This window comes from Mustela nivalis, assembly GCF_964662115.1.
Source record: "Mustela nivalis genome assembly, chromosome: 19".
Lineage (NCBI taxonomy): Eukaryota > Metazoa > Chordata > Mammalia > Carnivora > Mustelidae > Mustela > Mustela nivalis.
The window spans coordinates 19,977,422-20,049,330 of record NC_139038.1 but is presented as its reverse complement, the minus strand read 5'-3'; the positions used below and the strand labels follow the sequence as shown (position 1 = coordinate 20,049,330).

The window sequence follows — 71,909 nt, the reverse complement described above, 5'->3', positions numbered from 1 at the left end:
GCACTGGGCTTTCCATTATCTGAAAAAAACATTCAGCGAGATTGGGAGAACCCAATAAACTAACGTTTGATGACATTTAGCAGGGCTCTGCCCTTCAGGGTCTGGGATAGCGTGAGCTACATGTTTGGTGTAACGTGTTACACACCCTTAGGTCTTGTCAGAAAGGGATGGATTGGGGCGCCTGGGTGGCTCCGTAGGTTAAAGCCTCTGCCTTCGGCGCACGTCATGATCCCAGGGTCCTGGGATGGAGCCCCGCATCGGGCTCTCGGCTCAGCAGGGAGCCTGCTTCCTCCTCTCTCTGCCTGTCTCTCTGCCTACTTGTGATCTCTCTCTGGGAAAAAGAATATATATATATATATATATATATATATATATATATATATATATATTAAACCTTTAAAAAACAAAATAAATTTAAAAATTTTGAAAACGTTACGGACTGTTTTTTCTTTTGCTTGGTTTTGTACATCAATTTTATGTATTTCACAGAGAACGAGCCAGACAGCATAAGCAGGGGGGGACAGCAGGGGGAGAGGGAGAAGCAGGCTCCCCGCTGAGCAGGGAGCCCAACAAGAGGCTGGATCCCAGGACCCTGAGATCAGGACCAGGACCTGAGCTGATCCCAAGAGTCGGACTCTGAGCCAAACCGAGCCACCCAGGCACCCTTACAGGAAAATAAATGGCCAGGCTAAAGAAAGAGCAGGGACAAAGTGAGGCCTGTCATTAGAAGAGGCGTGTGAGACCTGTTCACCAACGGCAAGGTAACGCGTCGTCTTCTCACTCGGGACTTAACAGATACAGAGAGTCAACATATTTGTGAGATAATCAGATCAATCTGAACTGTGACTTGACATGTCACGCCACTGAGAAATTATGTTGAAATGTTTAAAGAGTGACGATACTTTTGTGGGTCTATCTATGTGTGTGTCGCACAAGGGCAGTTTTGTTCCCTGGGAGATGTTTGGCCACGTCTAGGACACATTCGGTGGTCAGAAGCAGGAGTGAGGAAGACACTCTCTGCCTCTGGTGTGTGGAGACCAGGGGTGCTGCTAAGCATCCTAGTAAGCTCAGGACAGGGCCCTCAGCCAAGAACGATGGGGCCCAAGATGTGGGCAACGCCAAGATTGGGAAACCCTGTTCTGGAGACACATGTTGAAGTAGCTGTGCGTCCAATGACAGGATGAAGATATTTGCTTCAAGGGGCGCCCGGGTGGCTCAGTGGGTTGAGCCGCTGCCTTCGGCTCAGATCATGATTCCAGGGTCCTGGGATTGAGCCCTGCATGGGGCTCTCTGCTCAGCACGGAGCCTGCTTCCCCCCTTCTCTCTCTGCCTGCCTCTCTGCCTACTTGTGATCTGTCAAATAAATAAATAAATAAATAAATAAAATCTTTAATTAAGAAAAATAAAAAAGAAGAGATTTATTCAACATAGGCCTAAATGGGTTAACAACGTAAATGTCCAACAACATGTGAATGAAGAAACAGACTGAGTATATCCATACAAGGCAATGCTATACACCGGTAAAGAAGGAATCAACTACTGATCAATGCAACAAACATGCACGACTTAAACACACTGTCTCCCCAAAAGCAGCTAAAACAGTATACACAATAGGATTCTATGTAAATGAGATTCTATTTAGAAATTCTGTCCTATACAGTGAGAGAAAGCAGCCTGTGGTTGGCAAAGAGAAGGGTAATGGTGGGGTAAAGGAGTGGGAAGGAGCATGAGGAAACTTTCTGGAGTCCTGGAAATGTTTTCATCTGACCATGCTGGTCGTGGTTCTAAAAATGCATACAGTTGTCAAAACGAAAATTAGGCATGTACACCTGAAACTCATGTAACACTGCACATCAAATATACAAAAAATAAAAACAAAAAGCCATACACTTAAAATACACACACTGTACACGATTTCCCTAATCACACTGACTGTAACAAGTATCGAGAGAAGAATCCCACTCATAACTACATTAGAAGGAGTAAAATACCTACGAACAAATTTAACCAAGAAAGTGAAAGACCTGCACGAAACGGAAAAGATGCAATTCATGCAAGGATATCCCGTGTTCATGTATGAATGAGTATTATTAAAATGTCCACACTATCCAAATCAACCTACAGATTCAACGCTATCCCAGCATTTTTCGCAGAAAAAGAACAATCTTAACATTTGTATGAAACCGCAAAACACCCCAAATAGCAAAACAAAAAACAAAAAACAAAAAAACCAGGAGGCACCACCTTTCCCAATTTTAAACTGTTACCACGAAGATACAGAAATCAAACGAAATGGCATTGGCATGAAAACAAATACACAGATCAATGAAAGAGAGGAGAGTTCAGAAATAAACATACATATATGTATAGATATATGGGTTTAATCACATATAATAAGAAAGCCAAGAATATGCAATAAGGAAAAAAAAGAGTAACCTCCATCAATAGTGCTGGGAAAACAGGACAGCCACATGCAAAAGAATGAAACTGGACCACTACCTTACACCACAAACAAAAAGTAAATAAAAATGGATGAAAGACGTGAATGTAAGACCAGAAACCATAAAACTCCTAGAAGAAAACACTGTCAAGTAAGCCACTTGACTGAGGTCTTGCTGACAATTTTTTGATTTGGCAACAAAAGCAAAAGCAAACAAACTCAGACTAAATCAAATTAAACAACTTCTGCACAGCCAAGAAAAAAACAAAATGAAAAGGCAGCCTGGTGAATAGGGGAGAGTATTTATATATCGTATATCTGATGAGAGATGAACATCCAGTATCTATACAACAGATATTGTATAGATGTAAGACATACATCTATATCTTATACAACTCGACAGCAAAATCTAGTTTGATTTAAAAATGCCCAGAGGATCTGAGGAGACATTTTTCCAAAGGAGACATACAGATGGCCAACAGACACAGTAAAAAAAAAAAAAAAAAAATGCTCAACATCACAAGTCATCAGGGAAATGCCAATCAAAACCATCGTGAGTTCTATCACCTCACACCCGTTAGAATGGCTACTATCAAAAAGACTAGAAGACTAGACTAGAAGACGAGAAGTGACCACTGCTGGCAAGGAGGGGAAGAAAAGGGAACCCTTGTGCACTGCTGGTAGAATGGATATGATGTAACCACTACGGAAAACAGTATCCTCACAAAGCTCAAAGTAGAACTACCATAGGATCAAGCAATTCAACTTCTGGTTCTTTATCTAAAGGGAACAAACACTATCTCCCAGAGACAGCGGCATTTCCATGTTCACTGCACCCCTGTTTACGATAACTAAGATATCTCCATCGACAGGTGCAGGGATTTTTACAAACATCAGAGACACATGCACATATGTGTGCATGCACATGCACTCACACACAATTGTTCAGGCATAGAAAGGAACGAAATTTTGCCATCTGTAACAACACAGATGGACCCTGAGGGCATTACACTAAGGGAAGTGAGACAGAAAAAGATACATACTGTATGATCTCACTTAAACATGGAATCTTCAAAACAAAAACAAAAGCAGAAACAAAAACAAACCACCATGAAAAATACTATGAACTCACAAATACAGAGAGTGGATTGGTGGTTGCCAGAGGCAGGGTGTAGGGGTGGGTAAAACAGGTAAGGCAATCAAAAGGAACAAACTTCCCGTTATCAAATAATTAAGGTCTGGGGATGTAATATACAGCTCCATATATGACTCTAGTTAATACTACTATATTGCATACCTGAAAGCTGAGAGTCATTTTTAAAGGTTCTTATTTAAAAAAAAAAAAAAAAAAAAAAAAAAAAAGGATGATGTTAACTAGACTTACTAGGGTGATCATTTCACAATATTGAGAAATATCAAATCATGACATACATGTCTGAAACTAATATTATATGTTAATTATACTTCAATTTCAAAGAGGACACTCATTTTTTAAAAAGTACCTTGATTGGGGTGACTTATGTTTTATATGTCTACACTTATGTCAGAACTTAATAAATTATACACTGTAAATATGTACACTTTATGGGATGTCCATTCTAATCAGTAAAACTTCAAGACAAAAAAAAAAAAAAAAAAAAAAAAAACCTAAATGGTGTCTTGAATAATTAGTCCCCTCTTCCCTTTTCCATAAATAAATTGCTACAGACAAACACTAAAAATGTAGATAACTTGAAAAAAGAAGAAACTTGAGTGAGCTAGGAAAACCACTTAAACTGAGCCTATGAAACCAACAACAAATGTCCTTTTCACGTGTGAAACAATCAATATTCGTCAAAATAAGGATCTAGATGGGAAAGCCCACTGTACCAGGAAGTTTCTGACCTAAATCTCATTCTCCGCCATCTCTTCCCCAACCAACTTCCAGCCACCAGCGATCATTTAAAAAGTCTAGACCTATATAATACTTTTGAAGGATTAAAGAATTTGGCACTCATATACATAAACGATACTTTTTTCCCCAAGGATCTGAGAGAGAGAACGCACGTGTGCGTTAACAGGAGAGGAAGAGAGAATCTCCAACAGACTCTGTGCTGAGTGGGGAGCCTGAGGCGGGGCTGGATCAAAGGACCATGACCCGAGCTGAAGGCAGAGGCTTCAACCCACAATGTTTAACATAAACATTTTTAAGTTGGTTCTAGGCAGACACATGGTAATGATATTACACTATACAGAGCTCTGATCAGTCATGGCTTTCAAACACTCTCTCTCTTTTTTTTTTACTAAGAACATGTTAATGGAGGAAAAACTCTTGGGAGAATTGGTGAGTTTGCAACTTACGTCTCCAGCTGCGGCAGCCTGCGAGTTGGTGTAAATCCCAAAGGGTCCAGAATCTGAGTAACTGGCGTTCAAAGCGGAAACCTGAAATAGAACGAAATTTTACTGGATGTCATTTTACCAGGGAACACAGGGCCCAATTTCCCAAATAGACAAAAGCCTGGGACCTTCCCGGTACAAGCGAAAGAGATGAATTACGATTTCACGTAACCAGTTCTGGCAAGGGCTGCAGTGTTTTGGATGTGGGTTACTTCTTTCAAAACCATAATGGTTTTAACATTTTTCACTTAAATCTTTCTAAACCAGACTGCTCGCTTTACTTTTTTGCTGGTATTTTCTAACGTTCTTTGATGATTAAAGGTTAACGTCCACATTTATTTATTGTGATCACAGTATTATCACAGCGGCAGGATGGCTGAAGGGTACACACACTGTGGGCTTCAGTATCAGACAAGCCCGCTCTGTTCCCTCTGCTAGTGCTGAGGGCCCCCTTTTTTGCCAATTCACTTACACTTCTCCTACAGACGAAAGTCAAAGGGCTGGGGGAAAATGCTCAGCAGACGTTACCAGATATCCAAGGTAGCCGCAAGTTCAGCCTCAGGACTGGGTATTGCTGTCTGCAGTCTGAGCAGAGTGTTCCGCTCCCTGAGGACAACAAGAATGCTCAGTGTCGTGTTTCCCAGTGTTTATGTGGACGCTTTACACAAAGATCACCTAGGCTGTTTTTAAAAGTACAGACTTTCCAGTTCCTCTAACAGATTTACTCAATCAGATCCCCACAGATGCAATCTGGAAAGCCGCATTTCAAAAATAATTCCAGGTGATTCGTAGGCATGTGAAAGTTGGAGAACCACGGGCTTAGCCCATAGAAGGCGTAAGAAGAAATGTTCTTTCAGGATTTGAAGTTTAATGACCATTTTGAGACTATCCTATTCATATCTCAAATTTCCGGCCAAATGCTCAAGTAGGAATTTCCATTAAATGACATCACTGATCAGAACTGAACTGCAGCCACCCAAAAGCATCCTTAACATTCAGAGGTAAAGAGTAGTATGAAGAAAACAGCAGCATGAGCGAGGAAAGAGGAAACATAGAGGGAATTCAAAGAGCAGCAGCTAAATGTGATAAAGGACTAATTTAAGATAACGGTTTTCAAACAATGCTCCAGGGAACGCCAAGGTTCTACGGAGACAATTCCAAGGCATTTGGTGACAAGTAAACATTAAAAAATTTCTTTAAAAGGGAACATTTTTGGTTTAGCATTGCAGCTAGGAAACTGTAGGGGATGAAAAAGGTTCCTCTGCTTTAAAAAAAAAAAAAAAAATTGTTTTTTTTGAGAACCATCATTTATGCGGTACCTGGGTGGCTCAGCGGGTTAAGCCTCTGCCTTCGGCTCAGGTCATGATCCCAGGGTCCTGGGCTCAAGCCCCGTATCAGGGCTCTCTGCTTGCTAGGGAGCCTGCTTCCTCCTCTCTCTCTCTCTGCCTGCCTCTCTGCCTACTTGTGATCTCTGTCAAATAAATAAATAAAATCTTAAAAAAAAGCAAGACCATCGATAATCTCTGTCTGCAAGAGACTCATCTTAGACTCAAAGACACCTCCAGATTCAAAGTGAGGGGGTGGAAAACCATTTGCCATGCTAACGGACCTCCAAAGAAAGCTAGGATAGCAATCCCTGTATCAGACCTATAGAGATGAACCCAAAGACCAATAATGGATGATGAAGGACACTATATCATAAAGGGTCTATCCAACAAGAAGATCTAACCATCGTAAATATTCATGCCCCTCACATGGGATCAGCCAATTATATAAGCCAGTTAATAACAAAATTAAAGAAACACACTGGTGATAATACAATAATCGTCAGGGACCTTAACACGCCCTCACTGCCAAGGACTGACTGTCTAAGCAGAAGATCAACAAGGAAACAAGGGCTCTGGATGACACACTGCACCGGATGGACTTCACAGATACAGTCAGAGCATTCCACCCTAAGGCAACAGAATACACAGTCTTCTCGAGTGCACGTGGAACATTCTCCAGAACAGAACACCTACTGGCACACAGATCAGGTCCCAACTGGTACCAAAAGACTGGGATCATTCCCTGCCTATTTTCAGACCACCATGATTGGAAACTGGAACTCAATCACAAGAGGAAAGTTGGAAAGAACTCAAATACACGGAGGCTAAAGAAGAATTTTAAACTTCAGGGAAACCAACGAAAATGAAAGCATAACTGTGCAAAATTCTGGGGATGCAACAAAGAGAGGGAAGTATCTAGTAATACAAGCCTTTCTCAAGAAACAAGATAGATCTCAGATACACAACCAAACCTGACACCTAAAGAAACTGGAGAAAGAACAGCCAATGAAGCCTACACTCAAGAGTAGAGCAGAAATCAATATAATAAAACCCAAAGGACAGGAGAACAGATCAATGACTAGGAGCTCGCTCCTTGAAAGAATTAGGAAGATCGATAATCCCCTGGACAGATTGATCAAAACAAAAAGGAGCAAGGACCCAAATAAACAAAATCATGAATGAAAGAGGAGACGTCACAACCGCACCAAAGAAATACAAACAACCGTAAGGACGTATTACGAGCATCTATATGCCAACAAATTGGGCAATCCGGAAGAAACAGATGCATCCCTGAGATAGATACACGACCAAAACTGAACCAGGAAGAAATAGAAAACCTCAACAGACCCATAACCAGCCAAGAAACTGAAGCAGTAATCAAAAATCTCCCAACAAACCAAAGTCCAGGGCCAGAAGTCTTCCCAGGGGAAATTCTACCAACGAGCTACACGAGAATTAATACCCAATCTTCCGAAGCTGTTTCAAACACCAGAAATGGAAGGAGCCCTTCCAAACTCTTTCTATGAGGCCAGCATTACCTTGATCCCCAAACCAGACAGAGACCTCACCAAAAAGGAGAATTACAGAGCAATGTCCCTGATGAACGTGGATGCAAAAATTCTCCCGAAAATACTAGCTAATAGGATCCAACGGTACATGAAGACGATTCTTCACCACGACCAGTGGAATTTAATTCCTGGGATGCAAGGGTGGTTCGATGTCTGCAAATCAATCAATAGGGATAGACTACATAGACGAAGGAAAGGACAAGAACCATATGATCCTCTCAACAGAGGCAGAAAAAGCATAGGACAAACTACGGCATCCTTTCTTGATCAAAATTTCACAGTGTAGGGAGAGGTCCATTCCCATATGGGAATGGACCTCAATATCAAAAAAGCCATCTATGAAACGCCCACAGTGAATACCATTCTCAATGGGGAAAAAGAGAGCCTTTCCCTTTTCCCCTAAGGTCAGGAACACATCAGGGATGTTCAGTATCACCACTGCTGTTCAACATAGCACTACAAGTCCTAGCCTCAGCAATCAGACAACAGACAACAGAAAGAATAAAAGGCAGGGGTGCCGGCAAGGCTCAGTTGGCTACGTGTCTGCCTTCAACTCAGGGTCCTGGGATCGAGTCCTGATGATGCTCTCTGCTCAGCAGGGAACCTGCTTCTCCCTCTCCCTCCGTCTGATGCTCTGCCTACTTGTGATTTCTCTATCAAATAAACAAATAAAATCTTTAAAAAAGTAAGAAAGAAAGAAAGAAAGAAAGAAAGAAAGAAAGAAAGGGCAAAGAGGACATGATACTCTATGTGGAAAACCCAAAAAAGACTCCACCCCAGAATTGCTAGAACTCATACAGGAATTCAGCAAAGTAGCAGGATATAAAATCAATGCCCAGAAATCAGTTGCATTTCTATACACTCACAAGGAGACAGAAAAAAGAGAAACTAAGGAGTCGATCCCATTTGCAACTGCACCCAAAACCATAAGATACCTAGGAATAAACCTAACCAAAGAGGTAAAGGATCTGTACTCCAAAAACGGCAGAACACTTATAGGAAAGAAACTGAGGAAGACACGAAGAAATGCAGAAATGTTCCACGCTCATGGACTGAAAGAACACATATTGTTAAAATGTCTATGCTACCTAGAGCAGTCTACATAGTCAACCCAATCCCTATCAAAATACCAGCAACTTTTTTTTTTTTTCACAGAGATAGAACAAATAATCCCCAAACTTGTCTGGAACCAGAAAAGACCCCAGACAGCCAAAGGAGTGTTGAAAAAGAACACCAAAGCTGGTGGCATCCCAATCCCAATCTTAAGCTCTACTGCAAAGCTGTAATCATTCAGAGAGTACTGGCACAAAAACAGACAAATGGATCAATGAAACAGAATAGAGAATCTGGAAATACACCCTCAACTCTATGGTCAACTAACCTTTGACCAAGCAGGAGAGAATATCCAATGGAAAAAAGACAGTCTCTTCAACAAATGGTACTGGGAATATTGGACAGCGGCACGCAGAAGAATGAAACTACACTATTGCCTTACACCATACACAAAAATGGACTCAAAGTGGACGAAAGACCTACACCTGAGACAGGAATCCATCAAAATTGTAGAGAACACAGGCAGCAAGTTCCGTGACCTCAGCTGCAGCAACGTCTTGTCAGACACGTCTCCAAAGCCAAGGGTTAACTAAAGGCAAAAAAATGAACTACCGGGACTTCATCCAGATAGAAAGATTTTTGCACAGCATAGGGAACAGTCGACAAAACCAAGAGACAACTGGCAGGATGGAAGAAGGTACTTGCAAAAGACGCGTCAGATAAAGGGACAGTATCCACAATCTAGAGAGAGCTTCCCAAACTCAACACCCAAAGAATCATCTGATCAAGAAATAGGCAGAAGACATGGACAGACGTTTCTGCAAAGACGACATTCAAATGGCCAACAGACACATGAAAAAATGCTCCGGATCACTGGGCGTCAGGGAAACACAAAGCCAAACCACAAAGAGAGACCATTGCACAATGGTCAGAAAGGCTAATATGTATGCATGCACCAATCTATAGGACACCAGCATAAATATATACAAGATTTCTATTCTATGTTAAGTTCCCTAGATAGGGGAAGGCAGGGGAAGGCTCAGGGGCAGTGCCCCAGGGCGATGAGGGGCGGGGCCAGGGCCCCAAGGGCGGCAAGGACTCGCGCAGGGTGGGGGTGGGGGTCTCCGAGGGCCGACTCACCAAAGGGCTGCTCTGGGACTCCGGCACCGGTCCGGACCCGGGCTCCAGTGTGTGCCGTGGCCCAGTCCCGGGCCAGGACCCCCTGTGCCTGCTGTGTGGTGGCGGCAGGGGACGGGAGCACGCCGCCACCGAGAGAGCCGCCAGCCCAGAACCTCCTGTTGGGAGCCCAGGCCCCAGCCGGCGCAGTCGCAGCGGCGGGAGGGAACGGGCGCGTTCCCCGGCCAGGCTCTGGTTGGCCAGCTGCGGCTTCACCATGGCGACGGCAGGGGGCAGCGGGGCTCCGGCGGGGCAGCTGCAGAAGCGATTCCTAAACCGGTGCACTAGCGCCAGGCCCGGCTGACTCAGGCCTCTGCCGCCCCACACCTGGGCCACTCTGTGCAGAGCGGAGGACCCGCCCACCGGGCACCGGGCACCTCCACCGTCCGGCGCAACCCCACGCCTGGTCTAGGCGCACAGCCTCGGGAGGCCACAGAGGCACGGCGCAGGCGGCGGCCCGGCCCGGGAACCGCCAAACCAAGGTGCGGGCGGAGCTGTTCCTGCAGGGCTGACGGGGCAAGGAGGGGCAGGACCCTCTGGAGTCTCTGGAGGCTGGCAATACCCAAAGGCTCCGTGAGGCCCGTCGTCTGCGCTGGTGTAGACATCCCTGAAATGCACCACGGGTCCCCTCTCCTCGCTGGACGGATGCGTCTGACTGCACTTTCCACCTCAATGAAAGAGATGCTACTGCGTGGAAAGCTCATGCCGCCGCACTTTGTGTACTGCGACCCCACTTAGGGGGACGTCCAGGGCCAGGTGCATTTTCTGGCGGCAGGCACCTGGGTGCAGTCAGGCAGGAGCATGCACGAGGGGCCGCCCCAGGACAGCCAGCCAAGCAGGGGAAGGAGGGCAAGGGCCCAAGCCTGGTGTGGGGAGCTGCCGCGATGAGGGGCCCCAGGGTCTTGGCTGTTCGGAACTACCTGACCGGCCGCGGCTGCGGAGGCGGCTTGCGGGAGCGCGGGAGCGCGGGTGCGCGGGAGCGCGCGCGAGGTGGGGGGGGGGGCGCGGGAGCGCGCGCGAGGTGCTGCTTGGAAACAATGGCGGTTGGCTTTTGATTCTTAGCCTGGCGCACGCAGGGGTTCTGTGACACTTGGCGGGGTAGTCCGGCTGGACTGGACGCTTTCTCACCGCGGACCAGGGCAGTTGTATGACCGCCAGATGTTCTCCTGGGCTGGTGGGCTGGGCTGTGGCCTAGGCCATACCCTAGGGGCCGTGGACAGCAGCCACACCTCTTTGACCAGGGACATCTCTGATATTCACAGACATGTGCTGGGGAAAGGGACCTTCCCTGGGGACGCCATGGATGTGGCTGATGTCATCTCATCCCAGACACAGATCAATAGACGCCTCCCTGAGACAGAAACGCTGGAGGCTGAAGTGACTCACTGGAAGATGTTGTGCCCGTGTTCCACCCAGGGACCAAATACCATCGACCCAGAAACAGTGTGGAAACTGAAGAGCCACATCAGGGACCTACAGCAGAAGCAGATGCGGGAAATGGACAAACATCAGCTGGAAGTGGCCGTGTTGCAAAACACCCACCGGCAGAAGCTGGCCGACCTCACTGACCGGCACCGCAAACAACTGATGGACTACCAGCGACAGGTGCAAGACCTGCAAAACCGAGATGCTGCCGGGAACGTGAACCGTGACCTTCTGGAGGAGAGGGAAATGGATCTCAGAAGGCTGAAGCAGCAGCTTACACAAATGCAGCGGCTCAACGACAGTCTGAACAACCTTGCTTCCGACCTCCGAGCAGAAAAGGAGAAGTTGGTTCGTCAGCTCCAAGACGCAACCCATCAGCTGGAGGAATCCGTTCTGCGCAACAACGAGGATTCCCTAAAGAACAACATCGCCGTGAGGGCTTTAAAGATAGAGAAAGGACGGTTAGTGGCCAAACTGTGTCGGGCCGAAAAGAAGCTTTTCCAACACAAGACGGAACAAAGCCTCAGAGAATGGTCACCCGCAGACAATGGCCATTCCGTTAAACTCGGTCAGGAGAAAGACCTGGAGATACTACACCTCCAAGAGAGGATCGAGCAGATGGACGCCGAGCACCAGGAAACGAAGGAACTGCTGTCCTTTGCTTTGGAGGAGCAGAACCAACTGACAGAATGCCTCAGGGAGCAAGAGGAGTACATCAAGGAACTCCGCGAGAGGCCAGAGCTTCAGGAGGAACTCGGCCAGTCGACCGAAACCTTCAGAAGCCATGACGTCTTACCCGCATCCGTGGAGGACAAAGACGTGCGTCTCCCATCCACGACCGACCAACACCCTCCTGTGGACCAAGACCCGGAGCGCCTCACACAACAGAGTCGCGCTGTCCCTCTGGTTGACCCGAAAGTCCTAGAGGAGATTGAAGAACTCGAGTGTGAGGTCTTTCAGCTCAACAGGTTAAAAGATGATCTCGAGGAGGAGATACAAGAACAACAGAAGATCATTCACAACCAGCAGCAGGGGAAGAGAGCACTGCTTCAGTCCTTACAGGAGCAGAAGGAGAAGGTGGACCGTCTTCAACACCGGCAGGAGGAGATGAACACCGAACGCGCTCAGCTCCTCGCAGCCAAAGACGAGATGATTCGGAATCTGCAAGTCACGCTGGAAGAGCTGAGAGCCCAGGTGCCCGACAAAAGCCCGCACATTCCGAGAGAACCCTGTGAGGACGAGGAGGTGCGAGCAAGCCAGCCTCTCCCCAGAGAGAACGCAAGTGAAGAGCGTGATCCATCTCAAGCTGAAATTCAAAGGTTAGTCCAAGGGATCCAAGAACAGGACCCGGAGACGAAGCTTCTCACTGAAGAGAACGTCCGGCTGACCGCGCAAGTGGATCGGCTCTCCAGAGAGGAGATCGGGAAACTCACTCGGATCATCCAGCAAAAGGATGTGGAGATTCAGGGTCTTTCCAGCAGAATCTCGGAGGCTTCTCACAGCCAGAACAGGCACGTGGAACAGCTTCAGCAGCAGTTGCAAGAGTGTGCTTTGAAAAGCCAACAGATCTTGGCCATCCTGAACGAGAAGATGAGGGAGAAGAGCCATCTGGAAAGGGACTATCACGAAATGACCCATCGACTTGCTGCCAAGGAAGCGGACCTCCAGAGGGCGCAAGAGGAAAACCAAAAACTGTCCACCAGAGTGGAAAGCAGCGGCCAGGAGGTGTGTACAGAAAGGATTCGGGACTTGTCACACGTGATTCGAGAAAAAGACCTGGAGGTGGCTGCGTTGAGTCAGCTATGCCAGACCTTCCTGAGGATCCTGCAAACACCCAGCCCTGGTCATGGGGTTCGAGGAGGTCGAATCCATCAGTTCCAGCAGCTTCTCCAGGAACGGGACACGTTAACACAGCGAGTGAAGATCCTGGAGGAGTGGAAAGAGCAGGTGCTGACCACCGTCCAAAATCTGAAGCGGGAGTCCCCCCAGCTTCAGACACATCTGCGACAACTGCAGGCGTGGGCGTGCCCCAACAGCGAGAACGTTCTGAAACCGCAGGCAGCCTCTCTGGACCAGATCCCAACTTACCAGGGACATGAAATAAACTTCCACGAGCTAGAGAAGGAACTGGCCCAACTGCAGCTCCGCATCGGGGAGCTCTGCAATGCCAAGGACCTCCTTTTAGGGAACCTTGGTGTGATTTTCCTCCAGACCTCCAGCGACTCCCGGAAGGCCGTGAAATCTGACCCCGTGAGTGAGGCCTCTCAGGTGATCGGAGAGGAGGTAGAAGAGCTCCGAAAACCAGGGCGAGGAAAAGAGACAAGGATCCGAACCCTCCGGGAAGATCAGCAGAGATGGATTGCTTCGGGGGCTGCCACGGGGGAAGGAGAAGGCAAAGCACGGGAACACAGCGATGCCGATTCCCACACGGAACGGCCGACGGAGAAACCGGCCCTTCTGCGAAACTGCCTTCGGGCTCAGGAGCTCCGAACCCAAGCGAAAAGTGAGGAGCTGCTTTCCTTACAGGAGAAGCTCTGTGGCCAGCTGAGTGAGAACGAGCTGCTGAGGCAGGCGGTCACCAATCTGAAGGAGAGGGTGGCAGACTTCGAAATGGACGTGTGTCGCCTGAGAGAGGAAAACGCCAAGATCGTGGAACGATCTAGAGAACAGGACATGGAGAATCGGGCGTTGCAAGAGACCAATCGGCTGCTGTCAGTGACGCAGAGAGAGGAGGCATCCCAGCATGCTGCGATGAGAGAGAAGGCCCTGGCCTTGGAGCAACTGCTGCGAGAGAAAGAGGAGGGCGAGACCGGGGAACTGAACCGGCTCGCCGCCGCCGTTCGGTCCACGCAGGAAAAGGCAGCTGCGTGTCAGCGGGAGAGAGATGACGTCGTGTTGGCACTGACACAGAAAGAAACGGAAGCCCGCGCCCTCCAGAAGGAGGTTCACCAGCTACGAGAGAGAGAGCTGCGCCTCACCCAGGAGCTGGAGAGAGGGCGGCAGCTCGCTGCAGAAGCCCAAGATTCTCGTCGCCGGGAAGCTTTGGCCTCGGAGGACCGAGTGGCTCAGCTGAGAGAGGAAGTGACGGTCTTGCAGGGAAAACTCGTTTGGTCTTCCGCTGCCATGCAAAAGGCCAGCCACGGAGCCAGGCTGCAGGTAGCGTCGCTGCGGGAGCAGCTGCACGTGGTCACCCAGCAGAAGGAGGAAGCTGTGCTCCGGCTTGCCGCCTCCCAGGAAGAGGGAAGGCGCTGTGATCAGACCCTAGCGAGCCTGAAGCTGGAACTGGCCGAATGGATGGAAAAGGCAGACGCCCTAGAAGGAAACCTGAAGTCCTTACAGGGACGTTTGCATCAAACCAATGCCGACTTGGAGGAGAAGGAGGACCGACTCCAAGAGTTCAAGAAACAGAACGAGGTCCAGCAGGAAATCCTGGAGGACACACAGAGGAGACTGATGACCTTAGTCAGTCAGTCCGAAGGAATGGCGGACAAAGCCCTCCTAAGGAGACTCTTCGTGGGAGCTTTCCAGGCAGCGGATGCGGAACGGCAGGAAGCGTTGAGCTTGATGGCAAGCACGCTGGGGATCCGAGAAGACCAGCTGCGGCAGCTGCGCAGCCGGGAGCCCGCGGGTGTGCCCAGCGGGGGGACTGGGGGGCCTGGATCCAGAAGCGCCCCCAACACCCCTGCGAAACCAAATCACCAAGCTGTGGCCCAGCGTTCCTTTTCAGACCTTTTTGTCCAGTTTCTAGAAGCGGAATCTCATTCAGCTTTTCCACCGCCAAAACCCTCTGCTCGTGTCGTGAAGCCCCCAGATTCAGGAGGAAGGGGAAAGCCGCCTAAGAAACAAGGCCCATCACGACGGAACGCTACCCTGGCATCCACACCCGGAAAAAAGGACGTCAAGCCCCGCACCACAGCTGTGTCTCTTATTAATCCACCTGGACCGCAAATGGATGGATCGGAGCACCTTCTTCTAAATGCTGTCACTGACGCTTTACCCGTGTACACGCCGCATATACTATCACCTGCCCAGAAGGTTGGAAAGGCGGCCAAAGACCTCTCAAAGAAATAGACGATTGTGAGCCAGAGTGACACCACGCTTTGAACATCCCAAGTCACTCTGCGTGTCTACCTTATCTCCTAATGTTCTTTTTCAAAATGCCAAATGTTTCACGGTTTTGCTTTCAGCTGAAGAAACATCTTTCTTTTATGACTTAACAAAAAAGGGGTCTCTCAATGACTGCAGAAGTATTCGCCAAAGTGAAAACACCGGTGACTTCCTTTTTATGTTTTAAGATCTTATTGATCTTTTCGACAGAAATTGAGGGCACACGTACAGGGGGAGCACCAGAGGGAGAGACAGAAGCAGGCTCTCCCCGGAGCAGGGATCCTGACCTGTGACCTGATCCTAGGACCCCCGGATCATGACATGAGCCAAAGACAGTTAACAGACTGAGCCACCCAGATGCCACAGCAGTGGTGACGTTCGTAGGACAGTCGACACTGATGGCCTTGGAAGCTGTGGTCTGTAATGCTGGAAGGTTTACACAAGGGCCAAGCGTCTACGGATACCTTATGCAGAGAACACATCAACTTGTTTCAGTGTTCCAAATGTATCAGATACACGACCACACAATCCTTGTATGGGAAACCAGGTGACTAGCACAAAAGTACACGATGAAGAGGACGTTTAAAAAAAAAAAAAAAAAAAAAAAGTTTGCTTTTCCCAGGTAAGTCTCATTTCTCTTAATTTTTTATCTTCTAATTTTTAAAAATCATTTCCTTTTCTGTTGTCTGCAAAAGCACGCTATGGCTAACCTGATTTCTCTCGGGCCTTATGTAGGTTGGCCTGCTTAGGAGTATACTACTTATTCTCTGCCTTGCTTCCCACCCCCAACCCCGCCAAATCACTCTGCCTTAGAGACCATTTTTGAAATGGGAATGAATTCCATCTTATTCTTAAATGGAAAACCCAGCGGCTTACGGTTCTGCCCTAAGTTCTAGAAGTAGCTCCTCTTGATCATCCTTTAAGCGGTTTGTAACTGGAAGGTCCATGGTCGACTCCCTTGTTCATTTCTTCAGAAGCCCCTTCAAATCTTCATTTGCTGGATCATGGCGCAGGCTGTCAGGGAACTGGAGCTTACTTGGGAAGAAACTGTGCCTGGTCCCCGTGCTAAGGAGGGCTTGTTGGCCAGGGGATCCGATCTGGGGGAGCAGAGTGGGAAGGGAACTTGGGGTGAGGCCATCCGAGGCCCTCCAAAGTTACCGGATGCCAAGACAACACTTCCTATTGAACCTTCACCTCAGGCTTTCCATCAGAACGGACTCTGATATATGGACATCCATTTCCTGCTGAGACTCTTAAGGCGTAGGACAGGTGCTTCTCTAGGATGTGAAGCTGTCATGTGACCAGGAGGGAGACGTGGTCATCAAATCCAAAATGTAGTAACTTCCATTGATGTTCACGCAGTTGATCCCAAGGGAATCGCTGGGTGGCCAAGGGGTAGAAGGAAGAGCGGACGTCCTCCGGCACCATGGAATCTGGCAATGCACTGTGGACAGAAGCCCCCACCTCCACCTGCAGGTAGGATATGCAGACTTGGGCTTCAGCCTGGAGCGGGAAGGCCTTGGGAACTATATTCAGCTGGTGGTGGTGGTGGGGGGGGGGGGGTCCCATGACCCAGAGAAGAATGGACAGCTGGAGAGGAAGGCTCAGAGTCTGTGAGAGATGCTGTTTCCAGGAGAGCCCAGTGCATGGCCAGCAACTGCTGCTCTCATGGTCTCTCACCAGGGCCGAGGAGGGCCGTTTCTTGCATTGGGAGCCCATGGACGATTGACAGATAGCATGGACAGAGAGTCCAGGGACTCCAGGAAGCAGGAGAGGAGGCTGCTACAGCCTTTTGACCTGGGCACGAACAGCTGGTTTTTTCCTCAAGCTTTTTGTTTTTGTAGTTGAGAGAGCGCCCTGGCTGGAAAAGGGGGTGAAAGGGAGAGGGAGAAGCGGGCTCCCCGCCGAGCAGGGAACCCCCTGCCAGGCTCCATCTCAGGATCCCGAGATCAGGACCTGAGACAAAGGCAGACGCTTCACCAACTGAGCCACCCAGTCACCCCCAACAGGTCAATTTTGCTTGCACAGATCCGAGAGCCTTCTGTTGAGGGGAGACCCTCCCCCCTCTGCGTGGGCTCGTTAACAAGGAACAGCTGAAATGGGTTTCTGTAAAACCGATAAACAAGGAATATGTTGCCTCCAGTACCCAAAAAGTACGGAAAGATGTTGGACTTGTATGTCCTTTTTTCTTTGTAAGGATTTTACTTAGGGACTTGACAGATCACGAGAGAGAGAAAGACACACAGACAGAGAGGACAAAGGGCTGGTAGGGGCAGAGGGAGAGGGAGAAGCAGGCTTCCTGCTGACCAGGGAGCCTGATGCAAGGCTTGTTGCCAGGACCCTGAGATCAGGATCTGGGCCCAAGGCAGACCCTTGACTGACAGACAGAGCCACCCCTGCAGGTCCTTAACAAGTGTGCCCAACAAATATCCTCACAGTAGGATCTCCTGGATGTGATGTCCCATCTGTATTCCCGGAGAAAGACGAATGCGCTAAGATCCTGCCCACAAAGTTTGCCTGTTTTAGAGCAGAGCGGTTTGGGTGCCCCGCGCGTAACAAGGTAAATCCTGTCTCCTTCAAGGTCAAGGCACATGCGACCGAGAGGCACTGAACAGAACATACTGGCCAAATGTATTAGAGCAAAATATTCACCATCGTTAAATCTGTGGGGCTCCCTCATGGCTTTTTCAACGACTTAACCTCAAAGAGAAAGCAAGAGCAAAAGCTAGCAAAGGAGCCGGGGCCCGGGGTGGTGGCAGGGACAGAAAGGCAGAGGCGGAGAAAATCCCAAGCGGACTCCACCCTGAGCACACAGCCCGACATGGGACCCTAGCCCATGACCCTGAGAGCCTGACCTGAGCCAAAAGCTCAACCCACTGAGCCCCCCAGGTGTCTCCGGTGTTTTCAGGGTACAGGGGTTTATTTTATCAGGGACGGTAAGACAAGCAGATACACAAGGAACTCTCCCAACGCAAGAAGCGTTCATCGACTCCCTGATCCCGAGAGAGGAGGTCCTGAGAGCCATGGAGGGCCACCCAGGGAAGCACCAGGGGCGGTCAGGAGAAAGAGGGAGTGAAGGGACAGACGACACGGGCAAGACCCTTTACTGGGGTTTCCATGGCAAGGGGCAGGTGAATCCGGCTAAGCACATTTAAGACTGCCTAGTCGGTGTCATGTCAGTGGGTTCCGGGACACAGTGGTGTCTGTCTGGAGTAGTCTGTCCCTGCCCCTGGGGTGATCAGGGCAGGGGATAGTGGCCCAGAGTGAGAGTTTCTTAAAAGAGGTGGTTGGGGGTAAAGGCTCCAAATTGGTTGCTTTACATGTGAACGCTCTGCCTGTAGGCAAGCTGCGGACCATCTCTAGGAATTAAGTAAGCCTGCCAGGGAAAGTCCCTCCAAAGTCAGCAAGGCCCGAGATGTCAAAGCAGGAAAGACAGAAGGCACAATCTATGGTTCTTATACTCGCTATAAACAGAACGTGCATTAAGTCCGTGAAGGTTAGCCAACCGGTGCATCTTGGCAACAGTACACTTCATTCAGAACCTACGCTGTAGAGGCACAGGAGGCAATCGGCCTCCTTGGAATTTTGCCAATTAAATTATTTTAGTGAATTTATGATTTCCTTTTTACTTTTTATTGGTTAGAGATTTGATGTATTCATTTAAGAGAGCGAGAGAGCGAGAGAGCGAGCAAGCAGGTGGGACAGAGCAGGACCCCGGGGGAGCAGCAGGGAGAGGCAGAGGGAGAAGCAGACTGACTCCTTGCCCAGCAGGGAGCTTGACATGGGGCTCTATTCCAGGATCCCGGGATCAAGACCTGAACTGAGGTCAGGTGATTAACCATGTGAGCCACCCGGGTGCCCTTGTACATGTTGGATCTACAACCGGGTCAAATTCTGAACCTACGATGAATTAGTTCGTGGGGGCCCCGGCAGGGGGGGGGGTCCCCCTACCTCCTGTATTCAGTTTTCTCTCTCCCACTCCTCCTTTGCTCGGGTTTGTGTCTTCCTGGATATACTGGGGGTGGGGTGGGGGGGTGTCTTTTGCCCTGCTCCTCGTTCTCGGTTTTTTCTTCCAGAGAGTCTCAAATCAGCATCATCAGCCTTGGGGCTTCTGTCGCGGCGAGGGTTGTATGGTCGCACGCCTCCGCCTCCTGGCGGAAGTCAAGGTGGGACCGGATCCCCTCAGTGTGCCATTCTTACATTTCCCTGCGTCGGGGCCTCCCTCCTCCGTTGCACCCACAACACAGAGGGTCACCCCCGGGGCTGTGCTTGGGGTGTGCTTTCCCCCATAGGATCCGGACGTCCGCATCCATCACTGGCCCAACACCCAGTCCCTGGAACTGAGGCACACCAGTCAAGCATGTCCTGCGGTTGCCAACCTCAGGGGGGAGCCCTGGAGACCAATACAGGCCACATGCAGGTCACATGGGTGACGCCTCCCCCCAAGATACAGTCCATTCTCCTTCATTCTCACCTTGTTGGCAAGGAGGGGACCTTAGTTTGGAAATGGATGGCGACCTCCGTGTGAGATAACAGAACACGGGCCAACACACAAGCTGGCCGGCGATGGCCAGTTCCCTCCCGGATCGTGACTGTCCCCTCTGAAGCCAGTTAGTTAGCGAAGGAGCAGGTCAAGCTGACCCCCGCGTCCTCAGTTAACATACGGACACCGTGCCTGGGATGCTGCCGCTTGTTTTAATCACCATCTCCTCAGGTCCCCGATGAGAGAGACATTCCTGCTCCAGACTTGTGGGATGCCCTGACACCCGACACGGGTGACTGACCAACGGTTTACTCGTCACATACCCTCACGCTTCAGGGGAGGAGGATACCACACACCGTGCAGGACGACACAGACGTCGCGCTTGAGAACAGAGAGAACCGGCAGCAGGGCCTTCGAAGGCAAGACTCGCTTCTTGAAACAAGAGGGTGTGGCAAGTCCTGGTTCCCATGGGAGGGGGTGAGTGGCTGGCCTGAAGAATTCAGTGGGCTTCTAGGGAACCGAACGCTGCTCCCCCAAAACCAACAGGCACTATGGCTAGTCCCTAGGATGAGAAGGGTGTTTGGGGAAGAGACCTCCCCTGTGAGGGAAGAGGGAGAGGAGAACGTGCAGGATGCCATTCGGGTCCCTCCTTGATCTTCCGCGTGTCAACACAGCCCCTGACACGGAATCTTCATTGCAGGCCTTATGCCCCAAGAGGGTACGACAAATGCTTCTAGAACTAACAACGGAACGTCCCAGAGAAACAGTATACGGGCTAAACACAGAAAGGTAAGCTGTATTCCTCTATGCCGGCAACGAATATGGAGGCTCCACAATCCAACACACCTTCGCAAAGAAACTACTTCGGGATAAATCTAACAGTGCCTGTCCAGGCATCCCATGCTGAAAGCTATTTAGCACTGATACAGGAAGTCCAAGATAGAAATAAATGGAAGAGATACACCACGTTCGTGATCTGGAAGACTAGGCATCGTCACGATGTCAATTCTCCCCAGACTGATAGAGAGACGTAACGCCATGTCTATCAAAATCCTGTCAGCTTCGTGTGTTTTCGTAGAGATAGACAAAAATATTCTAAAATCTATGTGGAAGGACAAAGGAATCAGAGTAGTTTCAAAACCGGTTTTGAAAAGAAGAGTAATTTGGGAACGCAGTCTTTAGAGTTTCAGAGCTTAGTAGTAGTTGTAACAAGGAAGCCCGTGTTGGTATTGGCAGGACGACAGTCCCACAGAACAAAGACTCCAGAAACAGTCCCCACAAGTATGCCCATCTGAGTTTTGAAAAGGGTGCTGAGGCAATTCCATTCCAGACAGCTCGGTTTGGTGCCGACCACAGCCATCTAGAGCTTGTGAGGAGCTCAGAGAGGCCACCCTCAGAACACAGCAGCAGCAGAGGGGGAGGATGGTGGTGTGACCGAGCTCCTGCCAGGTGGGAATGGGAGAGAGACTGTGTGCCCAGGGTTGTGTGGGCGGGGCCCAAAGACCTATCCGGCGGGCGATGCCTTCCGAAGGCCGGGGGAGCAGGGAAACTGTCCATTCAGCGTGGGGGCCCGGCACCCAGGAGCGGGAAGGTGGTTAGGATAGCTGACGGGCGGGGCACTGAGACACTTGAGCGGAGTCTGAGCAAAAGCACCTCCCGTTTTCCAGGCTTCTGTGAGGCTTGCTGCTTGTCTGGCGTCTCAAGACCCCACAACCTTGTCCCGGTGGGCGTAGCACCTCACAACCTCCAGACCCACGGACACTGGTCTGAGGACAGACACCCCTTTCCAGCTCCTGTACTTCGTCCTCAAGGTCGGCGCGGAGGACCAAGAAGTGAGCAGCCCTTGGGAAGATGCTCCTCTGCACGGAGGTACCTGTAGGGCATGATGTCAGGGCCCCGTGTCTCCGGGGGGGCTGGGGCCTCGCTGGGAGGCGGGCCTGTGTCTCAGGAGTACACCGGTTTGCCAAAAGGTAGCCGTCAGCTTGTGTGCCCCTCCTTTCGCAGCTGAGAGGAGCCCAGAACGGGGCCTCGTTGATGGAGCTGCTAACTATGTGGGGGGCCTGGAGACAGAGCGAGCGGAAATGCGGCCGAACCGGGCAGATGAGGTTTCAGCCTTGCTGGGGCTCAAGTCCCGCTAGAAGAGACCGACTTGAAGCCCGTAAGTGGAGTGTTGATGGGAGAGGAGTTCCGTTCTCCTCCTCGAGTAGGTTACGTTCCACGAGGGGTTGTCAGGATCCCCACCGTGCACCTGAGATCAGGCCAGTCAGGGGTCAGTGTGTGTGTGTGTGTGTGTGTGTGTGTGTGTGTGTGTGTGTGTCTGTGTGCGTGTGTGTGTGTCTGTAGGGGGAATGGCCTTCCTTTTGGGTGGGTTGTGGCTATCAGTGATTGGAACCCATGATGAACAGGACTGACAGGATGCGTGAGGGACTCACCCCCTGGCTGGCCAAGACAGGAAGGAAATAACGACCCGTGACATTCGTCATTACTGTTTTGCATTGAGTGCTGGGAAGTACAGGGTGCGTTAGAGTTTGTAATTTGCTGAGTAATGTTCAAGCGGAGACCAGGAGGCTAAGAAATCCAGGCGGATGTGGGAAGGTGTTCCGTTAGGGCCGGGAAGGATGTGTAGTGTTGAAGGAATTGACAGAATGTCCTTGAAGCTGGGGCCACGTGGGGACCGTGGGGTGGGGAAAACCAACGTTTGGGGTGACGACTTGTCGTTTTTGTAGGGTCTTGGAAACGAATCATAGTGATTTAAAACATGGGGTCCAGACCCCAAGCAGATCCTACCTCTGCCTCTTATGAGCCGTGTTGCTAAAGCATTGTACGTCTCCGTTCCCTGACGGGACGAATGGGGATGATGATAATCCCACGTCATAGAGGACTGTAAAGACGAAGTGAAATTTAACATTAACAAAACACTTAGCGCCATGTCTGACACGCAGGAGGTGTCCGTGGTGGCTCGTTCAAGACGTAAAGAAATACACAGATTAGTTTGGAAGACTTGGGGACAGTCTGTGGTGACGTTTGTGAACATACGTGGACTCCATGCCACTTCATTTCTTCTCCAGCTTTCAGATGCTCTTGACCACATGTGTCACACTGTTGAATGAGAAAGAATTTTTCTCAAATGGACAGTTCTTTGTCCAGAGAGTCTGCAGCGCCACTGAAATGACGAGAGGGAAATAAAAGGCTTTGCAGTACCGTGTCCCAATTAGCTGTGCTTAAAATGCCCTGATCAATTGATTTAGTTCGTATGTGTGGGTAACCGTTTGTGCGAACTTGCTTCAAGTCAATTGACTCTAGAGTCACTGAGACACAGAATACGGACAGAGAAGTAGTATGGCTAGAGCTTGGCTTTTCTGGACTCTCTATGGGATAGGTGTTTTGTTCTGTTTTGTTTTTGTTTTCAGGTAGGAAACATCTTTATTATTGGCCTCGACTCATTCATCATACAGTGTCCAACGTGGATTCCGTGTCCTGACAACCTGCCTGGCGCATTACTCCGCTGGCCGCTCTGGTCCAGACGTCAGGCCGTCCCCCGAGGGAAGCCAACCCCACCGGCCCCAAAAGTTCATGCCTGGGGTGCTGAGCGCCAGCCTGTCCCAGGAATGGGCCCCTTGGTTCCTGGCCCTCTACTCCGGCCAGCAGTTCTGGGGAGGCCGAGGCTGGAGCCCGACACTCTCCTTGGTTTCGGGATCGTTTAAGAAAACCGAGGAGACAAACGTTTCACCGTCTTTAAAAACACAGGAGTCTGAGGAGAGAAGCCAAGGTCCGCCGCTTGGCAGCTCCGTGGGAGGACGAAGCATCCGTGTCCCTTGCCGCCGACCCACTCTGCGCCGCCTCCTTATGCCCACGCGGAAGCCCATTTTCAGGCGGCGGTATTGGCACAGGTGGTGCTGGCCGACCTGGCAGCGACGGTCGGAGCCGCGGGTGTAGCCGGGGTAGCTGCGGTTGCTGTGGATGCCTCCGCTGGAAGCAGCTCTCGGGGCCCTCGCAGGGGAAGACGCTGTAGCGCTTGCCGCTCGACATGTGCCCACACCCCATGCAGTCCACCTGCAGCTCCGGCTTCGCCAGGCTCAGAGTCGCTGGCAGCGCCCGGGGCTGAGGCCCAGGAAGCTGCTGGAGGCCTGCAAGGCCCCGTGGCCAGCACTTCGCGAGCTGCCGCCCCCTCTGTGGCCGCACCTTCCCTGCCTGGGCCTCAGGCGGGGCCCCGGACTCGCTCGCCTTTGCCGCCGCCGCCACCCACCCTGGGAGCCGGCCTCGTGCTGCAGCCGCTTTTCTCTGGGATCGTTTTTATCATTTCTCTGCTCTCCTCTGTCTCAGTCTCCCGACGCCTTCCTGCGTCTGCAGCCCACACATTGTCGGGGAAGTTTGGGTTTGGAATGGCAGACTAAATAGTGGTTCCCAACCCAGTGCTAACCAGCAAAGCATGAAGGACTTTGGCGTTTTTTGTCTTTTTTTTAAAGATTTTGTTCATTGGACAGTGAGAGATCACAAGTAGGCAGAGAGGCAGGCAGAGAGAGGGGGAAGCAGGCTCCTTGCTGAGCAGAGAGTCCGATGCAGAGCTGGATCCCAGGACCCTGAGATATTGACCTGAGCCGAAAGCAGAGGCCTTAACCCACTGAGCCACCCAGGCGCCCCCTGTGGCCATTTTTTTTTAAAGAAAAGACAGATGCTTATGTCCAACTCTAGACTCAGGGAGTCAGAGCCCTCTGGGATAGGCCCCAGGGTACAAGGACCAAGCATGTTTACCATCTAGATGCATTTCACGGCAGCTTTTTTGGCACTGGGCTTTCCATTATCTGAAAAAAACATTCAGCGAGATTGGGAGAACCCAATAAACTAACGTTTGATGACATTTAGCAGGGCTCTGCCCTTCAGGGTCTGGGATAGCGTGAGCTACATGTTTGGTGTAACGTGTTACACACCCTTAGGTCTTGTCAGAAAGGGATGGATTGGGGCGCCTGGGTGGCTCCGTAGGTTAAAGCCTCTGCCTTCGGCGCACGTCATGATCCCAGGGTCCTGGGATGGAGCCCCGCATCGGGCTCTCGGCTCAGCAGGGAGCCTGCTTCCTCCTCTCTCTGCCTGTCTCTCTGCCTACTTGTGATCTCTCTCTGGGAAAAAGAAATATATATATATATATATATATATATATATTAAACCTTTAAAAAACAAAATAAATTTAAAAATTTTGAAAACGTTACGGACTGTTTTTTCTTTTGCTTGGTTTTGTACATCAATTTTATGTATTTCACAGAGAACGAGCCAGACAGCATAAGCAGGGGGGGACAGCAGGGGGAGAGGGAGAAGCAGGCTCCCCGCTGAGCAGGGAGCCCAACAAGAGGCTGGATCCCAGGACCCTGAGATCAGGACCAGGACCTGAGCTGATCCCAAGAGTCGGACTCTGAGCCAAACCGAGCCACCCAGGCACCCTTACAGGAAAATAAATGGCCAGGCTAAAGAAAGAGCAGGGACAAAGTGAGGCCTGTCATTAGAAGAGGCGTGTGAGACCTGTTCACCAACGGCAAGGTAACGCGTCGTCTTCTCACTCGGGACTTAACAGATACAGAGAGTCAACATATTTGTGAGATAATCAGATCAATCTGAACTGTGACTTGACATGTCACGCCACTGAGAAATTATGTTGAAATGTTTAAAGAGTGACGATACTTTTGTGGGTCTATCTATGTGTGTGTCGCACAAGGGCAGTTTTGTTCCCTGGGAGATGTTTGGCCACGTCTAGGACACATTCGGTGGTCAGAAGCAGGAGTGAGGAAGACACTCTCTGCCTCTGGTGTGTGGAGACCAGGGGTGCTGCTAAGCATCCTAGTAAGCTCAGGACAGGGCCCTCAGCCAAGAACGATGGGGCCCAAGATGTGGGCAACGCCAAGATTGGGAAACCCTGTTCTGGAGACACATGTTGAAGTAGCTGTGCGTCCAATGACAGGATGAAGATATTTGCTTCAAGGGGCGCCCGGGTGGCTCAGTGGGTTGAGCCGCTGCCTTCGGCTCAGATCATGATTCCAGGGTCCTGGGATTGAGCCCTGCATGGGGCTCTCTGCTCAGCACGGAGCCTGCTTCCCCCCTTCTCTCTCTGCCTGCCTCTCTGCCTACTTGTGATCTGTCAAATAAATAAATAAATAAATAAATAAAATCTTTAATTAAGAAAAATAAAAAAGAAGAGATTTATTCAACGTAGGCCTAAATGGGTTGACAACGTAAATGTCCAACAACATGTGAATGAAGAAACAGACTGAGTATATCCATACAAGGCAATGCTATACACCGGTAAAGAAGGAATCAACTACTGATCAATGCAACAAACATGCACGACTTAAACACACTGTCTCCCCAAAAGCAGCTAAAACAGTATACACAATAGGATTCTATGTAAATGAGATTCTATTTAGAAATTCTGTCCTATACAGTGAGAGAAAGCAGCCTGTGGTTGGCAAAGAGAAGGGTAATGGTGGGGTAAAGGAGTGGGAAGGAGCATGAGGAAACTTTCTGGAGTCCTGGAAATGTTTTCATCTGACCATGCTGGTCGTGGTTCTAAAAATGCATACAGTTGTCAAAACGAAAATTAGGCATGTACACCTGAAACTCATGTAACACTGCACATCAAATATACAAAAAATAAAAACAAAAAGCCATACACTTAAAATACACACACTGTACACGATTTCCCTAATCACACTGACTGTAACAAGTATCGAGAGAAGAATCCCACTCATAACTACATTAGAAGGAGTAAAATACCTACGAACAAATTTAACCAAGAAAGTGAAAGACCTGCACGAAACGGAAAAGATGCAATTCATGCAAGGATATCCCGTGTTCATGTATGAATGAGTATTATTAAAATGTCCACACTATCCAAATCAACCTACAGATTCAACGCTATCCCAGCATTTTTCGCAGAAAAAGAACAATCTTAACATTTGTATGAAACCGCAAAACACCCCAAATAGCAAAACAAAAAACAAAAAACAAAAAAACCAGGAGGCACCACCTTTCCCAATTTTAAACTGTTACCACGAAGATACAGAAATCAAACGAAATGGCATTGGCATGAAAACAAATACACAGATCAATGAAAGAGAGGAGAGTTCAGAAATAAACATACATATATGTATAGATATATGGGTTTAATCACATATAATAAGAAAGCCAAGAATATGCAATAAGGAAAAAAAAAGAGTAACCTCCATCAATAGTGCTGGGAAAACAGGACAGCCACATGCAAAAGAATGAAACTGGACCACTACCTTACACCACAAACAAAAAGTAAATAAAAATGGATTAAAGACGTGAATGTAAGACCAGAAATCATAAAACTCCTAGAAGAAAACACTGTCAAGTAAGCCACTTGACTGAGGTCTTGCTGACAATTTTTTGATTTGGCAACAAAAGCAAAAGCAAACAAACTCAGACTAAATCAAATTAAACAACTTCTGCACAGCCAAGAAAAAAACAAAATGAAAAGGCAGCCTGGTGAATAGGGGAGAGTATTTATATATCGTATATCTGATGAGAGATGAACATCCAGTATCTATACAACAGATATTGTATAGATGTAAGACATACATCTATATCTTATACAACTCGACAGCAAAATCTAGTTTGATTTAAAAATGCCCAGAGGATCTGAGGAGACATTTTTCCAAAGGAGACATACAGATGGCCAACAGACACAGTAAAAAAAAAAAAAAAAAATGCTCAACATCACAAGTCATCAGGGAAATGCCAATCAAAACCATCGTGAGTTCTATCACCTCACACCCGTTAGAATGGCTACTATCAAAAAGACTAGAAGACTAGACTAGAAGACGAGAAGTGACCACTGCTGGCAAGGAGGGGAAGAAAAGGGAACCCTTGTGCACTGCTGGTAGAATGGATATGATGTAACCACTACGGAAAACAGTATCCTCACAAAGCTCAAAGTAGAACTACCATAGGATCAAGCAATTCAACTTCTGGTTCTTTATCTAAAGGGAACAAACACTATCTCCCAGAGACAGCGGCATTTCCATGTTCACTGCACCCCTGTTTACGATAACTAAGGTATCTCCATCGACAGGTGCAGGGATTTTTACAAACATCAGAGACACATGCACATATGTGTGCATGCACATGCACTCACACACAATTGTTCAGGCATAGAAAGGAACGAAATTTTGCCATCTGTAACAACACAGATGGACCCTGAGGGCATTACACTAAGGGAAGTGAGACAGAAAAAGATACATACTGTATGATCTCACTTAAACATGGAATCTTCAAAACAAAAACAAAAGCAGAAACAAAAACAAACCACCATGAAAAATACTATGAACTCACAAATACAGAGAGTGGATTGGTGGTTGCCAGAGGCAGGGTGTAGGGGTGGGTAAAACAGGTAAGGCAATCAAAAGGAACAAACTTCCCGTTATCAAATAATTAAGGTCTGGGGATGTAATATACAGCTCCATATATGACTCCAGTTAATACTACTATATTGCATACCTGAAAGCTGAGAGTCATTTTTAAAGGTTCTTATTAAAAAAAAAAAAAAAAAAAAAAAAAAAAGGATGATGTTAACTAGACTTACTAGGGTGATCATTTCACAATATTGAGAAATATCAAATCATGACATACATGTCTGAAACTAATATTATATGTTAATTATACTTCAATTTCAAAGAGGACACTCATTTTTTAAAAAGTACCTTGATTGGGGTGACTTATGTTTTATATGTCTACACTTATGTCAGAACTTAATAAATTATACACTGTAAATATGTACACTTTATGGGATGTCCATTCTAATTCAGTAAAACTTCAAGACAAAAAAAAAAAAAAAAAAAAAAACCTAAATGGTGTCTTGAATAATTAGTCCCCTCTTCCCTTTTCCATAAATAAATTGCTACAGACAAACACTAAAAATGTAGATAACTTGAAAAAAGAAGAAACTTGAGTGAGCTGGGAAAACCACTTAAACTGAGCCTATGAAACCAACAACAAATGTCCTTTTCACGTGTGAAACAATCAATATTCGTCAAAATAAGGATCTAGATGGGAAAGCCCACTGTACCAGGAAGTTTCTGACCTAAATCTCATTCTCCGCCATCTCTTCCCCAACCAACTTCCAGCCACCAGCGATCATTTAAAAAGTCTAGACCTATATAATACTTTTGAAGGATTAAAGAATTTGGCACTCATATACATAAACGATACTTTTTTCCCCAAGGATCTGAGAGAGAGAACGCACGTGTGCGTTAACAGGAGAGGAAGAGAGAATCTCCAACAGACTCTGTGCTGAGTGGGGAGCCTGAGGCGGGGCTGGATCAAAGGACCATGACCCGAGCTGAAGGCAGAGGCTTCAACCCACAATGTTTAACATAAACATTTTTAAGTTGGTTCTAGGCAGACACATGGTAATGATATTACACTATACAGAGCTCTGATCAGTCATGGCTTTCAAACACTCTCTCTCTTTTTTTTTTACTAAGAACATGTTAATGGAGGAAAAACTCTTGGGAGAATTGGTGAGTTTGCAACTTACGTCTCCAGCTGCGGCAGCCTGCGAGTTGGTGTAAATCCCAAAGGGTCCAGAATCTGAGTAACTGGCGTTCAAAGCGGAAACCTGAAATAGAACGAAATTTTACTGGATGTCATTTTACCAGGGAACACAGGGCCCAATTTCCCAAATAGACAAAAGCCTGGGACCTTCCCGGTACAAGCGAAAGAGATGAATTACGATTTCACGTAACCAGTTCTGGCAAGGGCTGCAGTGTTTTGGATGTGGGTTACTTCTTTCAAAACCATAATGGTTTTAACATTTTTCACTTAAATCTTTCTAAACCAGACTGCTCGCTTTACTTTTTTGCTGGTATTTTCTAACGTTCTTTGATGATTAAAGGTTAACGTCCACATTTATTTATTGTGATCACAGTATTATCACAGCGGCAGGATGGCTGAAGGGTACACACACTGTGGGCTTCAGTATCAGACAAGCCCGCTCTGTTCCCTCTGCTAGTGCTGAGGGCCCCCTTTTTTGCCAATTCACTTACACTTCTCCTACAGACGAAAGTCAAAGGGCTGGGGGAAAATGCTCAGCAGACGTTACCAGATATCCAAGGTAGCCGCAAGTTCAGCCTCAGGACTGGGTATTGCTGTCTGCAGTCTGAGCAGAGTGTTCCGCTCCCTGAGGACAACAAGAATGCTCAGTGTCGTGTTTCCCAGTGTTTATGTGGACGCTTCACACAAAGATCACCTAGGCTGTTGTTAAAAGTACAGACTTTCCAGTTCCTCTAACAGATTTACTCAATCAGATCCCCACAGATGCAATCTGGAAAGCCGCATTTCAAAAATAATTCCAGGTGATTCGTAGGCATGTGAAAGTTGGAGAACCACGGGCTTAGCCCACAGAAGGCGTAAGAAGAAATGTTCTTTCAGGATTTGAAGTTTAATGACCATTTTGAGACTATCCTATTCATATCTCCAATTTCCGGCCAAATGCTCAAGTAGGAATTTCCATTAAATGACATCACTGATCAGAACTGAACTGCAGCCACCCAAAAGCATCCTTAACATTCAGAGGTAAAGAGTAGTATGAAGAAAACAGCAGCATGAGCGAGGAAAGAGGAAACATAGAGGGAATTCAAAGAGCAGCAGCTAAATGTGATAAAGGACTAATTTAAGATAACGGTTTTCAAACAATGCTCCAGGGAACGCCAAGGTTCTACGGAGACAATTCCAAGGCATTTGGTGACAAGTAAACATTAAAAAATTTCTTTAAAAGGGAACATTTTTGGTTTAGCATTGCAGCTAGGAAACTGTAGGGGATGAAAAAGGTTCCTCTGCTTTAAAAAAAAAAAAAAAATTGTTTTTTTTGAGAACCATCATTTATGCGGTACCTGGGTGGCTCAGCGGGTTAAGCCTCTGCCTTCGGCTCAGGTCATGATCCCAGGGTCCTGGGCTCAAGCCCCGTATCAGGGCTCTCTGCTTGCTAGGGAGCCTGCTTCCTCCTCTCTCTCTCTCTGCCTGCCTCTCTGCCTACTTGTGATCTCTGTCAAATAAATAAATAAAATCTTAAAAAAAAGCAAGACCATCGATAATCTCTGTCTGCAAGAGACTCATCTTAGACTCAAAGACACCTCCAGATTCAAAGTGAGGGGGTGGAAAACCATTTGCCATGCTAACGGACCTCCAAAGAAAGCTAGGATAGCAATCCCTGTATCAGACCTATAGAGATGAACCCAAAGACCAATAATGGATGATGAAGGACACTATATCATAAAGGGTCTATCCAACAAGAAGATCTAACCATCGTAAATATTCATGCCCCTCACATGGGATCAGCCAATTATATAAGCCAGTTAATAACAAAATTAAAGAAACACACTGGTGATAATACAATAATCGTCAGGGACCTTAACACGCCCTCACTGCCAAGGACTGACTGTCTAAGCAGAAGATCAACAAGGAAACAAGGGCTCTGGATGACACACTGCACCGGATGGACTTCACAGATACAGTCAGAGCATTCCACCCTAAGGCAACAGAATACACAGTCTTCTCGAGTGCACGTGGAACATTCTCCAGAACAGAACACCTACTGGCACACAGATCAGGTCCCAACTGGTACCAAAAGACTGGGATCATTCCCTGCCTATTTTCAGACCACCATGATTGGAAACTGGAACTCAATCACAAGAGGAAAGTTGGAAAGAACTCAAATACACGGAGGCTAAAGAAGAATTTTAAACTTCAGGGAAACCAACGAAAATGAAAGCATAACTGTGCAAAATTCTGGGGATGCAACAAAGAGAGGGAAGTATCTAGTAATACAAGCCTTTCTCAAGAAACAAGATAGATCTCAGATACACAACCAAACCTGACACCTAAAGAAACTGGAGAAAGAACAGCCAATGAAGCCTACACTCAAGAGTAGAGCAGAAATCAATATAATAAAACCCAAAGGACAGGAGAACAGATCAATGACTAGGAGCTCGCTCCTTGAAAGAATTAGGAAGATCGATAATCCCCTGGACAGATTGATCAAAACAAAAAGGAGCAAGGACCCAAATAAACAAAATCATGAATGAAAGAGGAGACGTCACAACCGCACCAAAGAAATACAAACAACCGTAAGGACGTATTACGAGCATCTATATGCCAACAAATTGGGCAATCCGGAAGAAACAGATGCATCCCTGAGATAGATACACGACCAAAACTGAACCAGGAAGAAATAGAAAACCTCAACAGACCCATAACCAGCCAAGAAACTGAAGCAGTAATCAAAAATCTCCCAACAAACCAAAGTCCAGGGCCAGAAGTCTTCCCAGGGGAAATTCTACCAACGAGCTACACGAGAATTAATACCCAATCTTCCGAAGCTGTTTCAAACACCAGAAATGGAAGGAGCCCTTCCAAACTCTTTCTATGAGGCCAGCATTACCTTGATCCCCAAACCAGACAGAGACCTCACCAAAAAGGAGAATTACAGAGCAATGTCCCTGATGAACGTGGATGCAAAAATTCTCCCGAAAATACTAGCTAATAGGATCCAACGGTACATGAAGACGATTCTTCACCACGACCAGTGGAATTTAATTCCTGGGATGCAAGGGTGGTTCGATGTCTGCAAATCAATCAATAGGGATAGACTACATAGACGAAGGAAAGGACAAGAACCATATGATCCTCTCAACAGAGGCAGAAAAAGCATAGGACAAACTACGGCATCCTTTCTTGATCAAAATTTCACAGTGTAGGGAGAGGTCCATTCCCATATGGGAATGGACCTCAATATCAAAAAAGCCATCTATGAAACGCCCACAGTGAATACCATTCTCAATGGGGAAAAAGAGAGCCTTTCCCTTTTCCCCTAAGGTCAGGAACACATCAGGGATGTTCAGTATCACCACTGCTGTTCAACATAGCACTACAAGTCCTAGCCTCAGCAATCAGACAACAGACAACAGAAAGAATAAAAGGCAGGGGTGCCGGCAAGGCTCAGTTGGCTACGTGTCTGCCTTCAACTCAGGGTCCTGGGATCGAGTCCTGATGATGCTCTCTGCTCAGCAGGGAACCTGCTTCTCCCTCTCCCTCCGTCTGATGCTCTGCCTACTTGTGATTTCTCTATCAAATAAACAAATAAAATCTTTAAAAAAGTAAGAAAGAAAGAAAGAAAGAAAGAAAGAAAGAAAGAAAGGGCAAAGAGGACATGATACTCTATGTGGAAAACCCAAAAAAGACTCCACCCCAGAATTGCTAGAACTCATACAGGAATTCAGCAAAGTAGCAGGATATAAAATCAATGCCCAGAAATCAGTTGCATTTCTATACACTCACAAGGAGACAGAAAAAAGAGAAACTAAGGAGTCGATCCCATTTGCAACTGCACCCAAAACCATAAGATACCTAGGAATAAACCTAACCAAAGAGGTAAAGGATCTGTACTCCAAAAACGGCAGAACACTTATAGGAAAGAAACTGAGGAAGACACGAAGAAATGCAGAAATGTTCCACGCTCATGGACTGAAAGAACACATATTGTTAAAATGTCTATGCTACCTAGAGCAGTCTACATAGTCAACCCAATCCCTATCAAAATACCAGCAACTTTTTTTTTTTTTCACAGAGATAGAACAAATAATCCCCAAACTTGTCTGGAACCAGAAAAGACCCCAGACAGCCAAAGGAGTGTTGAAAAAGAACACCAAAGCTGGTGGCATCCCAATCCCAATCTTAAGCTCTACTGCAAAGCTGTAATCATTCAGAGAGTACTGGCACAAAAACAGACAAATGGATCAATGAAACAGAATAGAGAATCTGGAAATACACCCTCAACTCTATGGTCAACTAACCTTTGACCAAGCAGGAGAGAATATCCAATGGAAAAAAGACAGTCTCTTCAACAAATGGTACTGGGAATATTGGACAGCGGCACGCAGAAGAATGAAACTACACTATTGCCTTACACCATACACAAAAATGGACTCAAAGTGGACGAAAGACCTACACCTGAGACAGGAATCCATCAAAATTGTAGAGAACACAGGCAGCAAGTTCCGTGACCTCAGCTGCAGCAACGTCTTGTCAGACACGTCTCCAAAGCCAAGGGTTAACTAAAGGCAAAAAAATGAACTACCGGGACTTCATCCAGATAGAAAGATTTTTGCACAGCATAGGGAACAGTCGACAAAACCAAGAGACAACTGGCAGGATGGAAGAAGGTACTTGCAAAAGACGCGTCAGATAAAGGGACAGTATCCACAATCTAGAGAGAGCTTCCCAAACTCAACACCCAAAGAATCATCTGATCAAGAAATAGGCAGAAGACATGGACAGACGTTTCTGCAAAGACGACATTCAAATGGCCAACAGACACATGAAAAAATGCTCCGGATCACTGGGCGTCAGGGAAACACAAAGCCAAACCACAAAGAGAGACCATTGCACAATGGTCAGAAAGGCTAATATGTATGCATGCACCAATCTATAGGACACCAGCATAAATATATACAAGATTTCTATTCTATGTTAAGTTCCCTAGATAGGGGAAGGCAGGGGAAGGCTCAGGGGCAGTGCCCCAGGGCGATGAGGGGCGGGGCCAGGGCCCCAAGGGCGGCAAGGACTCGCGCAGGGTGGGGGTGGGGGTCTCCGAGGGCCGACTCACCAAAGGGCTGCTCTGGGACTCCGGCACCGGTCCGGACCCGGGCTCCAGTGTGTGCCGTGGCCCAGTCCCGGGCCAGGACCCCCTGTGCCTGCTGTGTGGTGGCGGCAGGGGACGGGAGCACGCCGCCACCGAGAGAGCCGCCAGCCCAGAACCTCCTGTTGGGAGCCCAGGCCCCAGCCGGCGCAGTCGCAGCGGCGGGAGGGAACGGGCGCGTTCCCCGGCCAGGCTCTGGTTGGCCAGCTGCGGCTTCACCATGGCGACGGCAGGGGGCAGCGGGGCTCCGGCGGGGCAGCTGCAGAAGCGATTCCTAAACCGGTGCACTAGCGCCAGGCCCGGCTGACTCAGGCCTCTGCCGCCCCACACCTGGGCCACTCTGTGCAGAGCGGAGGACCCGCCCACCGGGCACCGGGCACCTCCACCGTCCGGCGCAACCCCACGCCTGGTCTAGGCGCACAGCCTCGGGAGGCCACAGAGGCACGGCGCAGGCGGCGGCCCGGCCCGGGAACCGCCAAACCAAGGTGCGGGCGGAGCTGTTCCTGCAGGGCTGACGGGGCAAGGAGGGGCAGGACCCTCTGGAGTCTCTGGAGGCTGGCAATACCCAAAGGCTCCGTGAGGCCCGTCGTCTGCGCTGGTGTAGACATCCCTGAAATGCACCACGGGTCCCCTCTCCTCGCTGGACGGATGCGTCTGACTGCACTTTCCACCTCAATGAAAGAGATGCTACTGCGTGGAAAGCTCATGCCGCCGCACTTTGTGTACTGCGACCCCACTTAGGGGGACGTCCAGGGCCAGGTGCATTTTCTGGCGGCAGGCACCTGGGTGCAGTCAGGCAGGAGCATGCACGAGGGGCCGCCCCAGGACAGCCAGCCAAGCAGGGGAAGGAGGGCAAGGGCCCAAGCCTGGTGTGGGGAGCTGCCGCGATGAGGGGCCCCAGGGTCTTGGCTGTTCGGAACTACCTGACCGGCCGCGGCTGCGGAGGCGGCTTGCGGGAGCGCGGGAGCGCGGGTGCGCGGGAGCGCGCGCGAGGTGGGGGGGGGGGCGCGGGAGCGCGCGCGAGGTGCTGCTTGGAAACAATGGCGGTTGGCTTTTGATTCTTAGCCTGGCGCACGCAGGGGTTCTGTGACACTTGGCGGGGTAGTCCGGCTGGACTGGACGCTTTCTCACCGCGGACCAGGGCAGTTGTATGACCGCCAGATGTTCTCCTGGGCTGGTGGGCTGGGCTGTGGCCTAGGCCATACCCTAGGGGCCGTGGACAGCAGCCACACCTCTTTGACCAGGGACATCTCTGATATTCACAGACATGTGCTGGGGAAAGGGACCTTCCCTGGGGACGCCATGGATGTGGCTGATGTCATCTCATCCCAGACACAGATCAATAGACGCCTCCCTGAGACAGAAACGCTGGAGGCTGAAGTGACTCACTGGAAGATGTTGTGCCCGTGTTCCACCCAGGGACCAAATACCATCGACCCAGAAACAGTGTGGAAACTGAAGAGCCACATCAGGGACCTACAGCAGAAGCAGATGCGGGAAATGGACAAACATCAGCTGGAAGTGGCCGTGTTGCAAAACACCCACCGGCAGAAGCTGGCCGACCTCACTGACCGGCACCGCAAACAACTGATGGACTACCAGCGACAGGTGCAAGACCTGCAAAACCGAGATGCTGCCGGGAACGTGAACCGTGACCTTCTGGAGGAGAGGGAAATGGATCTCAGAAGGCTGAAGCAGCAGCTTACACAAATGCAGCGGCTCAACGACAGTCTGAACAACCTTGCTTCCGACCTCCGAGCAGAAAAGGAGAAGTTGGTTCGTCAGCTCCAAGACGCAACCCATCAGCTGGAGGAATCCGTTCTGCGCAACAACGAGGATTCCCTAAAGAACAACATCGCCGTGAGGGCTTTAAAGATAGAGAAAGGACGGTTAGTGGCCAAACTGTGTCGGGCCGAAAAGAAGCTTTTCCAACACAAGACGGAACAAAGCCTCAGAGAATGGTCACCCGCAGACAATGGCCATTCCGTTAAACTCGGTCAGGAGAAAGACCTGGAGATACTACACCTCCAAGAGAGGATCGAGCAGATGGACGCCGAGCACCAGGAAACGAAGGAACTGCTGTCCTTTGCTTTGGAGGAGCAGAACCAACTGACAGAATGCCTCAGGGAGCAAGAGGAGTACATCAAGGAACTCCGCGAGAGGCCAGAGCTTCAGGAGGAACTCGGCCAGTCGACCGAAACCTTCAGAAGCCATGACGTCTTACCCGCATCCGTGGAGGACAAAGACGTGCGTCTCCCATCCACGACCGACCAACACCCTCCTGTGGACCAAGACCCGGAGCGCCTCACACAACAGAGTCGCGCTGTCCCTCTGGTTGACCCGAAAGTCCTAGAGGAGATTGAAGAACTCGAGTGTGAGGTCTTTCAGCTCAACAGGTTAAAAGATGATCTCGAGGAGGAGATACAAGAACAACAGAAGATCATTCACAACCAGCAGCAGGGGAAGAGAGCACTGCTTCAGTCCTTACAGGAGCAGAAGGAGAAGGTGGACCGTCTTCAACACCGGCAGGAGGAGATGAACACCGAACGCGCTCAGCTCCTCGCAGCCAAAGACGAGATGATTCGGAATCTGCAAGTCACGCTGGAAGAGCTGAGAGCCCAGGTGCCCGACAAAAGCCCGCACATTCCGAGAGAACCCTGTGAGGACGAGGAGGTGCGAGCAAGCCAGCCTCTCCCCAGAGAGAACGCAAGTGAAGAGCGTGATCCATCTCAAGCTGAAATTCAAAGGTTAGTCCAAGGGATCCAAGAACAGGACCCGGAGACGAAGCTTCTCACTGAAGAGAACGTCCGGCTGACCGCGCAAGTGGATCGGCTCTCCAGAGAGGAGATCGGGAAACTCACTCGGATCATCCAGCAAAAGGATGTGGAGATTCAGGGTCTTTCCAGCAGAATCTCGGAGGCTTCTCACAGCCAGAACAGGCACGTGGAACAGCTTCAGCAGCAGTTGCAAGAGTGTGCTTTGAAAAGCCAACAGATCTTGGCCATCCTGAACGAGAAGATGAGGGAGAAGAGCCATCTGGAAAGGGACTATCACGAAATGACCCATCGACTTGCTGCCAAGGAAGCGGACCTCCAGAGGGCGCAAGAGGAAAACCAAAAACTGTCCACCAGAGTGGAAAGCAGCGGCCAGGAGGTGTGTACAGAAAGGATTCGGGACTTGTCACACGTGATTCGAGAAAAAGACCTGGAGGTGGCTGCGTTGAGTCAGCTATGCCAGACCTTCCTGAGGATCCTGCAAACACCCAGCCCTGGTCATGGGGTTCGAGGAGGTCGAATCCATCAGTTCCAGCAGCTTCTCCAGGAACGGGACACGTTAACACAGCGAGTGAAGATCCTGGAGGAGTGGAAAGAGCAGGTGCTGACCACCGTCCAAAATCTGAAGCGGGAGTCCCCCCAGCTTCAGACACATCTGCGACAACTGCAGGCGTGGGCGTGCCCCAACAGCGAGAACGTTCTGAAACCGCAGGCAGCCTCTCTGGACCAGATCCCAACTTACCAGGGACATGAAATAAACTTCCACGAGCTAGAGAAGGAACTGGCCCAACTGCAGCTCCGCATCGGGGAGCTCTGCAATGCCAAGGACCTCCTTTTAGGGAACCTTGGTGTGATTTTCCTCCAGACCTCCAGCGACTCCCGGAAGGCCGTGAAATCTGACCCCGTGAGTGAGGCCTCTCAGGTGATCGGAGAGGAGGTAGAAGAGCTCCGAAAACCAGGGCGAGGAAAAGAGACAAGGATCCGAACCCTCCGGGAAGATCAGCAGAGATGGATTGCTTCGGGGGCTGCCACGGGGGAAGGAGAAGGCAAAGCACGGGAACACAGCGATGCCGATTCCCACACGGAACGGCCGACGGAGAAACCGGCCCTTCTGCGAAACTGCCTTCGGGCTCAGGAGCTCCGAACCCAAGCGAAAAGTGAGGAGCTGCTTTCCTTACAGGAGAAGCTCTGTGGCCAGCTGAGTGAGAACGAGCTGCTGAGGCAGGCGGTCACCAATCTGAAGGAGAGGGTGGCAGACTTCGAAATGGACGTGTGTCGCCTGAGAGAGGAAAACGCCAAGATCGTGGAACGATCTAGAGAACAGGACATGGAGAATCGGGCGTTGCAAGAGACCAATCGGCTGCTGTCAGTGACGCAGAGAGAGGAGGCATCCCAGCATGCTGCGATGAGAGAGAAGGCCCTGGCCTTGGAGCAACTGCTGCGAGAGAAAGAGGAGGGCGAGACCGGGGAACTGAACCGGCTCGCCGCCGCCGTTCGGTCCACGCAGGAAAAGGCAGCTGCGTGTCAGCGGGAGAGAGATGACGTCGTGTTGGCACTGACACAGAAAGAAACGGAAGCCCGCGCCCTCCAGAAGGAGGTTCACCAGCTACGAGAGAGAGAGCTGCGCCTCACCCAGGAGCTGGAGAGAGGGCGGCAGCTCGCTGCAGAAGCCCAAGATTCTCGTCGCCGGGAAGCTTTGGCCTCGGAGGACCGAGTGGCTCAGCTGAGAGAGGAAGTGACGGTCTTGCAGGGAAAACTCGTTTGGTCTTCCGCTGCCATGCAAAAGGCCAGCCACGGAGCCAGGCTGCAGGTAGCGTCGCTGCGGGAGCAGCTGCACGTGGTCACCCAGCAGAAGGAGGAAGCTGTGCTCCGGCTTGCCGCCTCCCAGGAAGAGGGAAGGCGCTGTGATCAGACCCTAGCGAGCCTGAAGCTGGAACTGGCCGAATGGATGGAAAAGGCAGACGCCCTAGAAGGAAACCTGAAGTCCTTACAGGGACGTTTGCATCAAACCAATGCCGACTTGGAGGAGAAGGAGGACCGACTCCAAGAGTTCAAGAAACAGAACGAGGTCCAGCAGGAAATCCTGGAGGACACACAGAGGAGACTGATGACCTTAGTCAGTCAGTCCGAAGGAATGGCGGACAAAGCCCTCCTAAGGAGACTCTTCGTGGGAGCTTTCCAGGCAGCGGATGCGGAACGGCAGGAAGCGTTGAGCTTGATGGCAAGCACGCTGGGGATCCGAGAAGACCAGCTGCGGCAGCTGCGCAGCCGGGAGCCCGCGGGTGTGCCCAGCGGGGGGACTGGGGGGCCTGGATCCAGAAGCGCCCCCAACACCCCTGCGAAACCAAATCACCAAGCTGTGGCCCAGCGTTCCTTTTCAGACCTTTTTGTCCAGTTTCTAGAAGCGGAATCTCATTCAGCTTTTCCACCGCCAAAACCCTCTGCTCGTGTCGTGAAGCCCCCAGATTCAGGAGGAAGGGGAAAGCCGCCTAAGAAACAAGGCCCATCACGACGGAACGCTACCCTGGCATCCACACCCGGAAAAAAGGACGTCAAGCCCCGCACCACAGCTGTGTCTCTTATTAATCCACCTGGACCGCAAATGGATGGATCGGAGCACCTTCTTCTAAATGCTGTCACTGACGCTTTACCCGTGTACACGCCGCATATACTATCACCTGCCCAGAAGGTTGGAAAGGCGGCCAAAGACCTCTCAAAGAAATAGACGATTGTGAGCCAGAGTGACACCACGCTTTGAACATCCCAAGTCACTCTGCGTGTCTACCTTATCTCCTAATGTTCTTTTTCAAAATGCCAAATGTTTCACGGTTTTGCTTTCAGCTGAAGAAACATCTTTCTTTTATGACTTAACAAAAAAGGGGTCTCTCAATGACTGCAGAAGTATTCGCCAAAGTGAAAACACCGGTGACTTCCTTTTTATGTTTTAAGATCTTATTGATCTTTTCGACAGAAATTGAGGGCACACGTACAGGGGGAGCACCAGAGGGAGAGACAGAAGCAGGCTCTCCCCGGAGCAGGGATCCTGACCTGTGACCTGATCCTAGGACCCCCGGATCATGACATGAGCCAAAGACAGTTAACAGACTGAGCCACCCAGATGCCACAGCAGTGGTGACGTTCGTAGGACAGTCGACACTGATGGCCTTGGAAGCTGTGGTCTGTAATGCTGGAAGGTTTACACAAGGGCCAAGCGTCTACGGATACCTTATGCAGAGAACACATCAACTTGTTTCAGTGTTCCAAATGTATCAGATACACGACCACACAATCCTTGTATGGGAAACCAGGTGACTAGCACAAAAGTACACGATGAAGAGGACGTTTAAAAAAAAAAAAAAAAAAAAAAAGTTTGCTTTTCCCAGGTAAGTCTCATTTCTCTTAATTTTTTATCTTCTAATTTTTAAAAATCATTTCCTTTTCTGTTGTCTGCAAAAGCACGCTATGGCTAACCTGATTTCTCTCGGGCCTTATGTAGGTTGGCCTGCTTAGGAGTATACTACTTATTCTCTGCCTTGCTTCCCACCCCCAACCCCGCCAAATCACTCTGCCTTAGAGACCATTTTTGAAATGGGAATGAATTCCATCTTATTCTTAAATGGAAAACCCAGCGGCTTACGGTTCTGCCCTAAGTTCTAGAAGTAGCTCCTCTTGATCATCCTTTAAGCGGTTTGTAACTGGAAGGTCCATGGTCGACTCCCTTGTTCATTTCTTCAGAAGCCCCTTCAAATCTTCATTTGCTGGATCATGGCGCAGGCTGTCAGGGAACTGGAGCTTACTTGGGAAGAAACTGTGCCTGGTCCCCGTGCTAAGGAGGGCTTGTTGGCCAGGGGATCCGATCTGGGGGAGCAGAGTGGGAAGGGAACTTGGGGTGAGGCCATCCGAGGCCCTCCAAAGTTACCGGATGCCAAGACAACACTTCCTATTGAACCTTCACCTCAGGCTTTCCATCAGAACGGACTCTGATATATGGACATCCATTTCCTGCTGAGACTCTTAAGGCGTAGGACAGGTGCTTCTCTAGGATGTGAAGCTGTCATGTGACCAGGAGGGAGACGTGGTCATCAAATCCAAAATGTAGTAACTTCCATTGATGTTCACGCAGTTGATCCCAAGGGAATCGCTGGGTGGCCAAGGGGTAGAAGGAAGAGCGGACGTCCTCCGGCACCATGGAATCTGGCAATGCACTGTGGACAGAAGCCCCCACCTCCACCTGCAGGTAGGATATGCAGACTTGGGCTTCAGCCTGGAGCGGGAAGGCCTTGGGAACTATATTCAGCTGGTGGTGGTGGTGGGGGGGGGGGGGTCCCATGACCCAGAGAAGAATGGACAGCTGGAGAGGAAGGCTCAGAGTCTGTGAGAGATGCTGTTTCCAGGAGAGCCCAGTGCATGGCCAGCAACTGCTGCTCTCATGGTCTCTCACCAGGGCCGAGGAGGGCCGTTTCTTGCATTGGGAGCCCATGGACGATTGACAGATAGCATGGACAGAGAGTCCAGGGACTCCAGGAAGCAGGAGAGGAGGCTGCTACAGCCTTTTGACCTGGGCACGAACAGCTGGTTTTTTCCTCAAGCTTTTTGTTTTTGTAGTTGAGAGAGCGCCCTGGCTGGAAAAGGGGGTGAAAGGGAGAGGGAGAAGCGGGCTCCCCGCCGAGCAGGGAACCCCCTGCCAGGCTCCATCTCAGGATCCCGAGATCAGGACCTGAGACAAAGGCAGACGCTTCACCAACTGAGCCACCCAGTCACCCCCAACAGGTCAATTTTGCTTGCACAGATCCGAGAGCCTTCTGTTGAGGGGAGACCCTCCCCCCTCTGCGTGGGCTCGTTAACAAGGAACAGCTGAAATGGGTTTCTGTAAAACCGATAAACAAGGAATATGTTGCCTCCAGTACCCAAAAAGTACGGAAAGATGTTGGACTTGTATGTCCTTTTTTCTTTGTAAGGATTTTACTTAGGGACTTGACAGATCACGAGAGAGAGAAAGACACACAGACAGAGAGGACAAAGGGCTGGTAGGGGCAGAGGGAGAGGGAGAAGCAGGCTTCCTGCTGACCAGGGAGCCTGATGCAAGGCTTGTTGCCAGGACCCTGAGATCAGGATCTGGGCCCAAGGCAGACCCTTGACTGACAGACAGAGCCACCCCTGCAGGTCCTTAACAAGTGTGCCCAACAAATATCCTCACAGTAGGATCTCCTGGATGTGATGTCCCATCTGTATTCCCGGAGAAAGACGAATGCGCTAAGATCCTGCCCACAAAGTTTGCCTGTTTTAGAGCAGAGCGGTTTGGGTGCCCCGCGCGTAACAAGGTAAATCCTGTCTCCTTCAAGGTCAAGGCACATGCGACCGAGAGGCACTGAACAGAACATACTGGCCAAATGTATTAGAGCAAAATATTCACCATCGTTAAATCTGTGGGGCTCCCTCATGGCTTTTTCAACGACTTAACCTCAAAGAGAAAGCAAGAGCAAAAGCTAGCAAAGGAGCCGGGGCCCGGGGTGGTGGCAGGGACAGAAAGGCAGAGGCGGAGAAAATCCCAAGCGGACTCCACCCTGAGCACACAGCCCGACATGGGACCCTAGCCCATGACCCTGAGAGCCTGACCTGAGCCAAAAGCTCAACCCACTGAGCCCCCCAGGTGTCTCTGGTGTTTTCAGGGTACAGGGGTTTATTTTATCAGGGACGGTAAGACAAGCAGATACACAAGGAACTCTCCCAACGCAAGAAGCGTTCATCGACTCCCTGATCCCGAGAGAGGAGGTCCTGAGAGCCATGGAGGGCCACCCAGGGAAGCACCAGGGGCGGTCAGGAGAAAGAGGGAGTGAAGGGACAGACGACACGGGCAAGACCCTTTACTGGGGTTTCCATGGCAAGGGGCAGGTGAATCCGGCTAAGCACATTTAAGACTGCCTAGTCGGTGTCATGTCAGTGGGTTCCGGGACACAGTGGTGTCTGTCTGGAGTAGTCTGTCCCTGCCCCTGGGGTGATCAGGGCAGGGGATAGTGGCCCAGAGTGAGAGTTTCTTAAAAGAGGTGGTTGGGGGTAAAGGCTCCAAATTGGTTGCTTTACATGTGAACGCTCTGCCTGTAGGCAAGCTGCGGACCATCTCTAGGAATTAAGTAAGCCTGCCAGGGAAAGTCCCTCCAAAGTCAGCAAGGCCCGAGATGTCAAAGCAGGAAAGACAGAAGGCACAATCTATGGTTCTTATACTCGCTATAAACAGAACGTGCATTAAGTCCGTGAAGGTTAGCCAACCGGTGCATCTTGGCAACAGTACACTTCATTCAGAACCTACGCTGTAGAGGCACAGGAGGCAATCGGCCTCCTTGGAATTTTGCCAATTAAATTATTTTAGTGAATTTATGATTTCCTTTTTACTTTTTATTGGTTAGAGATTTGATGTATTCATTTAAGAGAGCGAGAGAGCGAGAGAGCGAGCAAGCAGGTGGGACAGAGCAGGACCCCGGGGGAGCAGCAGGGAGAGGCAGAGGGAGAAGCAGACTGACTCCTTGCCCAGCAGGGAGCTTGACATGGGGCTCTATTCCAGGATCCCGGGATCAAGACCTGAACTGAGGTCAGGTGATTAACCATGTGAGCCACCCGGGTGCCCTTGTACATGTTGGATCTACAACCGGGTCAAATTCTGAACCTACGATGAATTAGTTCGTGGGGGCCCCGGCAGGGGGGGGGGTCCCCCTACCTCCTGTATTCAGTTTTCTCTCTCCCACTCCTCCTTTGCTCGGGTTTGTGTCTTCCTGGATATACTGGGGGTGGGGTGGGGGGGTGTCTTTTGCCCTGCTCCTCGTTCTCGGTTTTTTCTTCCAGAGAGTCTCAAATCAGCATCATCAGCCTTGGGGCTTCTGTCGCGGCGAGGGTTGTATGGTCGCACGCCTCCGCCTCCTGGCGGAAGTCAAGGTGGGACCGGATCCCCTCAGTGTGCCATTCTTACATTTCCCTGCGTCGGGGCCTCCCTCCTCCGTTGCACCCACAACACAGAGGGTCACCCCCGGGGCTGTGCTTGGGGTGTGCTTTCCCCCATAGGATCCGGACGTCCGCATCCATCACTGGCCCAACACCCAGTCCCTGGAACTGAGGCACACCAGTCAAGCATGTCCTGCGGTTGCCAACCTCAGGGGGGAGCCCTGGAGACCAATACAGGCCACATGCAGGTCACATGGGTGACGCCTCCCCCCAAGATACAGTCCATTCTCCTTCATTCTCACCTTGTTGGCAAGGAGGGGACCTTAGTTTGGAAATGGATGGCGACCTCCGTGTGAGATAACAGAACACGGGCCAACACACAAGCTGGCCGGCGATGGCCAGTTCCCTCCCGGATCGTGACTGTCCCCTCTGAAGCCAGTTAGTTAGCGAAGGAGCAGGTCAAGCTGACCCCCGCGTCCTCAGTTAACATACGGACACCGTGCCTGGGATGCTGCCGCTTGTTTTAATCACCATCTCCTCAGGTCCCCGATGAGAGAGACATTCCTGCTCCAGACTTGTGGGATGCCCTGACACCCGACACGGGTGACTGACCAACGGTTTACTCGTCACATACCCTCACGCTTCAGGGGAGGAGGATACCACACACCGTGCAGGACGACACAGACGTCGCGCTTGAGAACAGAGAGAACCGGCAGCAGGGCCTTCGAAGGCAAGACTCGCTTCTTGAAACAAGAGGGTGTGGCAAGTCCTGGTTCCCATGGGAGGGGGTGAGTGGCTGGCCTGAAGAATTCAGTGGGCTTCTAGGGAACCGAACGCTGCTCCCCCAAAACCAACAGGCACTATGGCTAGTCCCTAGGATGAGAAGGGTGTTTGGGGAAGAGACCTCCCCTGTGAGGGAAGAGGGAGAGGAGAACGTGCAGGATGCCATTCGGGTCCCTCCTTGATCTTCCGCGTGTCAACACAGCCCCTGACACGGAATCTTCATTGCAGGCCTTATGCCCCAAGAGGGTACGACAAATGCTTCTAGAACTAACAACGGAACGTCCCAGAGAAACAGTATACGGGCTAAACACAGAAAGGTAAGCTGTATTCCTCTATGCCGGCAACGAATATGGAGGCTCCACAATCCAACACACCTTCGCAAAGAAACTACTTCGGGATAAATCTAACAGTGCCTGTCCAGGCATCCCATGCTGAAAGCTATTTAGCACTGATACAGGAAGTCCAAGATAGAAATAAATGGAAGAGATACACCACGTTCGTGATCTGGAAGACTAGGCATCGTCACGATGTCAATTCTCCCCAGACTGATAGAGAGACGTAACGCCATGTCTATCAAAATCCTGTCAGCTTCGTGTGTTTTCGTAGAGATAGACAAAAATATTCTAAAATCTATGTGGAAGGACAAAGGAATCAGAGTAGTTTCAAAACCGGTTTTGAAAAGAAGAGTAATTTGGGAACGCAGTCTTTAGAGTTTCAGAGCTTAGTAGTAGTTGTAACAAGGAAGCCCGTGTTGGTATTGGCAGGACGACAGTCCCACAGAACAAAGACTCCAGAAACAGTCCCCACAAGTATGCCCATCTGAGTTTTGAAAAGGGTGCTGAGGCAATTCCATTCCAGACAGCTCGGTTTGGTGCCGACCACAGCCATCTAGAGCTTGTGAGGAGCTCAGAGAGGCCACCCTCAGAACACAGCAGCAGCAGAGGGGGAGGATGGTGGTGTGACCGAGCTCCTGCCAGGTGGGAATGGGAGAGAGACTGTGTGCCCAGGGTTGTGTGGGCGGGGCCCAAAGACCTATCCGGCGGGCGATGCCTTCCGAAGGCCGGGGGAGCAGGGAAACTGTCCATTCAGCGTGGGGGCCCGGCACCCAGGAGCGGGAAGGTGGTTAGGATAGCTGACGGGCGGGGCACTGAGACACTTGAGCGGAGTCTGAGCAAAAGCACCTCCCGTTTTCCAGGCTTCTGTGAGGCTTGCTGCTTGTCTGGCGTCTCAAGACCCCACAACCTTGTCCCGGTGGGCGTAGCACCTCACAACCTCCAGACCCACGGACACTGGTCTGAGGACAGACACCCCTTTCCAGCTCCTGTACTTCGTCCTCAAGGTCGGCGCGGAGGACCAAGAAGTGAGCAGCCCTTGGGAAGATGCTCCTCTGCACGGAGGTACCTGTAGGGCATGATGTCAGGGCCCCGTGTCTCCGGGGGGGCTGGGGCCTCGCTGGGAGGCGGGCCTGTGTCTCAGGAGTACACCGGTTTGCCAAAAGGTAGCCGTCAGCTTGTGTGCCCCTCCTTTCGCAGCTGAGAGGAGCCCAGAACGGGGCCTCGTTGATGGAGCTGCTAACTATGTGGGGGGCCTGGAGACAGAGCGAGCGGAAATGCGGCCGAACCGGGCAGATGAGGTTTCAGCCTTGCTGGGGCTCAAGTCCCGCTAGAAGAGACCGACTTGAAGCCCGTAAGTGGAGTGTTGATGGGAGAGGAGTTCCGTTCTCCTCCTCGAGTAGGTTACGTTCCACGAGGGGTTGTCAGGATCCCCACCGTGCACCTGAGATCAGGCCAGTCAGGGGTCAGTGTGTGTGTGTGTGTGTGTGTGTGTGTGTGTGTGTGTGTGTGTCTGTGTGCGTGTGTGTGTGTCTGTAGGGGGAATGGCCTTCCTTTTGGGTGGGTTGTGGCTATCAGTGATTGGAACCCATGATGAACAGGACTGACAGGATGCGTGAGGGACTCACCCCCTGGCTGGCCAAGACAGGAAGGAAATAACGACCCGTGACATTCGTCATTACTGTTTTGCATTGAGTGCTGGGAAGTACAGGGTGCGTTAGAGTTTGTAATTTGCTGAGTAATGTTCAAGCGGAGACCAGGAGGCTAAGAAATCCAGGCGGATGTGGGAAGGTGTTCCGTTAGGGCCGGGAAGGATGTGTAGTGTTGAAGGAATTGACAGAATGTCCTTGAAGCTGGGGCCACGTGGGGACCGTGGGGTGGGGAAAACCAACGTTTGGGGTGACGACTTGTCGTTTTTGTAGGGTCTTGGAAACGAATCATAGTGATTTAAAACATGGGGTCCAGACCCCAAGCAGATCCTACCTCTGCCTCTTATGAGCCGTGTTGCTAAAGCATTGTACGTCTCCGTTCCCTGACGGGACGAATGGGGATGATGATAATCCCACGTCATAGAGGACTGTAAAGACGAAGTGAAATTTAACATTAACAAAACACTTAGCGCCATGTCTGACACGCAGGAGGTGTCCGTGGTGGCTCGTTCAAGACGTAAAGAAATACACAGATTAGTTTGGAAGACTTGGGGACAGTCTGTGGTGACGTTTGTGAACATACGTGGACTCCATGCCACTTCATTTCTTCTCCAGCTTTCAGATGCTCTTGACCACATGTGTCACACTGTTGAATGAGAAAGAATTTTTCTCAAATGGACAGTTCTTTGTCCAGAGAGTCTGCAGCGCCACTGAAATGACGAGAGGGAAATAAAAGGCTTTGCAGTACCGTGTCCCAATTAGCTGTGCTTAAAATGCCCTGATCAATTGATTTAGTTCGTATGTGTGGGTAACCGTTTGTGCGAACTTGCTTCAAGTCAATTGACTCTAGAGTCACTGAGACACAGAATACGGACAGAGAAGTAGTATGGCTAGAGCTTGGCTTTTCTGGACTCTCTATGGGATAGGTGTTTTGTTCTGTTTTGTTTTTGTTTTCAGGTAGGAAACATCTTTATTATTGGCCTCGACTCATTCATCATACAGTGTCCAACGTGGATTCCGTGTCCTGACAACCTGCCTGGCGCATTACTCCGCTGGCCGCTCTGGTCCAGACGTCAGGCCGTCCCCCGAGGGAAGCCAACCCCACCGGCCCCAAAAGTTCATGCCTGGGGTGCTGAGCGCCAGCCTGTCCCAGGAATGGGCCCCTTGGTTCCTGGCCCTCTACTCCGGCCAGCAGTTCTGGGGAGGCCGAGGCTGGAGCCCGACACTCTCCTTGGTTTCGGGATCGTTTAAGAAAACCGAGGAGACAAACGTTTCACCGTCTTTAAAAACACAGGAGTCTGAGGAGAGAAGCCAAGGTCCGCCGCTTGGCAGCTCCGTGGGAGGACGAAGCATCCGTGTCCCTTGCCGCCGACCCACTCTGCGCCGCCTCCTTATGCCCACGCGGAAGCCCATTTTCAGGCGGCGGTATTGGCACAGGTGGTGCTGGCCGACCTGGCAGCGACGGTCGGAGCCGCGGGTGTAGCCGGGGTAGCTGCGGTTGCTGTGGATGCCTCCGCTGGAAGCAGCTCTCGGGGCCCTCGCAGGGGAAGACGCTGTAGCGCTTGCCGCTCGACATGTGCCCACACCCCATGCAGTCCACCTGCAGCTCCGGCTTCGCCAGGCTCAGAGTCGCTGGCAGCGCCCGGGGCTGAGGCCCAGGAAGCTGCTGGAGGCCTGCAAGGCCCCGTGGCCAGCACTTCGCGAGCTGCCGCCCCCTCTGTGGCCGCACCTTCCCTGCCTGGGCCTCAGGCGGGGCCCCGGACTCGCTCGCCTTTGCCGCCGCCGCCACCCACCCTGGGAGCCGGCCTCGTGCTGCAGCCGCTTTTCTCTGGGATCGTTTTTATCATTTCTCTGCTCTCCTCTGTCTCAGTCTCCCGACGCCTTCCTGCGTCTGCAGCCCACACATTGTCGGGGAAGTTTGGGTTTGGAATGGCAGACTAAATAGTGGTTCCCAACCCAGTGCTAACCAGCAAAGCATGAAGGACTTTGGCGTTTTTTGTCTTTTTTTTAAAGATTTTGTTCATTGGACAGTGAGAGATCACAAGTAGGCAGAGAGGCAGGCAGAGAGAGGGGGAAGCAGGCTCCTTGCTGAGCAGAGAGTCCGATGCAGAGCTGGATCCCAGGACCCTGAGATATTGACCTGAGCCGAAAGCAGAGGCCTTAACCCACTGAGCCACCCAGGCGCCCCCTGTGGCCATTTTTTTTTAAAGAAAAGACAGATGCTTATGTCCAACTCTAGACTCAGGGAGTCAGAGCCCTCTGGGATAGGCCCCAGGGTACAAGGACCAAGCATGTTTACCATCTAGATGCATTTCACGGCAGCTTTTTTGGCACTGGGCTTTCCATTATCTGAAAAAAACATTCAGCGAGATTGGGAGAACCCAATAAACTAACGTTTGATGACATTTAGCAGGGCTCTGCCCTTCAGGGTCTGGGATAGCGTGAGCTACATGTTTGGTGTAACGTGTTACACACCCTTAGGTCTTGTCAGAAAGGGATGGATTGGGGCGCCTGGGTGGCTCCGTAGGTTAAAGCCTCTGCCTTCGGCGCACGTCATGATCCCAGGGTCCTGGGATGGAGCCCCGCATCGGGCTCTCGGCTCAGCAGGGAGCCTGCTTCCTCCTCTCTCTGCCTGTCTCTCTGCCTACTTGTGATCTCTCTCTGGGAAAAAGAAATATATATATATATATATATATATATATATTAAACCTTTAAAAAACAAAATAAATTTAAAAATTTTGAAAACGTTACGGACTGTTTTTTCTTTTGCTTGGTTTTGTACATCAATTTTATGTATTTCACAGAGAACGAGCCAGACAGCATAAGCAGGGGGGGACAGCAGGGGGAGAGGGAGAAGCAGGCTCCCCGCTGAGCAGGGAGCCCAACAAGAGGCTGGATCCCAGGACCCTGAGATCAGGACCAGGACCTGAGCTGATCCCAAGAGTCGGACTCTGAGCCAAACCGAGCCACCCAGGCACCCTTACAGGAAAATAAATGGCCAGGCTAAAGAAAGAGCAGGGACAAAGTGAGGCCTGTCATTAGAAGAGGCGTGTGAGACCTGTTCACCAACGGCAAGGTAACGCGTCGTCTTCTCACTCGGGACTTAACAGATACAGAGAGTCAACATATTTGTGAGATAATCAGATCAATCTGAACTGTGACTTGACATGTCACGCCACTGAGAAATTATGTTGAAATGTTTAAAGAGTGACGATACTTTTGTGGGTCTATCTATGTGTGTGTCGCACAAGGGCAGTTTTGTTCCCTGGGAGATGTTTGGCCACGTCTAGGACACATTCGGTGGTCAGAAGCAGGAGTGAGGAAGACACTCTCTGCCTCTGGTGTGTGGAGACCAGGGGTGCTGCTAAGCATCCTAGTAAGCTCAGGACAGGGCCCTCAGCCAAGAACGATGGGGCCCAAGATGTGGGCAACGCCAAGATTGGGAAACCCTGTTCTGGAGACACATGTTGAAGTAGCTGTGCGTCCAATGACAGGATGAAGATATTTGCTTCAAGGGGCGCCCGGGTGGCTCAGTGGGTTGAGCCGCTGCCTTCGGCTCAGATCATGATTCCAGGGTCCTGGGATTGAGCCCTGCATGGGGCTCTCTGCTCAGCACGGAGCCTGCTTCCCCCCTTCTCTCTCTGCCTGCCTCTCTGCCTACTTGTGATCTGTCAAATAAATAAATAAATAAATAAATAAAATCTTTAATTAAGAAAAATAAAAAAGAAGAGATTTATTCAACGTAGGCCTAAATGGGTTGACAACGTAAATGTCCAACAACATGTGAATGAAGAAACAGACTGAGTATATCCATACAAGGCAATGCTATACACCGGTAAAGAAGGAATCAACTACTGATCAATGCAACAAACATGCACGACTTAAACACACTGTCTCCCCAAAAGCAGCTAAAACAGTATACACAATAGGATTCTATGTAAATGAGATTCTATTTAGAAATTCTGTCCTATACAGTGAGAGAAAGCAGCCTGTGGTTGGCAAAGAGAAGGGTAATGGTGGGGTAAAGGAGTGGGAAGGAGCATGAGGAAACTTTCTGGAGTCCTGGAAATGTTTTCATCTGACCATGCTGGTCGTGGTTCTAAAAATGCATACAGTTGTCAAAACGAAAATTAGGCATGTACACCTGAAACTCATGTAACACTGCACATCAAATATACAAAAAATAAAAACAAAAAGCCATACACTTAAAATACACACACTGTACACGATTTCCCTAATCACACTGACTGTAACAAGTATCGAGAGAAGAATCCCACTCATAACTACATTAGAAGGAGTAAAATACCTACGAACAAATTTAACCAAGAAAGTGAAAGACCTGCACGAAACGGAAAAGATGCAATTCATGCAAGGATATCCCGTGTTCATGTATGAATGAGTATTATTAAAATGTCCACACTATCCAAATCAACCTACAGATTCAACGCTATCCCAGCATTTTTCGCAGAAAAAGAACAATCTTAACATTTGTATGAAACCGCAAAACACCCCAAATAGCAAAACAAAAAACAAAAAACAAAAAAACCAGGAGGCACCACCTTTCCCAATTTTAAACTGTTACCACGAAGATACAGAAATCAAACGAAATGGCATTGGCATGAAAACAAATACACAGATCAATGAAAGAGAGGAGAGTTCAGAAATAAACATACATATATGTATAGATATATGGGTTTAATCACATATAATAAGAAAGCCAAGAATATGCAATAAGGAAAAAAAAAGAGTAACCTCCATCAATAGTGCTGGGAAAACAGGACAGCCACATGCAAAAGAATGAAACTGGACCACTACCTTACACCACAAACAAAAAGTAAATAAAAATGGATTAAAGACGTGAATGTAAGACCAGAAATCATAAAACTCCTAGAAGAAAACACTGTCAAGTAAGCCACTTGACTGAGGTCTTGCTGACAATTTTTTGATTTGGCAACAAAAGCAAAAGCAAACAAACTCAGACTAAATCAAATTAAACAACTTCTGCACAGCCAAGAAAAAAACAAAATGAAAAGGCAGCCTGGTGAATAGGGGAGAGTATTTATATATCGTATATCTGATGAGAGATGAACATCCAGTATCTATACAACAGATATTGTATAGATGTAAGACATACATCTATATCTTATACAACTCGACAGCAAAATCTAGTTTGATTTAAAAATGCCCAGAGGATCTGAGGAGACATTTTTCCAAAGGAGACATACAGATGGCCAACAGACACAGTAAAAAAAAAAAAAAAAAATGCTCAACATCACAAGTCATCAGGGAAATGCCAATCAAAACCATCGTGAGTTCTATCACCTCACACCCGTTAGAATGGCTACTATCAAAAAGACTAGAAGACTAGACTAGAAGACGAGAAGTGACCACTGCTGGCAAGGAGGGGAAGAAAAGGGAACCCTTGTGCACTGCTGGTAGAATGGATATGATGTAACCACTACGGAAAACAGTATCCTCACAAAGCTCAAAGTAGAACTACCATAGGATCAAGCAATTCAACTTCTGGTTCTTTATCTAAAGGGAACAAACACTATCTCCCAGAGACAGCGGCATTTCCATGTTCACTGCACCCCTGTTTACGATAACTAAGGTATCTCCATCGACAGGTGCAGGGATTTTTACAAACATCAGAGACACATGCACATATGTGTGCATGCACATGCACTCACACACAATTGTTCAGGCATAGAAAGGAACGAAATTTTGCCATCTGTAACAACACAGATGGACCCTGAGGGCATTACACTAAGGGAAGTGAGACAGAAAAAGATACATACTGTATGATCTCACTTAAACATGGAATCTTCAAAACAAAAACAAAAGCAGAAACAAAAACAAACCACCATGAAAAATACTATGAACTCACAAATACAGAGAGTGGATTGGTGGTTGCCAGAGGCAGGGTGTAGGGGTGGGTAAAACAGGTAAGGCAATCAAAAGGAACAAACTTCCCGTTATCAAATAATTAAGGTCTGGGGATGTAATATACAGCTCCATATATGACTCCAGTTAATACTACTATATTGCATACCTGAAAGCTGAGAGTCATTTTTAAAGGTTCTTATTAAAAAAAAAAAAAAAAAAAAAAAAAAAAGGATGATGTTAACTAGACTTACTAGGGTGATCATTTCACAATATTGAGAAATATCAAATCATGACATACATGTCTGAAACTAATATTATATGTTAATTATACTTCAATTTCAAAGAGGACACTCATTTTTTAAAAAGTACCTTGATTGGGGTGACTTATGTTTTATATGTCTACACTTATGTCAGAACTTAATAAATTATACACTGTAAATATGTACACTTTATGGGATGTCCATTCTAATTCAGTAAAACTTCAAGACAAAAAAAAAAAAAAAAAAAAAAACCTAAATGGTGTCTTGAATAATTAGTCCCCTCTTCCCTTTTCCATAAATAAATTGCTACAGACAAACACTAAAAATGTAGATAACTTGAAAAAAGAAGAAACTTGAGTGAGCTGGGAAAACCACTTAAACTGAGCCTATGAAACCAACAACAAATGTCCTTTTCACGTGTGAAACAATCAATATTCGTCAAAATAAGGATCTAGATGGGAAAGCCCACTGTACCAGGAAGTTTCTGACCTAAATCTCATTCTCCGCCATCTCTTCCCCAACCAACTTCCAGCCACCAGCGATCATTTAAAAAGTCTAGACCTATATAATACTTTTGAAGGATTAAAGAATTTGGCACTCATATACATAAACGATACTTTTTTCCCCAAGGATCTGAGAGAGAGAACGCACGTGTGCGTTAACAGGAGAGGAAGAGAGAATCTCCAACAGACTCTGTGCTGAGTGGGGAGCCTGAGGCGGGGCTGGATCAAAGGACCATGACCCGAGCTGAAGGCAGAGGCTTCAACCCACAATGTTTAACATAAACATTTTTAAGTTGGTTCTAGGCAGACACATGGTAATGATATTACACTATACAGAGCTCTGATCAGTCATGGCTTTCAAACACTCTCTCTCTTTTTTTTTTACTAAGAACATGTTAATGGAGGAAAAACTCTTGGGAGAATTGGTGAGTTTGCAACTTACGTCTCCAGCTGCGGCAGCCTGCGAGTTGGTGTAAATCCCAAAGGGTCCAGAATCTGAGTAACTGGCGTTCAAAGCGGAAACCTGAAATAGAACGAAATTTTACTGGATGTCATTTTACCAGGGAACACAGGGCCCAATTTCCCAAATAGACAAAAGCCTGGGACCTTCCCGGTACAAGCGAAAGAGATGAATTACGATTTCACGTAACCAGTTCTGGCAAGGGCTGCAGTGTTTTGGATGTGGGTTACTTCTTTCAAAACCATAATGGTTTTAACATTTTTCACTTAAATCTTTCTAAACCAGACTGCTCGCTTTACTTTTTTGCTGGTATTTTCTAACGTTCTTTGATGATTAAAGGTTAACGTCCACATTTATTTATTGTGATCACAGTATTATCACAGCGGCAGGATGGCTGAAGGGTACACACACTGTGGGCTTCAGTATCAGACAAGCCCGCTCTGTTCCCTCTGCTAGTGCTGAGGGCCCCCTTTTTTGCCAATTCACTTACACTTCTCCTACAGACGAAAGTCAAAGGGCTGGGGGAAAATGCTCAGCAGACGTTACCAGATATCCAAGGTAGCCGCAAGTTCAGCCTCAGGACTGGGTATTGCTGTCTGCAGTCTGAGCAGAGTGTTCCGCTCCCTGAGGACAACAAGAATGCTCAGTGTCGTGTTTCCCAGTGTTTATGTGGACGCTTCACACAAAGATCACCTAGGCTGTTGTTAAAAGTACAGACTTTCCAGTTCCTCTAACAGATTTACTCAATCAGATCCCCACAGATGCAATCTGGAAAGCCGCATTTCAAAAATAATTCCAGGTGATTCGTAGGCATGTGAAAGTTGGAGAACCACGGGCTTAGCCCACAGAAGGCGTAAGAAGAAATGTTCTTTCAGGATTTGAAGTTTAATGACCATTTTGAGACTATCCTATTCATATCTCCAATTTCCGGCCAAATGCTCAAGTAGGAATTTCCATTAAATGACATCACTGATCAGAACTGAACTGCAGCCACCCAAAAGCATCCTTAACATTCAGAGGTAAAGAGTAGTATGAAGAAAACAGCAGCATGAGCGAGGAAAGAGGAAACATAGAGGGAATTCAAAGAGCAGCAGCTAAATGTGATAAAGGACTAATTTAAGATAACGGTTTTCAAACAATGCTCCAGGGAACGCCAAGGTTCTACGGAGACAATTCCAAGGCATTTGGTGACAAGTAAACATTAAAAAATTTCTTTAAAAGGGAACATTTTTGGTTTAGCATTGCAGCTAGGAAACTGTAGGGGATGAAAAAGGTTCCTCTGCTTTAAAAAAAAAAAAAAAATTGTTTTTTTTGAGAACCATCATTTATGCGGTACCTGGGTGGCTCAGCGGGTTAAGCCTCTGCCTTCGGCTCAGGTCATGATCCCAGGGTCCTGGGCTCAAGCCCCGTATCAGGGCTCTCTGCTTGCTAGGGAGCCTGCTTCCTCCTCTCTCTCTCTCTGCCTGCCTCTCTGCCTACTTGTGATCTCTGTCAAATAAATAAATAAAATCTTAAAAAAAAGCAAGACCATCGATAATCTCTGTCTGCAAGAGACTCATCTTAGACTCAAAGACACCTCCAGATTCAAAGTGAGGGGGTGGAAAACCATTTGCCATGCTAACGGACCTCCAAAGAAAGCTAGGATAGCAATCCCTGTATCAGACCTATAGAGATGAACCCAAAGACCAATAATGGATGATGAAGGACACTATATCATAAAGGGTCTATCCAACAAGAAGATCTAACCATCGTAAATATTCATGCCCCTCACATGGGATCAGCCAATTATATAAGCCAGTTAATAACAAAATTAAAGAAACACACTGGTGATAATACAATAATCGTCAGGGACCTTAACACGCCCTCACTGCCAAGGACTGACTGTCTAAGCAGAAGATCAACAAGGAAACAAGGGCTCTGGATGACACACTGCACCGGATGGACTTCACAGATACAGTCAGAGCATTCCACCCTAAGGCAACAGAATACACAGTCTTCTCGAGTGCACGTGGAACATTCTCCAGAACAGAACACCTACTGGCACACAGATCAGGTCCCAACTGGTACCAAAAGACTGGGATCATTCCCTGCCTATTTTCAGACCACCATGATTGGAAACTGGAACTCAATCACAAGAGGAAAGTTGGAAAGAACTCAAATACACGGAGGCTAAAGAAGAATTTTAAACTTCAGGGAAACCAACGAAAATGAAAGCATAACTGTGCAAAATTCTGGGGATGCAACAAAGAGAGGGAAGTATCTAGTAATACAAGCCTTTCTCAAGAAACAAGATAGATCTCAGATACACAACCAAACCTGACACCTAAAGAAACTGGAGAAAGAACAGCCAATGAAGCCTACACTCAAGAGTAGAGCAGAAATCAATATAATAAAACCCAAAGGACAGGAGAACAGATCAATGACTAGGAGCTCGCTCCTTGAAAGAATTAGGAAGATCGATAATCCCCTGGACAGATTGATCAAAACAAAAAGGAGCAAGGACCCAAATAAACAAAATCATGAATGAAAGAGGAGACGTCACAACCGCACCAAAGAAATACAAACAACCGTAAGGACGTATTACGAGCATCTATATGCCAACAAATTGGGCAATCCGGAAGAAACAGATGCATCCCTGAGATAGATACACAACCAAAACTGAACCAGGAAGAAATAGAAAACCTCAACAGACCCATAACCAGCCAAGAAACTGAAGCAGTAATCAAAAATCTCCCAACAAACCAAAGTCCAGGGCCAGAAGTCTTCCCAGGGGAAATTCTACCAACGAGCTACACGAGAATTAATACCCAATCTTCCGAAGCTGTTTCAAACACCAGAAATGGAAGGAGCCCTTCCAAACTCTTTCTATGAGGCCAGCATTACCTTGATCCCCAAACCAGACAGAGACCTCACCAAAAAGGAGAATTACAGAGCAATGTCCCTGATGAACGTGGATGCAAAAATTCTCCCGAAAATACTAGCTAATAGGATCCAACGGTACATGAAGACGATTCTTCACCACGACCAGTGGAATTTAATTCCTGGGATGCAAGGGTGGTTCGATGTCTGCAAATCAATCAATAGGGATAGACTACATAGACGAAGGAAAGGACAAGAACCATATGATCCTCTCAACAGAGGCAGAAAAAGCATAGGACAAACTACGGCATCCTTTCTTGATCAAAATTTCACAGTGTAGGGAGAGGTCCATTCCCATATGGGAATGGACCTCAATATCAAAAAAGCCATCTATGAAACGCCCACAGTGAATACCATTCTCAATGGGGAAAAAGAGAGCCTTTCCCTTTTCCCCTAAGGTCAGGAACACATCAGGGATGTTCAGTATCACCACTGCTGTTCAACATAGCACTACAAGTCCTAGCCTCAGCAATCAGACAACAGACAACAGAAAGAATAAAAGGCAGGGGTGCCGGCAAGGCTCAGTTGGCTACGTGTCTGCCTTCAACTCAGGGTCCTGGGATCGAGTCCTGATGATGCTCTCTGCTCAGCAGGGAACCTGCTTCTCCCTCTCCCTCCGTCTGATGCTCTGCCTACTTGTGATTTCTCTATCAAATAAACAAATAAAATCTTTAAAAAAGTAAGAAAGAAAGAAAGAAAGAAAGAAAGAAAGAAAGAAAGGGCAAAGAGGACATGATACTCTATGTGGAAAACCCAAAAAAGACTCCACCCCAGAATTGCTAGAACTCATACAGGAATTCAGCAAAGTAGCAGGATATAAAATCAATGCCCAGAAATCAGTTGCATTTCTATACACTCACAAGGAGACAGAAAAAAGAGAAACTAAGGAGTCGATCCCATTTGCAACTGCACCCAAAACCATAAGATACCTAGGAATAAACCTAACCAAAGAGGTAAAGGATCTGTACTCCAAAAACGGCAGAACACTTATAGGAAAGAAACTGAGGAAGACACGAAGAAATGCAGAAATGTTCCACGCTCATGGACTGAAAGAACACATATTGTTAAAATGTCTATGCTACCTAGAGCAGTCTACATAGTCAACCCAATCCCTATCAAAATACCAGCAACTTTTTTTTTTTTTCACAGAGATAGAACAAATAATCCCCAAACTTGTCTGGAACCAGAAAAGACCCCAGACAGCCAAAGGAGTGTTGAAAAAGAACACCAAAGCTGGTGGCATCCCAATCCCAATCTTAAGCTCTACTGCAAAGCTGTAATCATTCAGAGAGTACTGGCACAAAAACAGACAAATGGATCAATGAAACAGAATAGAGAATCTGGAAATACACCCTCAACTCTATGGTCAACTAACCTTTGACCAAGCAGGAGAGAATATCCAATGGAAAAAAGACAGTCTCTTCAACAAATGGTACTGGGAATATTGGACAGCGGCACGCAGAAGAATGAAACTACACTATTGCCTTACACCATACACAAAAATGGACTCAAAGTGGACGAAAGACCTACACCTGAGACAGGAATCCATCAAAATTGTAGAGAACACAGGCAGCAAGTTCCGTGACCTCAGCTGCAGCAACGTCTTGTCAGACACGTCTCCAAAGCCAAGGGTTAACTAAAGGCAAAAAAATGAACTACCGGGACTTCATCCAGATAGAAAGATTTTTGCACAGCATAGGGAACAGTCGACAAAACCAAGAGACAACTGGCAGGATGGAAGAAGGTACTTGCAAAAGACGCGTCAGATAAAGGGACAGTATCCACAATCTAGAGAGAGCTTCCCAAACTCAACACCCAAAGAATCATCTGATCAAGAAATAGGCAGAAGACATGGACAGACGTTTCTGCAAAGACGACATTCAAATGGCCAACAGACACATGAAAAAATGCTCCGGATCACTGGGCGTCAGGGAAACACAAAGCCAAACCACAAAGAGAGACCATTGCACAATGGTCAGAAAGGCTAATATGTATGCATGCACCAATCTATAGGACACCAGCATAAATATATACAAGATTTCTATTCTATGTTAAGTTCCCTAGATAGGGGAAGGCAGGGGAAGGCTCAGGGGCAGTGCCCCAGGGCGATGAGGGGCGGGGCCAGGGCCCCAAGGGCGGCAAGGACTCGCGCAGGGTGGGGGTGGGGGTCTCCGAGGGCCGACTCACCAAAGGGCTGCTCTGGGACTCCGGCACCGGTCCGGACCCGGGCTCCAGTGTGTGCCGTGGCCCAGTCCCGGGCCAGGACCCCCTGTGCCTGCTGTGTGGTGGCGGCAGGGGACGGGAGCACGCCGCCACCGAGAGAGCCGCCAGCCCAGAACCTCCTGTTGGGAGCCCAGGCCCCAGCCGGCGCAGTCGCAGCGGCGGGAGGGAACGGGCGCGTTCCCCGGCCAGGCTCTGGTTGGCCAGCTGCGGCTTCACCATGGCGACGGCAGGGGGCAGCGGGGCTCCGGCGGGGCAGCTGCAGAAGCGATTCCTAAACCGGTGCACTAGCGCCAGGCCCGGCTGACTCAGGCCTCTGCCGCCCCACACCTGGGCCACTCTGTGCAGAGCGGAGGACCCGCCCACCGGGCACCGGGCACCTCCACCGTCCGGCGCAACCCCACGCCTGGTCTAGGCGCACAGCCTCGGGAGGCCACAGAGGCACGGCGCAGGCGGCGGCCCGGCCCGGGAACCGCCAAACCAAGGTGCGGGCGGAGCTGTTCCTGCAGGGCTGACGGGGCAAGGAGGGGCAGGACCCTCTGGAGTCTCTGGAGGCTGGCAATACCCAAAGGCTCCGTGAGGCCCGTCGTCTGCGCTGGTGTAGACATCCCTGAAATGCACCACGGGTCCCCTCTCCTCGCTGGACGGATGCGTCTGACTGCACTTTCCACCTCAATGAAAGAGATGCTACTGCGTGGAAAGCTCATGCCGCCGCACTTTGTGTACTGCGACCCCACTTAGGGGGACGTCCAGGGCCAGGTGCATTTTCTGGCGGCAGGCACCTGGGTGCAGTCAGGCAGGAGCATGCACGAGGGGCCGCCCCAGGACAGCCAGCCAAGCAGGGGAAGGAGGGCAAGGGCCCAAGCCTGGTGTGGGGAGCTGCCGCGATGAGGGGCCCCAGGGTCTTGGCTGTTCGGAACTACCTGACCGGCCGCGGCTGCGGAGGCGGCTTGCGGGAGCGCGGGAGCGCGGGTGCGCGGGAGCGCGCGCGAGGTGGGGGGGGGGGCGCGGGAGCGCGCGCGAGGTGCTGCTTGGAAACAATGGCGGTTGGCTTTTGATTCTTAGCCTGGCGCACGCAGGGGTTCTGTGACACTTGGCGGGGTAGTCCGGCTGGACTGGACGCTTTCTCACCGCGGACCAGGGCAGTTGTATGACCGCCAGATGTTCTCCTGGGCTGGTGGGCTGGGCTGTGGCCTAGGCCATACCCTAGGGGCCGTGGACAGCAGCCACACCTCTTTGACCAGGGACATCTCTGATATTCACAGACATGTGCTGGGGAAAGGGACCTTCCCTGGGGACGCCATGGATGTGGCTGATGTCATCTCATCCCAGACACAGATCAATAGACGCCTCCCTGAGACAGAAACGCTGGAGGCTGAAGTGACTCACTGGAAGATGTTGTGCCCGTGTTCCACCCAGGGACCAAATACCATCGACCCAGAAACAGTGTGGAAACTGAAGAGCCACATCAGGGACCTACAGCAGAAGCAGATGCGGGAAATGGACAAACATCAGCTGGAAGTGGCCGTGTTGCAAAACACCCACCGGCAGAAGCTGGCCGACCTCACTGACCGGCACCGCAAACAACTGATGGACTACCAGCGACAGGTGCAAGACCTGCAAAACCGAGATGCTGCCGGGAACGTGAACCGTGACCTTCTGGAGGAGAGGGAAATGGATCTCAGAAGGCTGAAGCAGCAGCTTACACAAATGCAGCGGCTCAACGACAGTCTGAACAACCTTGCTTCCGACCTCCGAGCAGAAAAGGAGAAGTTGGTTCGTCAGCTCCAAGACGCAACCCATCAGCTGGAGGAATCCGTTCTGCGCAACAACGAGGATTCCCTAAAGAACAACATCGCCGTGAGGGCTTTAAAGATAGAGAAAGGACGGTTAGTGGCCAAACTGTGTCGGGCCGAAAAGAAGCTTTTCCAACACAAGACGGAACAAAGCCTCAGAGAATGGTCACCCGCAGACAATGGCCATTCCGTTAAACTCGGTCAGGAGAAAGACCTGGAGATACTACACCTCCAAGAGAGGATCGAGCAGATGGACGCCGAGCACCAGGAAACGAAGGAACTGCTGTCCTTTGCTTTGGAGGAGCAGAACCAACTGACAGAATGCCTCAGGGAGCAAGAGGAGTACATCAAGGAACTCCGAGAGAGGCCAGAGCTTCAGGAGGAACTCGGCCAGTCGACCGAAACCTTCAGAAGCCATGACGTCTTACCCGCATCCGTGGAGGACAAAGACGTGCGTCTCCCATCCACGACCGACCAACACCCTCCTGTGGACCAAGACCCGGAGCGCCTCACACAACAGAGTCGCGCTGTCCCTCTGGTTGACCCGAAAGTCCTAGAGGAGATTGAAGAACTCGAGTGTGAGGTCTTTCAGCTCAACAGGTTAAAAGATGATCTCGAGGAGGAGATACAAGAACAACAGAAGATCATTCACAACCAGCAGCAGGGGAAGAGAGCACTGCTTCAGTCCTTACAGGAGCAGAAGGAGAAGGTGGACCGTCTTCAACACCGGCAGGAGGAGATGAACACCGAACGCGCTCAGCTCCTCGCAGCCAAAGACGAGATGATTCGGAATCTGCAAGTCACGCTGGAAGAGCTGAGAGCCCAGGTGCCCGACAAAAGCCCGCACATTCCGAGAGAACCCTGTGAGGACGAGGAGGTGCGAGCAAGCCAGCCTCTCCCCAGAGAGAACGCAAGTGAAGAGCGTGATCCATCTCAAGCTGAAATTCAAAGGTTAGTCCAAGGGATCCAAGAACAGGACCCGGAGACGAAGCTTCTCACTGAAGAGAACGTCCGGCTGACCGCGCAAGTGGATCGGCTCTCCAGAGAGGAGATCGGGAAACTCACTCGGATCATCCAGCAAAAGGATGTGGAGATTCAGGGTCTTTCCAGCAGAATCTCGGAGGCTTCTCACAGCCAGAACAGGCACGTGGAACAGCTTCAGCAGCAGTTGCAAGAGTGTGCTTTGAAAAGCCAACAGATCTTGGCCATCCTGAACGAGAAGATGAGGGAGAAGAGCCATCTGGAAAGGGACTATCACGAAATGACCCATCGACTTGCTGCCAAGGAAGCGGACCTCCAGAGGGCGCAAGAGGAAAACCAAAAACTGTCCACCAGAGTGGAAAGCAGCGGCCAGGAGGTGTGTACAGAAAGGATTCGGGACTTGTCACACGTGATTCGAGAAAAAGACCTGGAGGTGGCTGCGTTGAGTCAGCTATGCCAGACCTTCCTGAGGATCCTGCAAACACCCAGCCCTGGTCATGGGGTTCGAGGAGGTCGAATCCATCAGTTCCAGCAGCTTCTCCAGGAACGGGACACGTTAACACAGCGAGTGAAGATCCTGGAGGAGTGGAAAGAGCAGGTGCTGACCACCGTCCAAAATCTGAAGCGGGAGTCCCCCCAGCTTCAGACACATCTGCGACAACTGCAGGCGTGGGCGTGCCCCAACAGCGAGAACGTTCTGAAACCGCAGGCAGCCTCTCTGGACCAGATCCCAACTTACCAGGGACATGAAATAAACTTCCACGAGCTAGAGAAGGAACTGGCCCAACTGCAGCTCCGCATCGGGGAGCTCTGCAATGCCAAGGACCTCCTTTTAGGGAACCTTGGTGTGATTTTCCTCCAGACCTCCAGCGACTCCCGGAAGGCCGTGAAATCTGACCCCGTGAGTGAGGCCTCTCAGGTGATCGGAGAGGAGGTAGAAGAGCTCCGAAAACCAGGGCGAGGAAAAGAGACAAGGATCCGAACCCTCCGGGAAGATCAGCAGAGATGGATTGCTTCGGGGGCTGCCACGGGGGAAGGAGAAGGCAAAGCACGGGAACACAGCGATGCCGATTCCCACACGGAACGGCCGACGGAGAAACCGGCCCTTCTGCGAAACTGCCTTCGGGCTCAGGAGCTCCGAACCCAAGCGAAAAGTGAGGAGCTGCTTTCCTTACAGGAGAAGCTCTGTGGCCAGCTGAGTGAGAACGAGCTGCTGAGGCAGGCGGTCACCAATCTGAAGGAGAGGGTGGCAGACTTCGAAATGGACGTGTGTCGCCTGAGAGAGGAAAACGCCAAGATCGTGGAACGATCTAGAGAACAGGACATGGAGAATCGGGCGTTGCAAGAGACCAATCGGCTGCTGTCAGTGACGCAGAGAGAGGAGGCATCCCAGCATGCTGCGATGAGAGAGAAGGCCCTGGCCTTGGAGCAACTGCTGCGAGAGAAAGAGGAGGGCGAGACCGGGGAACTGAACCGGCTCGCCGCCGCCGTTCGGTCCACGCAGGAAAAGGCAGCTGCGTGTCAGCGGGAGAGAGATGACGTCGTGTTGGCACTGACACAGAAAGAAACGGAAGCCCGCGCCCTCCAGAAGGAGGTTCACCAGCTACGAGAGAGAGAGCTGCGCCTCACCCAGGAGCTGGAGAGAGGGCGGCAGCTCGCTGCAGAAGCCCAAGATTCTCGTCGCCGGGAAGCTTTGGCCTCGGAGGACCGAGTGGCTCAGCTGAGAGAGGAAGTGACGGTCTTGCAGGGAAAACTCGTTTGGTCTTCCGCTGCCATGCAAAAGGCCAGCCACGGAGCCAGGCTGCAGGTAGAGTCGCTGCGGGAGCAGCTGCACGTGGTCACCCAGCAGAAGGAGGAAGCTGTGCTCCGGCTTGCCGCCTCCCAGGAAGAGGGAAGGCGCTGTGATCAGACCCTAGCGAGCCTGAAGCTGGAACTGGCCGAATGGATGGAAAAGGCAGACGCCCTAGAAGGAAACCTGAAGTCCTTACAGGGACGTTTGCATCAAACCAATGCCGACTTGGAGGAGAAGGAGGACCGACTCCAAGAGTTCAAGAAACAGAACGAGGTCCAGCAGGAAATCCTGGAGGACACACAGAGGAGACTGATGACCTTAGTCAGTCAGTCCGAAGGAATGGCGGACAAAGCCCTCCTAAGGAGACTCTTCGTGGGAGCTCTCCAGGCAGCGGATGCGGAACGGCAGGAAGCGTTGAGCTTGATGGCAAGCACGCTGGGGATCCGAGAAGACCAGCTGCGGCAGCTGCGCAGCCGGGAGCCCGCGGGTGTGCCCAGCGGGGGGACTGGGGGGCCTGGATCCAGAAGCGCCCCCAACACCCCTGCGAAACCAAATCACCAAGCTGTGGCCCAGCGTTCCTTTTCAGACCTTTTTGTCCAGTTTCTAGAAGCGGAATCTCATTCAGCTTTTCCACCGCCAAAACCCTCTGCTCGTGTCGTGAAGCCCCCAGATTCAGGAGGAAGGGGAAAGCCGCCTAAGAAACAAGGCCCATCACGACGGAACGCTACCCTGGCATCCACACCCGGAAAAAAGGACGTCAAGCCCCGCACCACAGCTGTGTCTCTTATTAATCCACCTGGACCGCAAATGGATGGATCGGAGCACCTTCTTCTAAATGCTGTCACTGACGCTTTACCCGTGTACACGCCGCATATACTATCACCTGCCCAGAAGGTTGGAAAGGCGGCCAAAGACCTCTCAAAGAAATAGACGATTGTGAGCCAGAGTGACACCACGCTTTGAACATCCCAAGTCACTCTGCGTGTCTACCTTATCTCCTAATGTTCTTTTTCAAAATGCCAAATGTTTCACGGTTTTGCTTTCAGCTGAAGAAACATCTTTCTTTTATGACTTAACAAAAAAGGGGTCTCTCAATGACTGCAGAAGTATTCGCCAAAGTGAAAACACCGGTGACTTCCTTTTTATGTTTTAAGATCTTATTGATCTTTTCGACAGAAATTGAGGGCACACGTACAGGGGGAGCACCAGAGGGAGAGACAGAAGCAGGCTCTCCCCGGAGCAGGGATCCTGACCTGTGACCTGATCCTAGGACCCCCGGATCATGACATGAGCCAAAGACAGTTAACAGACTGAGCCACCCAGATGCCACAGCAGTGGTGACGTTCGTAGGACAGTCGACACTGATGGCCTTGGAAGCTGTGGTCTGTAATGCTGGAAGGTTTACACAAGGGCCAAGCGTCTACGGATACCTTATGCAGAGAACACATCAACTTGTTTCAGTGTTCCAAATGTATCAGATACACGACCACACAATCCTTGTATGGGAAACCAGGTGACTAGCACAAAAGTACACGATGAAGAGGACGTTTAAAAAAAAAAAAAAAAAAAAAAAAGTTTGCTTTTCCCAGGTAAGTCTCATTTCTCTTAATTTTTTATCTTCTAATTTTTAAAAATCATTTCCTTTTCTGTTGTCTGCAAAAGCACGCTATGGCTAACCTGATTTCTCTCGGGCCTTATGTAGGTTGGCCTGCTTAGGAGTATACTACTTATTCTCTGACTTGCTTCCCACCCCCAACCCCGCCAAATCACTCTGCCTTAGAGACCATTTTTGAAATGGGAATGAATTCCATCTTATTCTTAAATGGAAAACCCAGCGGCTTACGGTTCTGCCCTAAGTTCTAGAAGTAGCTCCTCTTGATCATCCTTTAAGCGGTTTGTAACTGGAAGGTCCATGGTCGACTCCCTTGTTCATTTCTTCAGAAGCCCCTTCAAATCTTCATTTGCTGGATCATGGCGCAGGCTGTCAGGGAACTGGAGCTTACTTGGGAAGAAACTGTGCCTGGTCCCCGTGCTAAGGAGGGCTTGTTGGCCAGGGGATCCGATCTGGGGGAGCAGAGTGGGAAGGGAACTTGGGGTGAGGCCATCCGAGGCCCTCCAAAGTTACCGGATGCCAAGACAACACTTCCTATTGAACCTTCACCTCAGGCTTTCCATCAGAACGGACTCTGATATATGGACATCCATTTCCTGCTGAGACTCTTAAGGCGTAGGACAGGTGCTTCTCTAGGATGTGAAGCTGTCATGTGACCAGGAGGGAGACGTGGTCATCAAATCCAAAATGTAGTAACTTCCATTGATGTTCACGCAGTTGATCCCAAGGGAATCGCTGGGTGGCCAAGGGGTAGAAGGAAGAGCGGACGTCCTCCGGCACCATGGAATCTGGCAATGCACTGTGGACAGAAGCCCCCACCTCCACCTGCAGGTAGGATATGCAGACTTGGGCTTCAGCCTGGAGCGGGAAGGCCTTGGGAACTATATTCAGCTGGTGGTGGTGGTGGTGGGGGGGGGGGGGGTCCCATGACCCAGAGAAGAATGGACAGCTGGAGAGGAAGGCTCAGAGTCTGTGAGAGATGCTGTTTCCAGGAGAGCCCAGTGCATGGCCAGCAACTGCTGCTCTCATGGTCTCTCACCAGGGCCGAGGAGGGCCGTTTCTTGCATTGGGAGCCCATGGACGATTGACAGATAGCATGGACAGAGAGTCCAGGGACTCCAGGAAGCAGGAGAGGAGGCTGCTACAGCCTTTTGACCTGGGCACGAACAGCTGGTTTTTTCCTCAAGCTTTTTGTTTTTGTAGTTGAGAGAGCGCCCTGGCTGGAAAAGGGGGTGAAAGGGAGAGGGAGAAGCGGGCTCCCCGCCGAGCAGGGCAGGGAACCCCCTGCCAGGCTCCATCTCAGGATCCCGAGATCAGGACCTGAGACAAAGGCAGACGCTTCACCAACTGAGCCACCCAGTCACCCCCAACAGGTCAATTTTGCTTGCACAGATCCGAGAGCCTTCTGTTGAGGGGAGACCCTCCCCCCTCTGCGTGGGCTCGTTAACAAGGAACAGCTGAAATGGGTTTCTGTAAAACCGATAAACAAGGAATATGTTGCCTCCAGTACCCAAAAAGTACGGAAAGATGTTGGACTTGTATGTCCTTTTTTCTTTGTAAGGATTTTACTTAGGGACTTGACAGATCACGAGAGAGAGAAAGACACACAGACAGAGAGGACAAAGGGCTGGTAGGGGCAGAGGGAGAGGGAGAAGCAGGCTTCCTGCTGACCAGGGAGCCTGATGCAAGGCTTGTTGCCAGGACCCTGAGATCAGGATCTGGGCCCAAGGCAGACCCTTGACTGACAGACAGAGCCACCCCTGCAGGTCCTTAACAAGTGTGCCCAACAAATATCCTCACAGTAGGATCTCCTGGATGTGATGTCCCATCTGTATTCCCGGAGAAAGACGAATGCGCTAAGATCCTGCCCACAAAGTTTGCCTGTTTTAGAGCAGAGCGGTTTGGGTGCCCCGCGCGTAACAAGGTAAATCCTGTCTCCTTCAAGGTCAAGGCACATGCGACCGAGAGGCACTGAACAGAACATACTGGCCAAATGTATTAGAGCAAAATATTCACCATCGTTAAATCTGTGGGGCTCCCTCATGGCTTTTTCAACGACTTAACCTCAAAGAGAAAGCAAGAGCAAAAGCTAGCAAAGGAGCCGGGGCCCGGGGTGGTGGCAGGGACAGAAAGGCAGAGGCGGAGAAAATCCCAAGCGGACTCCACCCTGAGCACACAGCCCGACATGGGACCCTAGCCCATGACCCTGAGAGCCTGACCTGAGCCAAAAGCTCAACCCACTGAGCCCCCCAGGTGTCTCCGGTGTTTTCAGGGTACAGGGGTTTATTTTATCAGGGACGGTAAGACAAGCAGATACACAAGGAACTCTCCCAACGCAAGAAGCGTTCATCGACTCCCTGATCCCGAGAGAGGAGGTCCTGAGAGCCATGGAGGGCCACCCAGGGAAGTACCAGGGGCGGTCAGGAGAAAGAGGGAGTGAAGGGACAGACGACACGGGCAAGACCCTTTACTGGGGTTTCCATGGCAAGGGGCAGGTGAATCCGGCTAAGCACATTTAAGACTGCCTAGTCGGTGTCATGTCAGTGGGTTCCGGGACACAGTGGTGTCTGTCTGGAGTAGTCTGTCCCTGCCCCTGGGGTGATCAGGGCAGGGGATAGTGGCCCAGAGTGAGAGTTTCTTAAAAGAGGTGGTTGGGGGTAAAGGCTCCAAATTGGTTGCTTTACATGTGAACGCTCTGCCTGTAGGCAAGCTGCGGACCATCTCTAGGAATTAAGTAAGCCTGCCAGGGAAAGTCCCTCCAAAGTCAGCAAGGCCCAAGATGTCAAAGCAGGAAAGACAGAAGGCACAATCTATGGTTCTTATACTCGCTATAAACAGAACGTGCATTAAGTCCGTGAAGGTTAGCCAACCGGTGCATCTTGGCAACAGTACACTTCATTCAGAACCTACGCTGTAGAGGCACAGGAGGCAATCGGCCTCCTTGGAATTTTGCCAATTAAATTATTTTAGTGAATTTATGATTTCCTTTTTACTTTTTATTGGTTAGAGATTTGATGTATTCATTTAAGAGAGCGAGAGAGCGAGAGAGCGAGCAAGCAGGTGGGACAGAGCAGGACCCCGGGGGAGCAGCAGGGAGAGGCAGAGGGAGAAGCAGACTGACTCCTTGCCCAGCAGGGAGCTTGACATGGGGCTCTATTCCAGGATCCCGGGATCAAGACCTGAACTGAGGTCAGGTGATTAACCATGTGAGCCACCCGGGTGCCCTTGTACATGTTGGATCTACAACCGGGTCAAATTCTGAACCTACGATGAATTAGTTCGTGGGGGCCCCGGCGGGGGGGGGGGGTCCCCCTACCTCCTGTATTCAGTTTTCTCTCTCCCACTCCTCCTTTGCTCGGGTTTGTGTCTTCCTGGATATACTGGGGGTGGGGTGGGGGGGTGTCTTTTGCCCTGCTCCTCGTTCTCGGTTTTTTCTTCCAGAGAGTCTCAAATCAGCATCATCAGCCTTGGGGCTTCTGTCGCGGCGAGGGTTGTATGGTCGCACGCCTCCGCCTCCTGGCGGAAGTCAAGGTGGGACCGGATCCCCTCAGTGTGCCATTCTTACATTTCCCTGCGTCGGGGCCTCCCTCCTCCGTTGCACCCACAACACAGAGGGTCACCCCCGGGGCTGTGCTTGGGGTGTGCTTTCCCCCATAGGATCCGGACGTCCGCATCCATCACTGGCCCAACACCCAGTCCCTGGAACTGAGGCACACCAGTCAAGCATGTCCTGCGGTTGCCAACCTCAGGGGGGAGCCCTGGAGACCAATACAGGCCACATGCAGGTCACATGGGTGACGCCTCCCCCCAAGATACAGTCCATTCTCCTTCATTCTCACCTTGTTGGCAAGGAGGGGACCTTAGTTTGGAAATGGATGGCGACCTCCGTGTGAGATAACAGAACACGGGCCAACACACAAGCTGGCCGGCGATGGCCAGTTCCCTCCCGGATCGTGACTGTCCCCTCTGAAGCCAGTTAGTTAGCGAAGGAGCAGGTCAAGCTGACCCCCGCGTCCTCAGTTAACATACGGACACCGTGCCTGGGATGCTGCCGCTTGTTTTAATCACCATCTCCTCAGGTCCCCGATGAGAGAGACATTCCTGCTCCAGACTTGTGGGATGCCCTGACACCCGACACGGGTGACTGACCAACGGTTTACTCGTCACATACCCTCACGCTTCAGGGGAGGAGGATACCACACACCGTGCAGGACGACACAGACGTCGCGCTTGAGAACAGAGAGAACCGGCAGCAGGGCCTTCGAAGGCAAGACTCGCTTCTTGAAACAAGAGGGTGTGGCAAGTCCTGGTTCCCATGGGAGGGGGTGAGTGGCTGGCCTGAAGAATTCAGTGGGCTTCTAGGGAACCGAACGCTGCTCCCCCAAAACCAACAGGCACTATGGCTAGTCCCTAGGATGAGAAGGGTGTTTGGGGAAGAGACCTCCCCTGTGAGGGAAGAGGGAGAGGAGAACGTGCAGGATGCCATTCGGGTCCCTCCTTGATCTTCCGCGTGTCAACACAGCCCCTGACACGGAATCTTCATTGCAGGCCTTATGCCCCAAGAGGGTACGACAAATGCTTCTAGAACTAACAACGGAACGTCCCAGAGAAACAGTATACGGGCTAAACACAGAAAGGTAAGCTGTATTCCTCTATGCCGGCAACGAATATGGAGGCTCCACAATCCAACACACCTTCGCAAAGAAACTACTTCGGGATAAATCTAACAGTGCCTGTCCAGGCATCCCATGCTGAAAGCTATTTAGCACTGATACAGGAAGTCCAAGATAGAAATAAATGGAAGAGATACACCACGTTCGTGATCTGGAAGACTAGGCATCGTCACGATGTCAATTCTCCCCAGACTGATAGAGAGACGTAACGCCATGTCTATCAAAATCCTGTCAGCTTCGTGTGTTTTCGTAGAGATAGACAAAAATATTCTAAAATCTATGTGGAAGGACAAAGGAATCAGAGTAGTTTCAAAACCGGTTTTGAAAAGAAGAGTAATTTGGGAACGCAGTCTTTAGAGTGTCAGAGCTTAGTAGTAGTTGTAACAAGGAAGCCCGTGTTGGTATTGGCAGGACGACAGTCCCACAGAACAAAGACTCCAGAAACAGTCCCCACAAGTATGCCCATCTGAGTTTTGAAAAGGGTGCTGAGGCAATTCCATTCCAGACAGCTCGGTTTGGTGCCGACCACAGCCATCTAGAGCTTGTGAGGAGCTCAGAGAGGCCACCCTCGGAACACAGCAGCAGCAGAGGGGGAGGATGGTGGTGTGACCGAGCTCCTGCCAGGTGGGAATGGGAGAGAGACTGTGTGCCCAGGGTTGTGTGGGCGGGGCCCAAAGACCTATCCGGCGGGCGATGCCTTCCGAAGGCCGGGGGAGCAGGGAAACTGTCCATTCAGCGTGGGGGCCCGGCACCCAGGAGCGGGAAGGTGGTTAGGATAGCTGACGGGCGGGGCACTGAGACACTTGAGCGGAGTCTGAGCAAAAGCACCTCCCGTTTTCCAGGCTTCTGTGAGGCTTGCTGCTTGTCTGGCGTCTCAAGACCCCACAAGCTTGTCCCGGTGGGCGTAGCACCTCACAACCTCCAGACCCACGGACACTGGTCTGAGGACAGACACCCCTTTCCAGCTCCTGTACTTCGTCCTCAAGGTCGGCGCGGAGGACCAAGAAGTGAGCAGCCCTTGGGAAGATGCTCCTCTGCACGGAGGTACCTGTAGGGCATGATGTCAGGGCCCCGTGTCTCCGGGGGGGCTGGGGCCTCGCTGGGAGGCGGGCCTGTGTCTCAGGAGTACACCGGTTTGCCAAAAGGTAGCCGTCAGCTTGTGTGCCCCTCCTTTCGCAGCTGAGAGGAGCCCAGAACGGGGCCTCGTTGATGGAGCTGCTAACTATGTGGGGGGCCTGGAGACAGAGCGAGCGGAAATGCGGCCGAACCGGGCAGATGAGGTTTCAGCCTTGCTGGGGCTCAAGTCCCGCTAGAAGAGACCGACTTGAAGCCCGTAAGTGGAGTGTTGATGGGAGAGGAGTTCCGTTCTCCTCCTCGAGTAGGTTACGTTCCACGAGGGGTTGTCAGGATCCCCACCGTGCACCTGAGATCAGGCCAGTCAGGGGTCAGTGTGTGTGTGTGTGTGTGTGTGTGTGTGTGTGTCTGTGTGTGTCTGTGTGCGTGTGTGTGAGTCTGTAGGGGGAATGGCCTTCCTTTTGGGTGGGTTGTGGCTATCAGTGATTGGAACCCATGATGAACAGGACTGACAGGATGCGTGAGGGACTCACCCCCTGGCTGGCCAAGACAGGAAGGAAATAACGACCCGTGACATTCGTCATTACTGTTTTGCATTGAGTGCT

The 71,909-nt window shown here is 50.1% G+C and overlaps 3 pseudogenes across 3 annotated transcripts; all 3 read left to right on the top strand.

Annotated features, from left to right (window-relative positions):
- The first annotated feature begins 10,825 nt into the window (after positions 1–10,825).
- On the top strand, positions 10,826–15,437 carry LOC309854252 (thyroid receptor-interacting protein 11 pseudogene; annotated as a pseudogene). Its single transcript has 2 exons — positions 10,826–10,931; positions 11,386–15,437. The product of its transcript is annotated as a thyroid receptor-interacting protein 11 pseudogene (transcript).
- Positions 15,438–35,544: 20,107 nt separating this feature from the next.
- Positions 35,545–40,156, top strand: LOC309854251 (thyroid receptor-interacting protein 11 pseudogene; annotated as a pseudogene). Its single transcript has 2 exons — positions 35,545–35,650; positions 36,105–40,156. The product of its transcript is annotated as a thyroid receptor-interacting protein 11 pseudogene (transcript).
- Positions 40,157–60,263: 20,107 nt separating this feature from the next.
- LOC309854250 (thyroid receptor-interacting protein 11 pseudogene) lies at positions 60,264–64,875 on the top strand (annotated as a pseudogene). Its single transcript has 2 exons — positions 60,264–60,369; positions 60,824–64,875. The product of its transcript is annotated as a thyroid receptor-interacting protein 11 pseudogene (transcript).
- Positions 64,876–71,909: the final 7,034 nt, after the last annotated feature.